The sequence below is a fragment of the Hirsutella rhossiliensis genome (genome assembly GCF_020360975.1).
Source record: "Hirsutella rhossiliensis strain HR02 chromosome Unknown scaffold00008, whole genome shotgun sequence".
NCBI classification, from domain to species: domain Eukaryota; kingdom Fungi; phylum Ascomycota; class Sordariomycetes; order Hypocreales; family Ophiocordycipitaceae; genus Hirsutella; species Hirsutella rhossiliensis.
In genome coordinates, this window is record NW_025408674.1 from 3,038,887 (window position 1) to 3,110,765 (window position 71,879).

General features: G+C 43.3%; 7 protein-coding genes across 7 annotated transcripts; 2 read left to right on the forward strand and 5 right to left on the reverse strand.

Annotated features, from left to right (window-relative positions):
* Positions 1–24,856: 24,856 nt before the first annotated feature.
* On the reverse strand, positions 24,857–28,089 carry HRG_07758 (alpha galactosidase A domain-containing protein; the record flags this gene model as incomplete). The annotated part of the gene is made up of 3 exons (XM_044866229.1): positions 24,857–24,859; positions 27,234–27,470; positions 27,805–28,089. 3 exons carry the CDS (start codon positions 28,087–28,089, stop codon positions 24,857–24,859), a joined length of 525 nt encoding a protein of 174 aa, XP_044719193.1.
* Positions 28,090–29,317: 1,228 nt separating this feature from the next.
* On the reverse strand, positions 29,318–30,791 carry HRG_07759 (l-lysine 6-monooxygenase (NADPH-requiring) domain-containing protein; the record flags this gene model as incomplete). Its single annotated transcript, XM_044866230.1, has 2 exons — positions 29,318–30,473; positions 30,541–30,791. The coding sequence occupies 2 exons, from the start codon at positions 30,789–30,791 to the stop codon at positions 29,318–29,320; spliced, it is 1,407 nt and encodes a 468-aa protein (XP_044719194.1).
* A 1,246-nt stretch (positions 30,792–32,037) lies between these two features.
* HRG_07760 (pyridine nucleotide-disulfide oxidoreductase domain-containing protein) lies at positions 32,038–33,564 on the reverse strand (the record flags this gene model as incomplete). The annotated part of the gene is made up of 3 exons (XM_044866231.1): positions 32,038–32,100; positions 32,187–33,412; positions 33,492–33,564. The coding sequence occupies 3 exons, from the start codon at positions 33,562–33,564 to the stop codon at positions 32,038–32,040; spliced, it is 1,362 nt and encodes a 453-aa protein (XP_044719195.1).
* Positions 33,565–38,672: 5,108 nt separating this feature from the next.
* HRG_07761 (PIF1-like helicase domain-containing protein) lies at positions 38,673–40,835 on the forward strand (the record flags this gene model as incomplete). Its single annotated transcript, XM_044866232.1, has 6 exons — positions 38,673–38,909; positions 38,966–39,309; positions 39,561–39,633; positions 39,718–39,768; positions 39,841–40,134; positions 40,188–40,835. The coding sequence occupies 6 exons, from the start codon at positions 38,673–38,675 to the stop codon at positions 40,833–40,835; spliced, it is 1,647 nt and encodes a 548-aa protein (XP_044719196.1).
* A 4,416-nt stretch (positions 40,836–45,251) lies between these two features.
* On the reverse strand, positions 45,252–47,267 carry HRG_07762 (flavin-binding monooxygenase-like domain-containing protein; the record flags this gene model as incomplete). Its single annotated transcript, XM_044866233.1, has 5 exons — positions 45,252–45,893; positions 45,957–46,342; positions 46,407–46,481; positions 46,537–47,145; positions 47,234–47,267. 5 exons carry the CDS (start codon positions 47,265–47,267, stop codon positions 45,252–45,254), a joined length of 1,746 nt encoding a protein of 581 aa, XP_044719197.1.
* A 2,353-nt stretch (positions 47,268–49,620) lies between these two features.
* Positions 49,621–50,576, forward strand: HRG_07763 (uncharacterized protein; the record flags this gene model as incomplete). Its single annotated transcript, XM_044866234.1, has 2 exons — positions 49,621–50,170; positions 50,239–50,576. 2 exons carry the CDS (start codon positions 49,621–49,623, stop codon positions 50,574–50,576), a joined length of 888 nt encoding a protein of 295 aa, XP_044719198.1.
* Positions 50,577–55,853: 5,277 nt separating this feature from the next.
* HRG_07764 (uncharacterized protein) lies at positions 55,854–56,669 on the reverse strand (the record flags this gene model as incomplete). Its single annotated transcript, XM_044866235.1, has 1 exon — positions 55,854–56,669. The coding sequence occupies one exon, from the start codon at positions 56,667–56,669 to the stop codon at positions 55,854–55,856; it is 816 nt and encodes a 271-aa protein (XP_044719199.1).
* Positions 56,670–71,879: the final 15,210 nt, after the last annotated feature.

Genomic DNA, 71,879 nt, shown 5'->3' on the forward strand with positions numbered 1-71,879 from the left:
TAGGATAATAATAAGGTATACGAATAAAGGGACTAAAGACCGTCGAATACGAATAATATAGCTAAGGAAAGACTAGGAGATAATTTTCTAGACGAACGCTTTTATAGCTAGACTAGCTATATAAGGAAATTTAGGTCGACTAGACCGACGTCTTTAGGGACTAAGAAAGCTTCGTTAGGGTAATGTTTTTTATAGACGCTTTTTTAGGGATAGTTTTCCCCTATTTCTTATAGACCTACCTAAGTAAGTATAACTAGTCTACCCTTTAGGACTTCGTTAACTAGATAAAATCCTACTTTAGCTATAAGGTAAAGAAGATACGGTCTAATAGAGAGCTATTTATAAAGGATATCTTAAATTAGCTTTAAAAAAGGGGCATTTTACCCCTCCCGTTAGCACCGAATACCTAGGCCTAGAACAGAGGGGTAAAAAGATTAAGGGGTACTATAATAGAAAGGGCCTATATAATAAGACTTACTATAAGGCTTCCCTACGACCTTTAGAGGGAAGTCGTTAAGACCGCTTATTACCTATAGAACTAGACCCCTAAGGACCCTAAGGACCCTAGGGAACTAAACTAAGGAATAGACTAAAAATCCCCTTTTAAGCTCTTTATAAAGAAGAGGGCCTTGCTAGCCTACCTTTATGCCTATAGCTATAAGGCATACGTAATAACTACTAATATATAGCTAAAAAGGAAGAAGAAAAGAAAGCTTAATCTTAGAGCCTTTATTAGTTACCTTATTAATTATAATTCTATAAATATCTTCTAGATCTAGATTCCTCTTTTATAGAAGGTTATTTCGACTAGGGATATAATTTTCGATAAATCTAGCTTCTTTAATAGAAAGAGGGATTAATAGCCCCTCTTACTCTTATAACGTTAGCTAATTTAAAAGATTTAAATCCCCCCTTTTTAATAGTCTTAAGAAGAGGTCTTAAACGAGGAAACGGAAGAAGAAACCGACGTTAAAGTAGTCGAGGATAACGCCGAATTTAAAGAAGAAGAAGAAGAGGAAGCTACTAGATTAGATAATCTAGATAAAGAAGGAGACTATAGAAAAGCGGTAGAGCTAAAATACGCCTACCTCCCTACGCCTCCTCTTATAAAATAAGAAGAAGATCTAGAAGTAGCTTTCTCTATTAGTCTTCCTATCTTAACCCTTAAGGGGGTAGGAAAGGCACCTCTCTTAAAGGATTACCTAGCTGCCTTTTTATCCCTACTTCGAGAAGTAAAGGAAGGTATAGGGCCCGATACGGTTATAAAAGAAGACTAACCTCTCCCTTATTTCGATCGTTTTTCTAACTTCTACCTAACGCTAATAGAAGACGGTTCTTATAGAGCGTTTATAGCAGGCCGGCATTTTAAGCTACTATTAGTAAAGAAGGTATATAAAAGAGACCTCTTAGACCTACTAGTAAACTAGAAGTAGCTAGAAAGATATAATTTTAGAGACTAGTTTTTCTAGGCCTAGAAAGATTACCTAGCCTTATATAAAGAGATAGGGTCTTTTAAAGAGGTCCTTAAGGAAAAGATAAGAGGAAAATAAGTCCTTAACTATAAATAGGTCTTTATCTATAAGACTAATAAATATAGCTTCCTTTAAAAATATAAAGCCTAGCTAGTTATTTATAGGAATTAATAGGAAAAAGGGGATTTACCTACTAAGGCAACCACCTTAGTAAGGATATCTTTTTAGACCCTTATAGCTATAGTAGTAGAATTCGACCTCGAGCTTAAATAGATAGATATAGTTAACGCCTTTATTAACTGCTTACTTAAGGAAGAAGAAGTTATTTATATATGCCTTTTACTAAGCTTCTAATAGCTAGGAAAGGTTTTATAGCTTAGGAAAGCTCTATATAGACTACGAAGATTACCCTTTCTTTAGTTATAGTATTTAATAGGTTCCCTTAAAGCCCTAAGCTTTATAAAAGTCCCTTAGGAACCGTATATAATATAGAAGGGTAAAATTATAGTCTTCTTTTATATCGATAATATTATCTAGGCCTACCTAAAAGAGGAAGAAGCTAATACTAGGGAAGCTATATAAGGCCTATAATAAAGGTATAAGATAACTAAGCTAAGGGAGCTAAAGTAGTTCCTAGGGATATAAATCCTTAAGAATAGGTCCTAACGGACTATCTAGCTTACCTAAGACGCCTATATCGATAAGGTCGCTTATAAATTCCTCCTTAATTCCCTTAATAAGAAGCTTCCCTCTATACCTATATTAGATAAAGAGCTTTTGCCTAATCTATACTTTTAAGCTAGGGAGTAAGAGAAATACTAATATTAATAGAAGGTAGGCTCCCTGCTTTTTTTAGCTATTTTTACTAGACCGGATATCTCTTTTACGGTCTTCTAGCTAGCTAAGTATAACTAGAATCCTAGCCCTAGGCATTAAGAAGAAGTAGATAGAGCTATCCTTTATCTCTATTTAACGAGATTATATAGTCTACGCCTAGGAGGGCAGGGAAGGAAATAAGCTACCGAAATCTTCCTCTATTTAAGCGATTTATCCTTTATAGATAATTCCTTAGATAGAAAGAGCTTATAAGGGTATATTATATCCCTTTTAGAGGAACTATTACTTAGAGAGCTTCGAAGTAAGCTACTATTACGACTTCTAGTATAGAGGTAGAGCTACTAGCTCTTTTAAAAGCATTAAAAGAAGCGATTTTCCTTAGCCGGCTACTAATATCGTTATAACTATAAATTCCGACCCTATTAGTTATAGAATACGATAATATATAAACTATACGAATTCTTATAAAGGAAAATAGTAAGCTATCGACCTAGCTATAGTATATCGATATCTACTAGTATTAATTACGCTAAGAGGTCTAAAGAGGACTTATTTCCGTCTATTAGGTTCTAACGGTATTAATAAAAGCCGACGGTCTTACGAAGCCCCTACTAAAGCAGAAACTAGCTATCTTTTTATAGTAAATTAGGCTAGAAGACGTTTAAGAGAAGCTATCCTTAGAGGCCCGCCTTAAGAGTCTACAAGAGGAGCTAATAGTATATATAAGAAGGTAACGTCTATAGCTAAAGAAAAGGAAGAGGTTTTTCCCTTTAAAGGGCCCCCTATTTTAATTAAGTTTTTCCCTTTAAAGAAGGCCCCCTTTCTTATAGGACTTTCCCCTCTTTAGGCCCCTTTTCCTTAAGTAGGTCTAAAAGAGCCTAGGGACCTAAAAGGGCCCTAACTTTCCTCGAGTAAAGGGAGAAGTATAGAGCTAAGAACCTCCTCTATACGCTTACTAGCCCGAAGCCGTATTAGCTATGCCCTTACTATAAGGGCAGGCTATAGCTAAGGGGGTATATCGCGAAGCGTGGCCTAATTTCGTAGTTCTCGGAGATATCCCTTAGTAAGAGGGACCTAGGAAGCTAAAAAATAGGTTTTAAGGAAGGAACTAAAAAGAGGTATAGAGAGTAGGGTAAGGGCAAAAGGGGAAGTAAAAGTAGCGATAGCTTCTTATAGAGGTAGCGAGAGATAAGACGGATATGCTAGTAACGGCTAGAAAGGAGGGGAAAAACCGGTAAAAAGCTCGGTAGTTAAAAGGATATTAGTAGCTTCTTTAAGTAGGATCTTCTTTATTAATTAAGATACTAAACGGGTATAAAGAGGGGCGTTAGATATAGGAAAGAAGGATAATTAAGGCAATATAATAATTACTCCCTTACCTTTATTACTGCCCCCGTAAGAATTAAATCTCTCTACCCTACCTATCCGACCCCTTACTTTTAATTTTACCTTTATATATTTTTATATACTTCTTATATCTCTCTTTATAAGAAATACTAGAGACTAAGATATAGTATATTAGGCCCGACCTAGACCTTACTAAGTTAGACTATATCCCTTAGACTATTATAATATAAATCGATACCTAGGCCTAAGCGCTTAAACTAGCTTTAAGGTAGAAGGAGGTAAAAGCTAAGCTAGTTAAATCTAAGACTATATCCTAGCTAGGACTATATTAGCTAATACTTTAAACGTTAAAGGATATTAACTAAGACTTAGACTATATCTTCGCTACCTTAATATAAATCGTAATAACTATAGTTCCGCGCTAAAGGGTAAGTATTACCTAAGGGTAATATATAGTTTACCTTAAAAGTAAGAAAGGTAATAAGGGAGGCTAAGAAGGTAGGTATTATAACTATAGTTAGTAGGCTATAAAAGAGCTAGCTACGTTTATATAATAAGGCGGCTTAAAATAATAGTTAGGATAAGAAGTTACTTAAGCTTAGCTTACCTAAAGTATATATAAGCTAAGTAAGCCTTATATAAATAGATTACTACTTAAGAGTATAGCTTATAAGTAAGCTATAGTAAGCTATAAAAGGGATTATAGCTAGAGCTATAATCTAAGGATAATCTCTATAAGTATATATAGTTACTTACTTTTACTCCTTTAAATAGATAGCTCTCTAGCTTTTAATATAGATCTTTATTACGATTCTATCTTTAATTCTAATTACTTAGTTATAGTCTATAGTCTATAACCTTTAACTTATTACTAATATAATATATTTATTATTACTTAGACTATGCCCTAGTATATCTATTAATATAAACCCCTTAATAGGTTTATCCCTTAAGAATAATACTAGTTATTATATATTAAAAGCTCTTATTTAGTATAATACTATATTACTTTAAGTAATATTATAACTATTTATATACCTATATAGTAAGCTAGATTAACTAACTTTAGAGCTACTATATCGCCTTAGGATATAATACGCGAAATTATTACCTTTTATAAGGTATAGTTACTTAAGAATAAATTAAGTAATAAATAAGTTAAGGACCTTAAAGAAGTAGTTAAACTAAAATAGCTAGGACTATTTAACGGTACTTATAGTATACTTCGAGACTTTCTTACTTAACTTAAGGCCTACTATTAGTTTTACCTTACTAAACTCTTAGACCTAGTTAAAAAGGTACTTTATATAGGAAATTATTTATCTAAAATAGTACTTACTTAGTTTAGACCTATTATAAAGGATTTTCTTAATAATTAACTAGCGCGATAAGATAACGAGATAGATAAAGTCTTTACTAGTTTCTAAGGATTTAAAGAAGCTATTATAAAGGTATTTAGAATAACTAATAAGGAATAAGAAGCTAAATAAAAACTTTAAGAACTATAATAAAGGATCTTAATATTAAATTATACTATAAAGTTCTATTAAGTTACCTTAAAACTTAATTAAGACAACGAACCTTTTATATTACGATTCTATAATAAGCTTAAAGAAGAAGTTAAGGACGAGCTTTATAAGGAAAATCGACCTAATAACCTCTTAGACTATATTACTATAGTAGTATAAATTAATAATAGATAGTATATATAATACTAAGAAAAGAAATAAGGAAGAGGAAACTAAAACCCTTCTTATAAGAATAACTTTAACTAATATACTAACTATAAAAAGAAGCGCGAAACTCTTATTACCTATACCTATATAAGTAACCTAGGTAGGATAAACCTAAACGTAATATAAAAAAGTAAAGGAAAGTATTTTAATTATAGGAAACTTAGATATTACTTTAAAGAATATAAATAACCTTATAAGGGGAAGAAAACATACTAAGTACTAGCCTTAAAATATAAGAAATACTTAAACGCTACTAATAAATAGGAACTAAAGTATAAGCCCCTTAGTTAGACTATATATTATAACGATAAATATATAGTATACCTAAGCAATAAAAACGGTACTAAATAGTTCTTAAAGCTATTAAAAAAAACCTTATAATAATATAATAAAGGGACCTTAAAATCTAGAAATAAGTTAAATTTATAGAACTAAAACACCCTTATCTTAAAGGAGTCTCTTAAAACTAGATTAAGAAGAATAGTAAATAATTCTAGGAAGATATATAAAATAAAAATCGATAGTAATAATAGGTAGTCTATAAATAATAAAATAAAGAAGATATAGATATAGCCCTTATACTTATAAAACTTAGATAATAACTTAAAGAGGAATAATAAAGTATTAACGATATAAGCTTTAAAGAATAAGAAATACTTTAAGAAATAAAAGATAAAAACGAACTTATACTATTGCTCTTGCTACTAAGGGAAAATACTAAAATTAGAGAATACGCTTTATACTTTAAAGAATTTAAAGAAATATTTAAAATTAAAACCTAATAAATACCTTAATAAGGACTAAGTAAAAAACGAGGTACGCTATCTATAAAAAGGCTATAAACTAGTATAATATAATAAGACCTAAGGACCCTATATATAGTAATAGTAAGCTATAGTAACTAAATAATATTAGATATCTAAATCGTAGGATATTATATATATATACTTTTAGACTATAGCGCGATAAGTAATTATATTTTACCTAGAGTTATTAATCGTTACTAACTTATATAGAGATATAAGAAAGATCTATATAAACTTATAAATATTAAAGGAGAGGCCTTTAACTATAATAATAGAATTATTAATATAGAGATTAATTACCTTAATATTAATATCTAGGGCTACGATAAATAGGTTAACTTTAATATTATAGATATTAAAGAATATAACCTTATATTAAGGCTTTTATAGCTATAAGAGAGTAACCTATTAATTAACTAAAAAACTAGCTAGCTATATTAAAATAAAGATATAAGTTTCTAGGACTAGTAGATTTAGAAGAAAGTAAAATTTTATAATAATTTAGCTACTAAATAGGATAAAAGGGATAACCGTTTAAGTAAATTATTATAAGCTTTAGCGATATAAACGAAAATAGTAACTAAACCAGCGGATATAATAAAATCGACTAATAAGACCTATATACTAACTAATATAGCTATATAACCTAGTATTCGATATAAATAGGATAAAGGATATAATACGAAGATCTAAAGAGTTATTGCTACTCTAAGGAAAGACCTTAAATAAATTAATAAAGAGCTTAAGTTAAAAGAAACTAGCTCTTAAAAGAAAGAATAAAGCTTATAAGATAGAATAAAGAATATCCCCTAAGAATACTAGAAATATAATAAACTCTTTAAGGAAGAACTTAAGATAGGGTTACTTAAATATAGCTAATAAAACTACGAAATTTATCTTAAGGATAGAATAACGCTAACATTCTATAAAATCTATAACCTAAATAAAAAGTAACTATAAACGCTACGCGACTACCTTAACGAGAATCTATAAAAGGGATATATATAAACGTTAATATCTAAAGTAAGCTACCTAGTTATATTTATTCTAAAGAAAAATAGTAAGCTATAACTAGTTATTAACTATAAACGCTTAAACGATATTATAATAAAGGACTAAATACTATTACTATCGCGAAGACTATTGCGCTATATAGGCAAAAGTAAAACGCGCGCTCTAATAGGTGCGCTGCAATTAATATATATAACTAATAACCGCGTTTTCCGACACACCCCCTTAAGGATCGCGGCTCCGCCGGGATTCCTAGACCTAAGCCTACGACGCGGGAGTTAAATACTAAGCACCGCGCCTATTACCTAGGGAAATCTAAGAGAGAGAAGGGTACACGGCTATCTATAGGTATTACCCCGCAACGCGTAGTTACCGGAAGTTATAGGGGGTAGTTTGCCACCCCCTCCCGGGCTTATAACTCTAGGGAAGAGAGATATAAGAAGTGCATAAAAATATATAAAGGTAAAATTAAAAGTAAGGGGTCGGATAGGTAGGGTAGAAAGATTTTATTCTTTCTAGGGCAGCAATAAAGGTAGGGGAGTAATTGTTTTATTGCCTTAATTATCCTTCTTTCCTCTATCTAACGCCCCTCTTTATACCCGTCTAGTATCTTAATTAATAAAGAAGATCTTACTTAAAGAAGCTACTAATATCCTTTTAACTACCGAGCTTTTTGCCGGTTTTTCCCCTCCTTTTTAGCCGTTGCCGGCATATCCGTCTTATCTCTCGCTACCTCTATAGGAAGCTATCGCTACTTCTGCTTCCCCTTATACCCCTACCCTCCTTTTTATACCTCTTTTTAGCTCCTTCTTCCTTCTTCTATACTAGGTATTTTTAGCTTCCTTAGTCCCTTATACTAAGGGATATCTCCGAGAACTACGAAATTAGGCTACGCTTCGCGATATACCCCCTTAGCTATAGCCTGCCCCTTAAGGGCATAGCTAATACGGCTTTAGGCCGGTAAGCGTATAGAGGAGGTTCTTAGCTCTATACTTCTCCCTTTACTCGAGGAAAGTAAGGGCCCTTTTAGGTCCCTAGGCTCTTTTAGACCTACTTAAGGAAAAGGGGCCTAAAGAAGGGAAAGTCCTATAAAAAAGGGGGCCTTCTTAGAAGGGAAAAACCTAATTAAATAGGGGGCCCTTTAAAGGGAAAAACCTCTTCCTTTTCTTTAGCTATAGACGTTACCTTCTTATACGTACTATTAGCTCCTCTCGTAGACTCTTAAGGCGGGCCTCTAAGGATAGCTTCTCTCGAACGTCTTCTAGCCCTATTTACTATAAAAAGATAGCTAGCTTCTACTTCGGTAGGGGCTTCGTAAGACCGTCGGCTTTTATTAATACCGTTAGAACCTAACGGACGGAAATAAGTCCCCTTTAGACCTCTTAGCGTAACTAATACTAGTATATATCAATATACTATAGCTAGGTCGATAGCTTACTATTTTCCTCCGTAAGAATTTATATAGTCTACGTATTATCGCATTCTATAGCTAACGGGGATAGAATTTATAGTCGTAATAATATTAGTAGCCGGCTAAGGAAAATCGCTTCTTTTAACGCTTTTAAAAGAGCTAGTAGCTCTACCTCCGTACTTAAAGTTATAACGGTAGCTTATTTCGAAGCTCTCTAAGTAATAGTTCCTCTAAAAAGGGATATAATATACCCCTATAAGCTCTTTCTATCTAATAAATTGTCCGTAAAGGACGAATCGCTTAAATAGAGGAAGATTTCAGTAGCTAATTTCTTCCTTTCCTGCCCTCCTAGGCGTAGACTATATAATCTCGTTAAATAGAGATAAAGGATAGCTCTATCTACTACTTCTTAATGCCTAGGGCTAGGATTCTAGTTATACTTAGCTAGCTAGGAGACCGTAAAAGAGATATCCGGTCTAGTAGAAATAGCTAAAAAAAGCAAGGAGCCTACCTTCTATTAATATTAGTATTTCTCTTACTCCCTAGCTTAAAAGGACGGATTAGGTAAAAGCTCTTCGTCTAATATCGGCGTAGAGGGAAGCTTCTTATCGAGGGAATTAGGGAGGAATTTATAAGCGACCTTATTGATATAGGCGTCCTAGGTAAGCTAGATAGTCCGTTAGGACCTATTCCAAAGGATTCGTATCCCTAGGAACCACTTTAGCTCCCCTAGCCTAGTTACCTTATACCTTTATTATAGGCCTTATATAGCCTCCCTAGTAGCAACTTCTTCCTCTTTTAGGTACGCCTAGATAATATCGTCGACGTAGAAGAAGACCGTGATTTTACCCTTCTATATTATACACGGTTCCTAAGGGACTTTCTTAAAGCCTAGGGCTTCGAGGGAACCTATTAAATGCTATTACTAAAGAAGGGGTGATCTTCGTAATCTATATAAAGCTTTCCTAAGCCGTAGAACCTTTCCTAGCTATTAGAAGCTTAGTAGAAAGCGTATATAGATAACTTCTTCTTCCTTAAGTAGGCAGTTAATAAAGGCGTTAACTATATCTATTTAATTAAGTTCGAGGTCGAATTCTGCTACTATAGCTATAAGGGTCCGAAAAGACATCCCTGCTAGGGTAGTTGCCCTAGTAGGTAGATCCCCTTTTTCCTATTAATTCCTATAGATAACTAGCCGGGCTTTGCACTTTTAAAGGAAGCCGTGTTTATTAGTTTTATAGATAAAGACCTACTTATAGCTAAGGACCTATTTTCCTCTTACCTTTTCCTTAAGGACCTCTTTAAAAGACCCTATCTCCTCGTATAAGGCTAGGTGGTCTTTCTAGGCCTAGAAAAACTAGTCTCTAAAGGGGTGTTTTTCTAGCTACTTCTAGTTTGCTAGTAGGTCCGGGAGGTCTCTTTTATATACCTTCCTTGCTAATAGAGGCTTGAAAAGCCGGCCTGCTATAAATGCTCCGTAGGAACCGTCTTCTATAGGCGTTAGATAGAAGTCGGAAAAACGATCGAAATAGGGGAGTGGTTAGTCTTCTTTAGTATCTATATCGGGCCCTATACCTTCCTTTGCTTCTCGAAGCAGGGATAAAAAGGCAGCTAGGTAATCCTTCGAGAGAGGTGCCTTTCCTACCCCCTTAAGGGTCGAGATAGGAAGACTAACTAAAAAAGCTGCTTCTAGATCTTCTTCTTATTCTATAAGAGGAGGCGTAGGGAGGTAGGCGTATTCTAGCTCTACTGCTTTCCTATAGTCTCCTTCTTCGTCTAGATGATCTAATCTAGCAGCTTCCTCTTTTTTTTCGAAGTCGGCGTTATCCTCGACTACTTCGACGTCGGTGTCTTCTTCCGTTTCTTTATCTAGGACCTCTTCTTAAGACTATTAGGAAGGGGGGATTTAAATCTTCTAAATTAGCTAACGTTAAGAGAGTAAGAGGGGCTATTAATCCCTCTTTCCGTCGAAGAAGCTAGATTCGTCGAAAATTATATCCCTAGTCGAAATAACCTTCCGTAAAAGAGGAATCTAGATCTAGAAGATATTCGTAGAATTATAACTAACTAGGTAACTAATAAAGGCTCTCGGATTAAGCTTTCTTTTCTTCTTCCTTTTTAGCTATATATCGGTAGTTATTGCGTATGCCTTATAGCCGTAGGCACGAAGGTAGGCTAGCGAGGCCCTCTTCTTTATAAAGAGCTCGAGGGGGGATTTCTAGTCTATTCCTTAGGTCTTAAAAAGGGTCTTTAGGTCCCTATAGTCCCTTAGTCCCCTAGGGTCCCTTAGGGTCCGGTTCTAAAGGTAATAGGCGGTCTTAACGACTTCCCTCTAAAGGTCGTATAGAAGCTTTATAGTAAGTCTTATCGTATAGGCCCTTTCTATTATAGCACCCCTTAATCTTTTTGCCCCTCCGTTTTAGGCCTAGGTATTCGGTGCTAACGGGAGGGGTAAAATGCCCCTTTTTCGAAGCTAATTTAAGATATCCTTCGTAAATAGCTCTCCGTTAGACCGTATCTTCTTTACCTCGAAGCTAAAGTAGGATTTTATCTAGTTAATAAAGTCCTAGAGGGCAGACTAGTTATACTTACTTAAGTAGGTCCGTAAGAAATAAGGGAAAACCATCCCTAAAAAAGCGTCTATAAAAAACATTACCCTAACGAAGCTTTCCTAATCCCTAGAGACGTTAGTCTAGTCGACCTAAATTTCCTTATATAGCTAGTCCGGCCGTAAAGGCGTTTATTTAGAAATTCGTCTCCTAGTCTTTCCTTAGCCGTAGTATTCGCATTCGACGGTCTTTAGGCCCCTTATTTATACGCCCTGTTATTGGCCTAGCTTATATAAAGCTAGGGGGGCCGGGTAACTAAGTCGTGCGTGCTAAAGAATGCTGTCTCCTTAGGCTGCCGGAAGAGGGTCCTTTATAGTAGACCTATTCCTCCTAGTAGGGAAAGCTAACTTCTTAAGAGATTCCTTCCTAAGGATAGGTCGGAATTCGAGAATAAATTAACCGAATTTCTCCTCGATAAGCTTAATAGTCTAATTCTTCTAGACTAGCCTTATAGGCTTAGACGTCGTATCCTAGAAGATTCCTTCCTTTTAAAGAAGGCGGAAGGAAATTAAGCTCGTTAAAAATCGAGAGTAAAAAGCTACCTTTTTCTTCGAAGAATTCGTATAGATCTATTAGGTAATTTCATCGTAAAACTCACCCTTCTATATCCCTCTATCCGTACGGTTAATTCCCCGGCAATAAGATATTCCTTTCGTGCCTTCTTAAAGGACTAGAATCGTAAGAGTATATTATAAATATCGAGGGAAGCACTAAAGTTAAGGATAGCTGATTTTCGTAGGGGATAATTAAAGGGTTCTAACGGTTGGTTTTAGCCTTATTAATCTATAGGGAAGACGAAGGCTGGATTTACTATACTAACGATTTTTCCTCGAATTTACGGCTCGAATAAAGGCAGCGGCGTTAGTTACTATTTCTTAGTAACCCGAATCTCGTCTATCTTCTTCTATAACGAGGGGTCCTCCTTAAGAGACTATTATACTATTTCTCGTAGCCTCTTTAAAGGGTTAATTCCTTTAGGTCGGTTTTCCTCGAAGACCTACTAGCAGTCTTCTAGCCGATAGGGCTTTTTGCATGCTTAGTAGGTAGGTCGATTCCTCCTCGTACGTTGTCTTTTCGAGGAATCCTTATCCCTTTCCGGAAGGTCTGCTTAAAAACCCCCCCTTTTTACCCCTTATTGCTAATTTTAACGAAGAGGTTCGATTTCGACTAGTTCCCTGATTTTTCGACTAACGGACTAAAAGGTCTATTAGGGGACTAGTCGGGCCTATCTAACTAACGGGACCGGAGCCGGGCCCGGAGCAAGAGGCGGAGCCGGGGCCGGGACCGGGGCAGCCGTTGATAACGGTGTTAAGGCTCTCGAGGGAGGAGGAGCCGAAGGAGCAACAGCCGTAGCAGCAGCAGCGGGAGCCGCAGCAACGGGGGCTACAGCAGCTATAGGTCGAGCCGTCTAGGTCGAGTGCTAGCCACGAAGGAATAAGACTGCTTACTATTATACTCTAGCAGCCTCTTCGTCTAGTTCCCGGCTAGCCTCTCGAAAGATAGTCGAGTAACCGTTACTAATAGGCTTTATTAGCAGAGATATATCCCGTAGCTACTAGCCGGAAAGAGCTTCTATAAGGAAGTATTAGTTAGCTTCCTCGAGGATTTCTTCCTACTTAGCTAGCTACGAAGAAGCTAGTATATTCCTAGCAGAAAAAGCTCCTAGGTAGGCTGTATAGGTCTTCCTAATACGGTTAGTTATATAACCTCTCGAGGGCGCTATTAAGGTCTCGAGCTTTAAAAGCTACTGCCTAGGAGTCTCTTCCTCTTAAAGAGTAATTAGCTTTACGGCACTAACGGATTCCGTTATCGCCGTACGAGCAGTAGTTAGTAGCTTCGTTTCGTAAAGGTATTCCTTACGGTAACTCTCGTAGTTACCTAAGGCAGCAGAAAAAGCTCTCTATTATATAGAGGTTAGCTCGGAGAAGAGGGTAGCTCCCTCTATAAAGTCCGTTGCCCTAGGACGAAGAGGGGGCTCGAGAGGGTCCTACTTATCAGAGAAGACTAAATTATAGATAGTTCTATCTATACGAGCCCGTAGCTCCTTTACCTACTTATCCTAATCTTAGGGCTCTATAAGAATCGTCCTATAGACCGTAGGGATAGTAGAGGAGTTGTTTTTCGATATTATTATAGGGAAGGGTAGAAAAGTCGGTTAAAAATCGGCTTTTCTAGTAAGAGGGGTAAAAGGAAGCTACGAGGGATATAAGAAAGGTGCCTTTTATAGCAGCCGGAAGGTATAGGAATTCTATTCCTCCCGGGCTTATAACTCTCGCGAAGACTATTGCGCTACGTAGGCAAAAGTAGAACGCGCGCTCCGATAAGTGCGCTGCAATTAATATATATAACTAATAACCGCGTTTTCTAATAATTACCGCTTATATTAGAACTATAAGATTAACTATATAGTAAAAAATAGTTTATAGCCCTTAACCTTAAAGGCGCCTATAACTTAATATATATAAAAAAGGGATACGAATAAATAATAGCCTTTAAAACGAAATTCGGACTATTTAAATATTTAGTAATAATATTTAGACTTATAAATATACTAGCTACCTTCTAATAGATAATTAATAATATCCTACGCGAATACTTAGATATCTTTATAGTAGTATACCTAGATAATATCCTAATCTTCTTAGATACCCTAGAAGAATATAAAGAATATATTTATAAGGTACTCTATATACTTTAGAATATAAAGTTACTAGTTAAACTAGAAAAAAGTAAGTTCTATATATAAGAAGTAGACTTCTTTAAATATATAATCTTACTAAGAGAGATATAAATATAATAAGATAAGATTAACTTAGTTAAAGAATAGCTAATATTAAAGAACGTTAAGGATATATAAAGTTTCCTAGGATTTATAAATTACTACTAACGATTTATTAAAGATTTTAGAAAGATTATAGTATTACTATATAACTTAACGAAAAAGAAAAAAGGATTTATATAAGATAATATAGCTAACGAAGCTTTTAAATATATTAAAACTACGATTATATAAGAACTAGTCTTAACTACCTTTAATCTAAAATAATAAATCGAACTTAAAACTAATATATTAAACTTTACTCTAAGAGTATAAATCGGATAAAAAGATAAGGAAAGAAGACTATAACTAATTATATTTTACTCGAAAAAGCTATATAGCGTAGAACTTAATTACCCTATCTATAATAAAGAATTCCTTATAATTATTTAAGCTTTTAAGGAATTTTAATACTACCTTCTTAAAAGTAAGTATAAAGTTAAGGTTTATATAGATTATAAAAATATCTTATACTTTATAAAAATATAATAGTTAAGCGGATAATAGATTTAATAAGCCGAATACTTATTAAAATTTAACTATAAAATAATTTATAGAAAAGGAATAGAAAACGGTCGAGCTAATACCTTTAGTCGACGAAGTAACTATAATATAAAAGCACCTATAGTAAAAGGATAGCTCCTAGAAATTAACGAAAACGGGAACTACTAGCAACGATAGCTAAATATAATATTAAAAGGATAACCTAATAACTTAATATACTAAAAGATCCTAAAATAAATAAAAGAATATAAAGCACTAAATAGATATAATATAGAATATTTAGAAGTTCTAATATATAAAAATAAAATCTAGATACTATTAAAATTATAAGATAAAGTTATATAAGATATATATAAATATCTAATATATAGATACTAAGGAATCTAAAGAATAATAAAACGGATTAAACGATAATATAACTTTTTATAGCTTAAAGAAGTAGTATAATAAGTTACTAAAGAATATAAACTTTATATATAAAGTAAAGCTAAATAATATAAACTATATAGAGAATTATAACCGCTATTAATACTAAAGAAACTATAGGATTTAATAGCTTTTAACTATATTATAAAGCTATTACTATTAAAAGAACCTATAATTAATATTAAGTATAATAGTATATTTATTATTACCGATAGACTAATAAAGTATAGGTACTTCTTACTATATAAAGAAGTAAGTAATATAAAAGAGCTAGTATATATATTCTTATAAACTATTATTAGTAATTATAGACTACTAAACGAGATTATCTTTAATAAAGTAAGTATATTTATAGCTAAGTTTTAGTAAGCTCTTATAGTATAATTAAGGACGAAATATAAGCTTAGTATAGCTTATTACCTATAAATAAATAGATAAATAGAACGACTTAACTAAACGCTTAAATAATATTTATAATATTATATTAGCTATAAATAAAACGATTAAGTTAAATAGCTACTAATAGTATAACTAGCTTATAATAGCTTAGTTATAGAGATAACTAAACCCTTACTAATATACGCTAACTATAGATATAACCTAGAAGTATTTAAGGTTACTTAATAAGGACTATAAGTAGAACGAGCGATACTATAAGTAGATTAGCTACGAAAATTATATAAAGAAATATAATAAGAACTTTAATTTATTAAAGAACGAATATCTACTTATTATAATCGGAAAAGATTATAGGGACTAATCTTTTAAGAGGGAGATATAGTCTACCTTATATAACGAAATATTAAAATAAAATAACTAAGTAATAAATTAGATTTTAAGAAACTTAGACTATTTAAGGTTAAGAAAGCTATTTTAAAAGTTAACTACGAACTTTCGCTACTAATAATAATATAGATATACCCGATATTTTATATCTTATTATTAAAACTAGTACTATAAAACGCTAAACTATAAAATAAAATCGAAGTTAGCGATAATTAAGAATATAAAGCTAAATAAATACTAAATATAAGAAAATAAGGTTAGTAATAGAAATACCTTATTAAGTAAAAGGGATATAGACTAAAAGAAAATACCTAGGAACTACTTAAGCACTTAACTTATTATAGTTCTTTACTTCGATAGTTCTACTAGTAAAATCTATCTTAGGTATTATAAACTCGCTTAATAAACTAATAGTATTTTAATTAATTATATTAAATCTACCTATAGACTAAATATCGACTACCGCTTTAGATTCTTAGCGCTTAGCCTTATTAAGGTTATTTAAGGAATAAAGGCCTTAATAGACTATCTTAGTACCCTTTATCTTTAGCTAGCGCTTTTAACGGCGAAGCCGCGCTAAACGAGCTAAGGCTTTATTTAGGTCGGCTTAAGCTTTTAATATTCGCTCCTTAATAATTTCTTCTTTTTTATTTAATTAATCGGACTTTAGATTTATTTAGGATACTAAGAAATATATTAGCTATAAAATAATAAGTAAGATAATAAAGTTACTTATAAGAGCTAATTACTATGCTTAACGTATTATAGGAATAACTCCGCTATATATATTTAGTATACTTAGAAGATTTCTCTAGTATTTTATAGCAGAAGCCGCGCGACGAATAAAAAGAATATAGTATAATATTAAAACTAAGATAATTAATAGACTTAGCTAAATAAATACGCTTAAGGGTCTTATAAGAACAATCCTTTAATATATAACTAAATATACTTTTAGTAGTATATCCTAAAGGATAAAAAGGACGAACGGGGAATATATATACGCGCAATAAGGGTATATTTATATATAGCGGTTAAGGTAGTAGTAGGTCTTATAGATAAGACTAAAAGGAGGGGAGATATTATATTACGACTATAGTTAGTAGGCTATAAGAGAGCCGGCTAAGTTTATATAATAAGGTAGCTTAAAATAATAGTTAGGATAAGAAGTTACTTAGGCTTAGCTTACCTAAAGTATATATAAGCTAAGTAAGCCTTATATAAATAGATTACTACTTAAGAGTATAGCTTATAAGTAAGCTATAGTAAGCTATAAAGGGGATTATAGCTAGGACCGTAATTTAAGGATAGTCTCTATAGGTATATATAGCTACCTACTTTTACTCCTTTAAATAGATAGCTCTCTAGCTTTTAATATAAATCTTTATTATAATTCTATCTTTAGTTTTAATTACCTAGTTATAGTCTATAGTCTATAACCTCTAACTTATTACTAACGTAATATACTTATTATTACTTAGACTACGCCCTATTATATCTACTAATATAAACCCCTCGATAGGTTTATCCCTTAAGAATAATACTAGTCGTTATATCCGCCCTTATACTAGGTCGCGGTTATAATATATAGGAATCTTACGCTAGCTATCTTAGGTATCGTTATAGTTAGTTAGAATCGTATTAGCCTTATTATAAAGTAACCTTAGAAAGTAACTCTTTTATATACGTAGGGTATATAGCGTTAATCGGTAGTACGAGCGTTTTTAGTTAATAGTTAATAGTTAATTTTATAATTATCTTTAACCTTATCCTATAATAATATCTTTCTAGGCTCTACTTTATTTTTCTACTATAAAGCTTAGCGGGCTATTTTTTATTAATACCGGCCTTTAGCTAGGCCGGTAGTTAGGTTATTATACTAGCTTTATACTATACTTATTAAGTTACTAGTATCGGCCCTAGGTTTTTATTTTCCTAGTTAGGGGGCCCGGACTAAGGTTAAGGGGAGGTCCTAATATATATATTACTAGGTCTAAGTAAGCGAGGTCTAGGCCGGCCTACTTATAGCTAGGCTAGACTACTAGTATATTTATAAGCGCTTTTAAAAGCGCTAATTAGCTAATTAATAAGTAGGTTAGTATAGTTTACTAGTCCGACTAAAAATTAATCGTGCCCTTAGCCGGACTTAAACTAACTCTAGTATTATAGCTAGTAGGCTTCCTAGGTATATAACTACTATACTACGAAGGTTATAAATAGGTATTAAATAAAGGTTAATTTAGTTTTAAAGTTATAGCTCTAACTTAGCAAAAAATATAAGAGTATATACCTTTTTTAATAAGCGTTCGAAATACCTCTTTAAGGAGTTAAGGTATAAGCTAAACTCTAAGAGGGACTAGCCTTTTCGTTAGCGAGCCTCCTTTAATTATATTACTAAAAATATCTCCTTATTTATAGTATCCTTAATTAAGATAAGTATTTACTCTTTAAAGTATACTTAATCTATACTATATTTAGTTTAGTTAATCAGCGTTTATTCTTTAAAGTATCGGCGCTATCTTACTTTATAGTTACTATATATATAATCTATTATATAGAAGATCTTTATTTCGTTATAATAAAAACGTTTAAGCGCTACTATAAAGGCGTCCTTTAGATTATAAGTCTAGTCTAAACGTTTCTATATATTAGTAGGTTAAGATAATTAAGCGATGTTTTTAATCTTAACCTCCCTATTATAACTACTATTTAATTTAAGGGAGTAGGACTATCGACGCTTCCTTAAATAAATAGTAATAGTACTAGCGCGTTTAGTAATTTCCTCTTTTAATTATATAACGCGATCTTATAAGCGTTTTATTTCCTCTAGCTCCTTAATATATACTTATAAAGCTATAAGCTTTTCCTTATAAGATAGTTATCTTATACTTATAAGTAGCGATATCTTTAATATAGTTATAACGCTATTTATAATAAGGGTCTATTTTAAGGATATATCTTCTTATTCTTTATCTCTTAAGTAGATACTTAATATACGTAATAAAGAGGCCTTAACTAGTTAACTACTATATCGCGCTATAAGAGCGTTATATAGTTTTCTTTAAGTAGCTATCTTTACTAAGTAACTAAAAAAGAAAGCTTTAGAAATTATAAGGGAATATATATTATAGTACGATTAGTTAGGTAGTAGAGATAGCTAGAGGTACTATACTATATATATTATATTCTCCTTATAGTAAGACTAAAGCTTATAAAAAGAGGGATTTTTCTTCTTTTATTAAAGTAGTAAGTAGTCTATAACTTATAAGCGGGGTAGGTATAATTCCTTATTAATACCCTACTAATATATTAGTACTATATACCCGAGTGCTTTATTGGGTTATACCTCTTAGTAGCGCTCTTATAACGGTAGTGCTAGTAGTAGTAGAGGCGGCGGTAGTAGAGGTAGCGGGGGCAGCTAAGGCGGCGGCGACGGTGCCCTTAAGAGAGAGAGAGAGTTAGCGCTATAGAAAGTATAGGAAAGGGAGCTTATATACTTAGGTATAAGGGCGGCGCGCTTAAGGAACTATAAGTTATAGTAAGCGGCGGCGGTAGTAGTTAAAGCGCGCTTAGCTTTCTTTTAGTCCTTACCTAGCTCCGTAGTACTCTAAGCTATAGTAGTATAGGTAAGAATAAGCGGTATAACCTTATAGGCGCGGCTAGCCTAAGTATATAAGAAGTAGCTGCCCTAAGGGCGGCCGGCTTAGTTAGCTTAGGAGAGGGACTATAAGGTATATTATATATAAAGAGGAATTATAGGTAGCGCCCTAGGCTATAGCACGCTTATACTAGTATAAGGAGTTAGTAATACTTATAAGAATAGGGGTAGAGGGGCTTATAAAGGAGGGCAGCGAGGACCTATACTTATTATTATTATCGTTATTATTATTATTATTATTATCGCGGCGGCCGGTAGCGGAGAGCATAGTAAGGGCGGCGGCGGCGCGGGTATTAAAATTAATAGCTAAGAAGCTAAGTAGCGGGTAGCGCGGAGCGGTAGTAGGCGCGACTAAGGCGGCGGGGGTAGTAGGTAAGGTAGCTAGCGAGGTAAGGGCGTAATCGATAAAGTTATTAATCTTAGTAAAAAAGTAAGATAAGGTAAGGGAGGATATATTAAATTATTTAAATAACTAATAAGGGTATAGGTTAGCTTATATATAGGCGGTAGCGTATAGCTAAGCGCTAGGAGACTTATAGTTATAGTTATAGCTACTACTACTAATACTAATAATAATAGTATAGTTAAGAGGAAAGAGTAATAAGGGCTTATTAGTAGGTTATTTACCTCTTAGCTACGCGCTAAGGTATAAGATTAACGTTATAAGGGACCGCTTATAAAGAGAGGGGTAAGGACCTTATATAAGGGTATTTACCTTTAGTATAGGTCTAAGTATTAGCTTAGACCTTAGCTAATAATATTATAAGGTAGGGTAAGCTATATATATAAACGTATATTTAATAGTAGTAAGCGCAGTATATAGTTAGATCTTATATAGCTTATTATTATAATATAATAATAATTACTTATATTATAACCCTTTACTTACCTTATAATATAGCTTATTAAGTAATAATATAATCTATAAAAACTCTTTAATAAAAACTTAGTAATAGTTAATAAAGCTAAAGAAGCTTTAAATACCTTATTATAATATTAAGGTCGCTTATTTATAATAGCTTAAATCTTAGCTAGGTTTACTTATATACTTATACCTATAATAATAATAATGCTAAGGTATTTAATACGCTTAACGCTAAATTTATACTTATTTAAGTCTAAGTATAAACTATATTCCGCTAAGTAGTTTAATACCTTTTATACTTTTTATATATAGTCCTTATAGCTCTTACTTAAATTAATAAGAATATTATTTATATATATAAATATAAGCTTACTAAGGAAACCCTAAAGTACTTAGTTAATATAGTATTAAAATATAATTAAAGTACCTACTAGGTTAAAAGAGGTAACTATCTACTTAAATAAGCTATATATTATATAAAATACTATCTTTTACTTTTCTTTATATATTATTTATACCTTATAAAACGCTTAAATAATATTAAGCTTTATAAACTATTTTACCTTTACTAAGTTATAAAAGGTCTCTCTTATAAGTAAGAGGGGGTACTAGTTTAAGTATATAATTACGTTTAATACTTAGTAGTTTATATAAAAATAAAGTCCTCCCTTTAGCTTTTATATAAATAAGACTAAAGCTACTACCTTAAAGGAGCTAGCCTTAATAAATCCCTTATTAAAAAGGTCTATAAAGGTCTTTATTAATATTAATAGTTCCTCTTATATTATATAATATAGCGGCCTAAATAGTAAGGGAAGCTCCTTACTATTATCCTTTATATAAAGTAGTATTAAGTAGTTTATACTTAGCTTATAAGGGTTTAACGTATTAGTTTTACTCTTTTAAAAAAGTAGTAGTAAGTTATAAAACTATAGTAGGATAGCTTACTATAGCTCCTCTTTTAATATAGGGCGCTTTATTTATAGTACTTTCTTAATATCTACTAAGCTAACTATATAGATTAACGCTATAGCTATAGCTAGCCCTTTTTACTTCTAGATTTACTATAATATACCTATAAATACTAAGGCTAAGACTTTTTAAGCGACTTATAAGTTAGGTAAGGCGTTTAGCGCTCCTTTCCCTTTACTATTATACTAAACTTAAGACTATATAAGGCTAAATAATAGCCTCCCTTTATATAGTTTAACGGGGGCATCTATACCCTAAGGAATATATAGCCCGCGTAGTAGAGTCTTTAGTAGGGTCCTTAGTAGGGTCCTTAATAAGATCCTTAGTAAAGTCTTTAGCTAGCCCTCTTCTTAATTAGATAATCCCTTAGCCCCTATTTATCTAAGGAAGAAGGAAGGAAAATTCGGTCTATAAAAGAGGTCTCTTTTCCTCCTTAGCTAGTAAATAGCATTAGTATTAATATCTTCTTTTATATCCTCTTTTACTAATATACCTTTTTTTTAGCCCTCTTTACCTTTACCTTACCTTACTTAGTACTTTCTCTTTTTCTTTATTCCCCTTAGATCCCCTTATCCTTTAGTATCTAGCTACTACTATTACTATTAGCGTAGGTATATCTTTAGGTATATACTATAGTTACTATTAAAATAGTACTAAATATAACTTTATATATATTAACTAAAGCTTTTTAAGAATTAAAGGAAACTTAAGCTAAGGGACTATATATACTATTAGTAGCTATAAGAGGCTATTAACCTTTATAGCTACCTAAGTAATACTTTTAATAACCGCGCTTTTTATTATAGTTAAAGCGCTCTTTATATACTTAAGGTAAATCTTCTTTATTAATAAGTATAGCTTAAGGGCTTTACTTTATTAATTATAGTATAATATTAATAGCTTTTATTTATAAGGGTAAAAAGAAGGTAAGTTTAGTTAATAATAACTAATATTAAAGTAGGTTCTTTTTTAATATACCTTACTAGGTCCTTCTTAGTTAATATTAGCTTACTAAGCTCTAAGGCCTATCTTTATACTAAAGCTAAGCTTTTCCCTCCGCTTTATATATAGTAAAGGTTCTTTTATCTCCTTTATTATTATATTTTAATAAGGTATAGGTAACTTATATCTTTATTAGCCTCCTTACTAAGAGGTAAAGGTATAACCTAACGATATATATACTTATACTATAAAGTATATAGTAGCCCTTTTTATATTATTTACTAATTTCCTTATAAGGCACCTACTTATCTATCTTACTAAGCTATACTATTAGCGGAGTAGCTAGGGCCTTACTATTACTACGCCCCTTAAAGTATATAGCTGCTATCTAAATATCGCTATCTATATTAACCGCTAACTTAAGAGCGGGCCTAAGTATAGATAAGCTAAGTAAGGAGGAACTATTTAGCTTATTAGTCCTACTTAAAGCTAAGCGCTTATATAGCTTTTAAAAGCGCGGCGTTTACTTATATCCTTAAACTACCTTTATAAGGTAAGCTATATAGCCCTTATAGGTAGAGGGTATTATAATAAGGATAAGTAGCTCTTAAAGCGCTAAGAAGATTAAGTTTTATAGCTAGGTAAGCTTAACGCTATCCTTTTAAGCGGTATTACCGCCGCCTAGGTTAATATCTCTTTAAATTCTAGTAAGAACTCCTTAAAGGACTACCCCTCTTACTAAGTAAGGGTCTATAGCCTATCCTATAGCTTCTTCTACTCCTATACGTTTCTAAAGGTATAAACTAAGTAGTTAAAGAATACTTAAGGGTCTTTTATCCTCTTAGGCTTACCTTACTCTTAAAAGCCCGCTACCTACTATATTTAGGGCTTTAGTAGCGTATAAAGGAGTAAGAACTAAGCTATCCCCTTATAGCTATTAAGGCCTTATTTCTTATTAATATAGTATTTTACTATTAAGTAGTTAATAAAAAAGTAAAAGGTCTTTAGCTTACTATTATAAGTAGGCTATAATAGCGGCTTCCGTTTATTAAGGGCTACTTTATACTTTAACTTCTTTATAGTAGAGGGCGTATTTATTAAGGCTAGCGTTAAGAGGGTATTAAGGATTTAATATAAGGTCGCTTATTAGTTTAAGTCTTATAATATTTAGTAAAATAGCTTTATAAGTCGCCCTTATTTATCTTATTACTACTAAGCTTCTTTTTATAAGTATTACTAGTATAGCTCTTTTACTTATTACTATAGCTATTAATACTAAGCTTCTTTTTATAGTAGCTACTATTACTACTACTACCTTAGCTAGTACTACTAAGATTTTAATATTAAGTCTAATATATTAATAGCTTATATTATTATAAGGTAGGTAGAAGGATATACTATAAGTGCCTTTTATTATATTATAATAATAAGCTATATAGCATTTAACTATATACTATACCTATTAATACTAAATACGTATTTATATATATAGCCCGCCTTACCCTTTAACGCTATTAGCTAAGGTTTAGGCTAATACCTAGACCTATACTAAGGGTAAATACTCTTATAATAAGGTAATATATACTATTATTATTTAATAAAGTAGTAGGATCTATAATTATAGTAATAGTAATAGTTAAAATAAAAGTAATATTTATTAATAGTACCGGTTTATTAGCTAGCTTAAGCTTAATCCTTAATTTTATAAAGATTACTTTATTATTATTTAAATAGTTTATATCTTAAGGAGAATAAAAAGGTTATATATAATATAAATAAAGTATTTAGTTAAGATACTAAATTTAAATAGCTTTATACTTAAACCCTTTTATAATATAAATATTAAATGCTATAATATAGTAAAGGAGCGTTATAGTTATATAATTATAAAAAGTTATATATATTAGCTTATATAAGAGAAAATCTTTTTATATACTTAATATTATATTATATAAAAAATAAAATCTTCCTTTATATAGTTTATATATTAGTTTTAAAAATAGTAAAATACGTTTTAACTTTAACTTACTTATAGGCTACTATACTAAGTTAAGTAGCGTTTTAAGCTATTATTAATTAGGTTCCTAGAAAGTTTATAAGTCTAAGTATTAATCTTATACTTTATTATTATAGACTTAATTAAGCTTTAAGAGTTAATAATATAATTTTTAAGATAAATAAGTATAAGAGTCTTTAACTATTATAAGTTATAAGCTTAGGCTATAGCCTAAGCTATATAGTTATATATAAAAGGCCGGATCTTATATATATATATATAGGCTAGCTATATATAAAAGAGCTCTATATAGCTTATTAATATTATCCTATAGATAGCACCTATATATATACTTCTACCTACTCTATAATAATAAGACCGTTAATATAGCTATCTTATTTAATTACCTAAACCTAACTATTATAATAACTATATATAATCTAGCTTAACTACTAAAAAGAACTAATATTAGTAAGATATAAGAGGCTTATAGTATTAAATATTATACTAGTAGGTATAATAGGGCTAGATATCTTAGAGATATAAAAGACTATAGTATTATAAGAAAGGATAGATAAGGTAGTAATACTAGTAGCGCTAAGAGGGACGCTAAACCGCTAACTATTTTATAGGTTCTTAATATAGATATTTTTATAAGATTTACTAAGAGTATTAGTATTATAACTAATATAAGCCTAAGGTATAGTTAGCTAGCTAGTTAAAGTACCTTTATTTAAGATAGTAAGGAGTCGGTCGCTATTAACTAGGAGCTTAGTTAAAACGTTTTAATCTAAGGTTTAGCTAATAATAGTCGCTTACTATATAAGCTTATCTTAATTAATAGAGAGAAGATACTTCTTAGCTAGATACTAAAGCTCCTAGGCCTTTAAGCAGGTTTTTTTTTTAATATTATTACTTATATATAGCCTCTAGGGCTATAGCGAGGCTAATAGGGGCCTAGGCCCTTATTAGTAGTCCTAGCTAGCTATAGAGCTTAGGGGCTTATAACTAATTAGGGAAAGGGTAGCTATAAAGGTAAAGATAAAGAAAAGGTTAGTTTAGTTCCTCTTATATAGTGATTTTCCCCCTTAAGGGCCCTAGGGCCCCTAGGTTACTCTTTTTTAAGCTACTTAGCTATCCCTATCTCTATTTTAGCTAAGAAGGTTAAAAGGGCTTCCCTTCCTTCCTTAGAGCTATAGAGAATAGGTAGGCTAAGGGCCCCCTCCTATCTCTTAGAGGTCCGGTAAAGGATATCTCTTTCCCTCCTATAGTTTAGGCACCTTAAGATAAGGTGCTTAACTATATACCTTCCTTAGCTATAGCAGTAGTCGTTTCGGTCTACCTTATTAGTTTTTTTTAAGAAGGAAAATAAAAAGCCGGCCCTAAAAAGAAGCTAGTAAAAAGCTAAGAGGGTCGGCCTAGGCCTCCTTATAAGGTCCTTTTCTAGGCTAAGGGCTAGGTAAGGGGTCTTTCGAATAAACGTATAGTATTTACCTAGGCCCTTAGCCTTAGGGCCTTTAGCCTCCTTAGTAGCCTAGAGTCCCTTTTAATAGTCCTTAGTAGCTTACTAGACCTTTCTTTATAAGTAGCTAATAAAGACTAAGGGGGTCCCTTAGGTAGGGGCCCCTAAGCCTCTTTTAGCTAGCTAGTCGGTAAGCTTATTACTAAAGATCCTTAGGTAGCTAGGGTATTAGTATAGCTATATATTATAGAAGGCTTCTAAGCTAAATAAGATCTTTTTAATATATATAGCTAGGTCTAAGAAACTTATAACCTTCCTTATAGCGGCTTAGCTATCTATAAAGATATAGGTATCTATAAGGGGGTTAAGGGGGCTAAGCCTTAAGGGCTAAGGCCTCCTAGCTAGGTCTTCTAGGACCCTTAGTATCGTAAATAGCTCTATATTAGCTACTTTAATCGAGGGCCCTAGGTTCTTATAGTACGCTTTAATAGGCCTATTTTCTAGGCCTATTTTATAAAAGGAGTAAGCGTTAGTCTCTATAAAAGATCCCTTAGGGCACCCCTTAGAGCCGTTAGTATAAAAAGTTAGGGGCTATAACCTAAAGTCTTCTAGGCTAGCTAGGCTAGCTATAAGGCGTTAGTACTACTTCTTAGCTAAGGGCTTAGGGGCCTTTATTATTATAATAAAGGCCTTAGGCTCTAAGGCCTATAAGGGCTCCTAGCTAGCTTTCCTTCTTTCTAAGTTATAATTAAGTCTTATAAGAGCTACTAAGCCTTTAAGGAGGCGGAAGAGCTATATATATAGCTTAATATAGCTTAAGGCCCCTAGGTTAGAGCCTAAGTTAGCGAGGTCGTCCTATATAGCTAGGTTATAAGCCTGCTTTATAGGGTAACTAGGTAAGAAGTATAGGGTCTAAAGGGCGTAGGAGAGGCATACCCTTTTAAATCGTACCTCTAGTAGCGGTAGGGCTGCTTCGGCTTTTAAAGCCCTAATAGGGGATCCTTTAAAGGCCCCTAAGACCTTTAAAAAAGCTTAGTTTTAAAGCCTTTAAAAAGGCTTTATTAGGCTCTTAGGGGTCTTAGGCCCCTTATACTAAAGCTAGGCCCTATAGTCTACTATAGAGGTTACGTAGGCCTAGTAGAGCTGTCTAGAGGCTCTAAATAATAGGCCTTTTTACGTAGAGGTTAGGCGGGATAGTCCTTCGAAGGCAGCTTATACGGAGGCTACCTTCTTCTCGATATATTATTTTAATAGGAGCCTAGAATTAAAGAAGACCCCTAGCCACCGTACTAAGGGCTTTGCCTCGAAAAATAAGCCTCCTACTATTATACCCTCTAAAATAGGCTGCCGTTGCCTACTAAAGTAGATAAGTTCTATCTTTAAGGGGTCGAAGCAGACCCCTTAGTCTTTAGCTTGTTCGAATAGGTTAGCAGCTATTGCTTCTAGCTGCCGAACGTTCTTCTTAGCCGAGGTCGACGTTATAGAGACACTAAAGTCATCTATATAAGACAGCTGGTATCCCTTAGCCGCTAGTATCCCCCTTACGTATAAGAGGAATACCTTTAGGCTGGTTACATCGGCGCTAATAATCAGCGGCGCGGAGAAGGAGCACCACAGGGTGAAGTGGCTCATCTTTTCATCCAGGGTGTAGGTTGTATTGTCCACGTTAAGGAAGTCGGGGTCGTTGAAGTAGCCAGGCCGCTTGTGCCGAGCTAGGCGACGGTTCATCCTATCGTTATTCATCATGCTACCCCAGGCATTGCGCCCTGTATAGAAGACGATATCCGCAGAGTCCCGCCCCATCTGTCCGTACTGTGAGGCCCAGCCATTAACGGTTTATCAGTCGGTTAAATTCCGAGATGGTTGATTGGGCGAGAAGTAGCATGGGGCAGAGTTAGAAAGATCATAGATCTACCAGTCTGAGTAAGGATATAATGCCATGTAGTATAGACTTGATGGTAAGCTGCCTCGGTATTGGTCATATAGCATCCATCCATCTTAAGAAACTCAAAGCCCCAGTTGGTAAAGTCTTGAATATCGACTCGTTCGTGATTTAGAGAGCCAGGGAAACCGCGGCATGTACTGGTACCGGCGTCAGAATAAATACCCGGGATGAACCCCTTGGACTTGAGGTAGGACGTGAGACCTGGGAGCCCACTAGGGACCTGGTTTGGCCCCAGACCATAGATCCGTTTGCAACCAGTTGAATCGAAGCCCAAGCGTCGTCGATATTGATCCGATTATAGCCGACTTGGAGCAGACCATTTTCAGACATAGCCACAGCGACCTTTTTAAAGAGTTGCTCGCTGATATCGTTCTGGTAGCGCGCCCAGTCGTTGAAGCCCATACGAGGCGTCGGTGAGAGGACAGAACTGGCCAAAAAGGTGGTAACCAGCACCGTGGCGGCGGCTAGAGCCAGCTTGGACAACATGATGCTCCCGTTCGTTGTAGGATATAGTAAGAAGGGAAGTCAGAAAGAAAGAAAGAAATAACACCAAAATTTACTGATATTAACTCTTATTAAATAAGTATTAACTCTATCGAAGAGGTGAGAGTCACAAATTCGGACGACAAGATGTAAATTGGAACTCGGGAGGAATTATGAATTATGTTCCCAAATGACAGGTCAGGCTGAGTGCTGCGACTTTGGCCTTAAATAGCAGACTGGGCTCAGCCCTCAATGACCACGGGCTATCCCGATCGAAGCCGCAGTATCGATAGAGGGAGTCGACGCTTCAAATATCCGGCGAATGAAGCATAGCTATTCTTAAGTACACATAATGGTGGCTAGTCGCAGGAAACCGGATTTGATGGACAACTGAGACCGATTCCAGTGGCTGTATGACTATGTCTACAGCTATACCAGTCCCTCCAGTCTTAGTTCGCCACAGAAATAGATAATCTTCTGTCGACGAGCCCGCAATTAACTACGAGACAAAAAGTCTAGTGCAGGCTGAGACACTTAGCATAGGTAGCTGCGAACATCTCAGACGCTGCACGCAAAGACAGTGGGGGGGTTATGCCAAACGCAGGCTGTAACGTGTCACTCGCAGCGTTGATTTTTATCGTGCAATCCACTTTTGCCCGCGTGGTTCCGAAGTCAATATGATAGATGTGGATGACGGTATTCTCTGTATATGCTGAGCCGGTAGTGCTAAGAAGGAATTCAAGATTACTTAGGGAGGCGACGATGGAGATGTCCATAAGACATGAAGCTTGCTCTTCTCGCTTGGCTGCCATATGACTGGCTATAACAGGTCAAATTCAGGGCTCTATTAGGAAGAGCCACTGGAAGCAATATGAGAACGCTGCTCCTAAGGGAATCAACCACTGGGACCGGTCTGGTGATCAGTAATCGTTGGGAGTATAAAACTGTCTAATAACCCCCACGGCTTACCCTTGCTTGCTATAAGGGGTAGCACTAACCGCTAAGTTCCAAGCAGCTGATCGTGCTCTAGTTAATATAGATTCATCCAAAAGAAATAAAGGAAGACGTAGGCCTCTGTAGCCATTCAACAGAATCTAAAGACTCGAGTGTTTAATATGGTGCCGTGGGGAATAGTTGCTGGCAGCGGTGTTAAAAGCATAAAAAAAGCCCTTGTCTCCAATGTATTCCCATGAGCTAACTCCTTAGCTGCTAATTAGTCGATAAATTCGCATCATTCACAAGCCGCAAGGGCGCTAAACATGTTTCCATGACCAGATAGGTAAGTTGTGATGCCCTCGCCCTCCCCTTCGGGATCGCAAGCCTGCTTGGACTGGGAAACAAGTTCCTCAACAGCCCACGCGACTCTCTCGGCTCCAAGCTTGGCACCGCCAATGTTTGGCGCGGCTGGTCCCAGCCTAAGCGATGCCAATCGCCCAACTAGGAACAAAGGCACACCGTCTGCCCACATCAGATCTTCGTTGAGGCACGGTAACCCCCCGTGTCCCTGAATAGGGTACTTATCCATCATCTTGCGCAGGTATGGAAGGGACGAAAAATCTGTCTGAATGCCGGTTGCAAAGTAGATAAAGTCAAATAGTGGGAGGCCCTCGACTGGAGGATCTGTTGTTACGGCCCAGGCGCCTATCCCCTCTTCTTCCATAAATTTTGCGTCTGCAAGACGTGTCTGCTCGCGCAACTCAAGCCTCCCCGACGCCACGTGTTTCTTCAGTCGCTTCTGGAAAAGCGGCGTGATGCTGCCTCCCCCACGAGCCTTCTTGATGATCTCGAGACGCTCATCGTCCGAGTCGGCGCTCCAGAAGCGGGCTTGCTCGGCGTTCTTGTATTTGCCCATCCACTGCAAATCTACATCAAAGTGCTTCACGCGACATCTGCTTCTCATGAGATGCCACACCTTTGTGACGCCTCGACGAATAGCGAGATCTGACAGCTGTGCAGATGTGAGGCCGCCTCCGACAACGAGAATGTTGCTCGTCCGACCCGCGTCCATTCTTGCCTGGACCACGGGATCTGGGAAAGATTGGATGTGCATGCTGTGGCATACTTGGCGTGTCGAGGCCAAGTCTCCCTTTTCCGTCATAGAGGGCAGACGAGGAATCTCTGCCACGTTGGCCGGGCCGACCGCAAGCACGACGGCCTTGGCATATCGGCGTGTGGAGTTTGTCGTGACAGTAAAAAGCTTCTCGTCGTCAACGGAGATTTCCCTGACAACACCATACTCAATGTCTCCCAGAGTCTCCTGTCGCAATATCGTCGACTCGAGCTCGTATCGCTTGGCCACCAACTGGCAGTGGTCGCAGAACAACGACTTGGACGGGGTAAAGTAGTCGTTTCGCTCTCTCAGGTTGATGGCCACCCTCGCTTCTTGCCTGCGTTCCTCCCCTTGTCAGCCCTTGTCGATGGTATCAAATTGGGTCCATTGCTCTTTGTACTCGCCTTTTCCCACAGACTCGGCTCCCTGCCTTTTTCTTCTGAGCGTGCTTGCTTATTTCTTTGCCCACGCAGTTCCGGATCTCGACGAGCTCGCGCTCGCGCTCCTCCGCGTACGTGTAACCCAATAGCGAATCTCGGTCGAGCGGGTCGACATGCCACAGCATGGGGCTGCGTAGGTGAGAGATGTCATAGGCGTTGAAGAGTCTATTCCACCGGCCGAGCCACCGGTCGTCCGTTGCGTCTAGAACAAGCATGTTGTATCTCGCCTGTGCAGAGCAATTTGCAGCCCTTGTCTTGCCACTGCGTACTTGCTTTAGGGCCACTTTGCCTCCGTGCTTGCCGATCCAGTGGTATCGTCGATGCTCCTCGTCGGTAAACAGAGCAGCTGGGGTGTGCTCGCAGAGACGAGCTGCCGTGGCAAGGCCGCAGGGACCTGCCCCCACGATAATCACATCGTAAACCTCCTCGTTTGTCTCCATTGTGTCTCGGCCGATGTTCATTTGGGTAAATGTGGAGCCTCTGGCCGCCGCTTGATCTTTCAGACGAGCAACAGGGCTCGAGGATGCAGAGGGGAGGCTGCCGTCGACTGTGGCCAAGCGACCCGCGGCTTTGAGGCGGCAGTAATCTATATAGGCGGTCCTCGTCATGGACTAAGAGGAAAAAGCTGGTCGGCAAAACTACAAGCACAAAGGACGGATGGTCGACTTCTCACCTCGACCGCGCAAGACGCCTGCCCCGTTGACTCGTGCGCCGCGATCGGCAGCACCTTGATGGTCTCCCCTTGACCTCAGTGGGACATCAAGGTCTAAGCAGATAAAGACAGCGAGAACGGGACGTTGATAGGCAGGACAGGAACCTGTTTCCAGCGGCGGCGGCGATGTTCAAAAGCAACAAGCTCCAGAGCCGCGCGTTCCTTGTCCGCCACATGCATAACACTTGGACGAAAAGAGACCCGGAGGACCCTGGGATCAAACCAACCTTCTCTTTCATTGGCATACGATGGGACTTGGCCATCCAGGTGCGCAGGTGGCTTCGCATCGAGAGCTCAAACCGCAATCCGGGATGCTGACGCTAGTGCCTTCCTGTTCAATGCGTTGGGAGTTGCCAACGACGACTCCCATCGCGAGCCATTAGCATGCGTCTCCCACTAAGACGACAAGCGGGGAGTAGTGGTCCTAAAGATGACTGTGCATTAATCTTGTTTCCCTCGTGAAATCTGCTAAGTTGCAATTACCCATATATCTAGGTGATAGGCACATGCAGTAGGTGGAGGCCAATTGCTCGAGTATGTCTGCCCCGATAGTTGTCGGCTGCGGCTCGCGGCGTCTTCGATGGCTTTCTATTCAATGCATGCCGTCGAGTATTTATGCAAGCGTACTCAACAAACTCGACGCAAGCCGGATGCTAGGCGGTCGAGCAGAGTAATCCTAGAGGCACTGCGTTTCGGTATTCAAAGCACGGTTGTTGACCTGAGTCCCTCATTGGTGTTGCCAGCACCAATCAGGGGTTATCCACTGACGAAGACAGGTCTTCTTGATCGCCATTCCAGACAAATTGTTGCTTCTTAAGTAGTAAGAAACTTTCGTAGATAAACAGTGAAATTGGTTGACCTTGAACCCCTACTTCTGTCCGTGGCGGTACAAGCCCACTTCGAGGCCCTTGATCTGCAGAGCCAGGAGCTTGGAATAGTACCTGCAGAGCGCAAGGTTTCCCGCGTGAAACCAGAACCCCGGGTGTCCGCTTTGCTGCCAGATGGTTCGCATTTCGCCCTCCTTGTTAAAACCCCAGACATCACATACGCGGTCTGCCACCTCATCGCCAAATATCACTCTCGTCTGTGATTCCATGGTGTCGTATCCGGTGGCAAGAACAACCTCGTCAGCCTGAAGTTCCGACCCATCGGCGAGTCGGATGCCATCTGGTAGAATCTCGGAAACTTCCAGGCCCTGCCTGACCTTGATGCTTCCATCAGCAATGAGTTTAGACGTGCCGACGTCGATGTAGTAGCCTCCGCCACGCTGTAAATAATTGAAGAACAGTCCTGCCTCATCCGGGCCGTAGTTCACTTTGAAGCCAGCTCTCTTCAGCCCGTCTGTGGTATCTCTGTCGAGCGCTTTCTGGTGATTAACAACTTGACAATGCAAAGCTTTGAGAATGGTGTTCGGAAGGCTTTGCGTGAGCATGTCGGCGTCATCGACGGGTGGTCCGCCCTCTACGTAGAGCCCTTTGAGTAGAATGTCCGTTATCCCGCGACTAGACACGACACAAGTACTCGACCGCTGCACAATGGTGACATCGTATCCCTTGTCGAAGAAGTCCTGGGCAATGTCGTGGCCCGAGTTACAGCTGCCGACAATCACGGCCCTCTTCTCACCATTACTTGGCTGAGCGCCGGGGAACTCGGAGGAGTGGCAGATCCGGTCCCCTTTGAATGTCCCCGCGCCCTTTATCTGTGGCTCATTTTTCTGGCCGGAATGCCCTGTTGCCTGGATTATATGGCGCACGCGCAACGTTCGGGTCTGAGTAGAGCCGTCGTCCATTCGGCGTTCAACGGTGACGGTCCACATGCCTTTTGCTTTGTCCCACTTGCTGCTTGTAGCCGTCGATTTCAACCAGACATTAAGCTCGAGAATATCCACATAAGCCTCGAAGAACTGCGCGAGCTTGTCCTTGGGTGTAAAGATCGGCCATTGGGGAGGAAAAGCAACGTAGGGCATGTGGTCGTACCATACAGGGTCGTGGAGGACGAGATGGTGGTATCGCTTTCGCCAGTTGTCCCCCACACGGTCGTTCTGGTCAATGATGAGGGAATTGACACCCAGCATCTTTAACCTCGCGGCCGCGGTCAGGCCGGCCTGGCCGGAGCCTGATTCGCCTGGAGTCAGCATGGCCACCCCGTGCACTGCAACTCACGTAATAATGAAGGCTGGATATCAAAAGGTTTGACTTCTCACCGAGAATGAGAACAGCGAGCTCGCAGTCGTCTTCCAGTTCCGTCTCAACACGTCTCTTTTCCATCCAGTTCATCCCTCCAAGACTCTCGCCATGCTCCACTCCCCGGGGGCGGCGATGAAAAACATGTTCTTCGTGTCCCTGAACAGCCTGGAGGGCGGTATAGAACGTGAAAATCGTCCATTTTCCTTGCTGAAAGATTAGTCGCATGAGGCCTTTGCCCGATCCGATGACGGTCTTGAATTGGAAAAAGGCCTGAACTCCCTTAACGTTTTCATCGCCATCAATCGGGGCTATTTTGGGCTCCCGCCACGGGGAACTAAGGTCAAGAGTGAATTCCTTGAGTCGAAACCCGTCCCTGGACGTGGCGCAGTCGCTTAGGAAATGCAGAATACTATCTCGTCCTTGGACTGTTCGAAACTCCCACGAAAGAGCAAGGTGATCACGCCAAAAGCCTTCTTCTGCGAAGCAGGCCGAAACAGCCCTATAGTCGGCACCCAACACTCCTTGGTTCAGCGCTTCTAGTACTGCTCCAGCTTCTATGGCTGGCTGAACCGAAGCGGGCAGGGATACAGAAGGAAGCCGTGCGACAGGAAGATTGACCGACCCCGGCAAGGTATTTGCCCCCAGGGATTGAACTTCACCTTCAGTTGCCGCCATTTGCAGAGCAGGCTGAAGAGTCTGAGTGGAAGCAAGTCCCGTAAAGAGAAACGCGTCAATTCGGGTATGGAGGAGGCCGGAGTTCAGGAGTGTGAGAATCGTGTCGTCGTGTATGCTAGGGAGAGATGTCGCAATGATGTTCTCGCAAACATTTGAGCGCTCGCCGGATCATGGGAGTAGTGCGGGGGGTCGGGACTTGACCCATGTCACACCAGTCTCCGGATATCGGCCTTGATTTATCCAGTATCATGGTTAGTGCGGGCATCATCCGGTTGGATTGAAAGATGGTCGCATGATCCTCTGGGCAAATTCGTTGAGTGTAACCCAGCCCCCATCCAAATCAAGAAGCCTTGTCTGGCAGGCATAGAGGCAGTAGTCGTCCTCCATTCGTCTGCCAGTCGTCGTCCCAATATCTTTCGCTCACGGGTCTAGGAAGTTTGAAAGGCCATCTTCCGTGTAGACAGGATAAGGAGATGGAATGAACTTTGAAGGATATCAACAAAATGCATGTCACTACTTTTCCGGCGGCTCACTTCTCTTCGTTGAGCTAAAATTGAAAATCAAGAATAATTCTCGGTCCGTCATGCTGTACGTAATTATATATAGTGCAGGCTCGACCATATCGGCAAAACACCCTGGCATATCACTCAATCAATGCCGGTTCCGGAACGGGCATTTCACAAACACACGTACCGTCAAGCAGATATATGTACCATGGCCGAGTGGAACTCGTACAGCAGATGGGACATTCTGACACTGCTTGTGACAACCTGGCTAAACTTGACCAGCACGTGCCAAAGCAGGTTCAGCTCCTCTCGTAAGTTCCTGTGTCTCTCCATGCATCGTCATTTCCCCAGTTCCTGGGCGTGAACCTGATTGCCCAAGCATCCAAGTACTGGTGACCACTGGCCACCCCAGCAGCAAGTGATAGCATACGGGGACCCCCGAAAGTCACAAGACACAGTAGTAACTTGTACTCGAAGTCCACCGGGGAATTGAAGTGGAATCTCGTACTTATTGCGTATTGCCCCCGAATGTCTATCCCACCTCTCGCCCATCGAGGCTTCCAAGTCACGACCCAAGCAAATCTCCCCGTGAACCTGTGTCTCAACAACATGGTCTAGGTTGTGACTCGCATCACGCGTGCGGCGTCGGCGAGGCGATTCAGGGAGATAACATGTTACATGGCCTGGGCTGGCCGGGTGTGGGGAGGATCAGACTGGGATCCGTCGAAGGTCAATGTGGGGCTTCAGCATGGAGTAACAGGACCCAAACCTCGGCGCGGACCATCGGGCCTTCACGTAAGGTCGAAAGCATCGTACTTAGGTATGTCGTGATAAGAGTAGCCAAAGAGACTCCGTTCCGAGTCGTCGCGAGGCCCGTCTGGACTGAATGATAGCAGCCCTCTTGATATCCTGGTCTCAAACTGGTTTCTGTAGACTCCATTTCGCAGCAGCGCAGAAGCCACAAGCCGATCACCTACAGGCCAGTGCGGGTGAAAATGCAGCGCTATATGAGCGTGCTCGCAATTAGTGCGTCTAACGTCATCGAGGGCAGAGCGGTGTTGGACCTGAAGAGTATGTGCTCCAACAGTTGAAGAGACTCGAGGCGGCGTGTCGCGGCCTGGGCTCGTATGCCTGCAATAGCATCCCCCAGTGATGAACTACAGATTGATTAACCATTAAGATTAAACTACAGTAGAGTATCGATGTGGAATAGGCGCAATACAGTCTTGGACAAGAAAGAGAGAGGGAATGTCGGCCTCGCTTTCAAGTATAGGGTTATGCCAAACAGCGCGCAGGTCGCGTGTGAACGAGAGAACAAAGTAACGAAGCAAGAGGAGGCGCGAGCTAAAGCACTCGCGCCATTTCGCTGAGTATCGATGAGTCTGTCAATGCTTGAAATCTCAAACACCAGCCCATGCATCCACCAGCGACTTCGAGTTTGACGCTTCTACACTCGCCCAGGCCCCCCAAGAAGCTTAGTCGCCAGCTGGCTTAGGATGTCAAGGTGCTCAAGTTCTTCTGAACCCTTGCCTACCCCTATATAAACGTCCTGGCAAACAAGGTCAGTGTCAGGACAAGAAAGGGCCTATAATACGCGTTAGTAACACCTCTATTGGGGGTGCCCTCATTTTGCATGGTGTAGCGGTATTTTACCAGCTTGACAGTCAGTTATCATGGTATCCAGAAGGAACGGGCGCAGCTCGACATTTCCCCAACCGTCGAGACACCAGCAATGGCAACCTCCCAGCGCCGACACTAGCCAAGCAAGGGGAAGTTTTGTCCCCCAAACAACCCAGGTCGCCGCAAGCCAGGGAAGTAGCATACGAGAAAGGCTTCTACGGCGGCAGAATGAGTTACAGGGACTTCCAGAACGTGCCAGTCGAGGTGCGCAAAAGCTGGTCGACTCAGGCCTCGCCTTCAATTAAGCAGAGCTGGACGGCGTCTGGGCTCCTCGACCAGCAATACCTCAACTACGAATCGTTCGGGAACAGCGACGACGGGGGGTGATGCGTGAGGGTGTTAGGGCACCCTAACAAGAGTTAGTTTAAAGCTCTTTCATCGTGCGGCCTAGGCTCTAAACTCCCATGGGACCATTCGTTCCTGGTCGAGTCGCTTAGCGACATCGCCATATATCCCCCGTACGACACGGGCGCCCACTATCTCATAAAGATGCTTATGGAAAGGAGCGAGGAGCCAGCGACGTGTCGGCCAAGTAATAAAGGATGGTGTTTGGGAATACATCGTTGCGCGTGCCAGCAATGTCAAGAGCAACGTCCCTCGATTACGGCTCCAGTAGATCGATGCGCAGAGAGTTCGGGTACTATACCCGCTTGACCTATGTGTGGCGGGAAAGGATGTCACCCAGAAGCATCTCACCTTCATTCAGCCGTAGGCTGACTTTACATTAATCGAATAAGTTTTCCCAAATATGAGGGTTTGGTGCAGCAGGGATCAGTTAAGTTTTCTGACATCTGATTGGTTGTATGGTTTCTAAAACGTAACTCAACTGGATGATGGCCTTCTAAAAGTGGGTCCAATTTTGCACTTGCCCTGAATGTCACAGAGCTACTCTGAGCATCGCGGGTCGCCAACAAACCCATCGTACGCAGCTGCTTTCAACCGCAGTGAACCCTATGCCTCATCGAGGGTCTCAAGGTGGCGTGGTTTCCATCGTATGCATTCGCTGTGGCGAGGAGACCAAACTTGACAATGATTAGATGGAATACTGCAGCCGATGTCGCGAGTGTTGGTTTCAGATGGGAATTGATTATGACGGCATTTGCTCGCGTTGCTATCGAAAGGATGAGAAGCGCGGCTCTGACGAGCCTTATTTCTTCTCTGCCGAAAATCAACTTGACTTTGGTCCCGTACCGACACGATTGCCTGAGCTCACGCCTACAGAAGAGTCATTGATCGCTCGCGTCCACGTCCATGTGAACATCATGCTGGTGCGAGGGCAGCAGTACAAGTATCGGGGGCATGTCGTTCACTTTCTTCGTGAGGTTGGCTTGGTGTACAACCAGCTCCCACTTCTGCCACGGGAGTTAAACACGGTGTTGCTGCGTCCTGCCAACACGTCATCACACGCCAATCTAAGCCGGCAATTTACCCGTCAGTTCCGTGTGCGCCGCCAGGCGGTTATGATATGGCTTGACTACCTCCGCCATCACCATCCTGGATACCGATGCATCGTCATCGACAACGAGCGACTGAGCCAACTGCCCGAGGACGGCAATGTGGTGGACGCCATTCCCAAAGCCAGGTGGAGGCTGCCGATGTAAGACCGGAGGAGGAAGATCAGGAGGCGGAGCCTGACCTAGAGGACGCGGCTGCGGTACCGGACCTGTTGACCAAGGACACGGAGCTCGATGCTCTGCGGTCTATTCTCGTGGGCGAGCCAGAACCGGAGGCAAGTCTTCCTCTTGCCACAGGCTCCCAAGAGCGGGCGCGGCACCAGCAGCTGCGGCTCCCGAATATACGGCATACGCCGATCAATGAGTTCAATCGCTCTCATGCCCTGCTCTCATTGGCATTCCCATGCCTCTTCCCAGACGGGAGAGCCGACTTTGTCGAGCCTCGCTTGCGGTCGATAGATTACAAGGATTACATCGAGCACGCGATGCGGTGGCACGACGGGCGTTTTGCGCGGCACCCAACCTTCCGTTTTGTCGCATTCAATACCCTGATGCGGTCCCAAGCACGTGCGCGGTCGAAGTTCTTCGTGAAGCAACATGATGGCACCGTGAAGCGCTCACGCGAGAGCAGCTTATTCAGGCGCTCGAACACAGCGAGGATCCTGAGGCGCAGGCGCTGATAAACTCAATCACAAGGCATGCGGTGTCGATTCGCGGTACGCGCCCTTTGGAACAGAAAGAGGCAGGACTCGAGGCGTATGCGTACAGCCTGGGCTGTCCTGGCGCATTTATCACATTTAGCCCAGCCGATTTGCACTGGCGGAGCCTCTACCAACACATGCCCCGATATGGAGAATGGCTGCGCGCGTCCGAGCCGGAAAGGATGGCATTGTCGCGGTACTTATTGCGTCAGAACCCTCACATTGCTGCTTTCCACTTCTACCGCCGATACTGCTTCTTTCGAGATATCGTGTTGCGGAAAAAGTTCAACGTCACGGATTACTGGGATCGATATGAATGGCAAGGCCGTGGCAGTCCGCACAACCACGGTCTGTACTGGATGCAGGAGGGCCCAGCCGCCGACATGGAGGACGAAGCTGCTCGTGACATGTTTGCACGCGTATGGGGCTTCCACGTCACGGCCGTGAACCCGGAGCCCGTAGGACTGTGCCTCAGGGGGAGGGCAATCCGCTGAGCGTGGATCCGCTGGGCGTGGAGATGACATTCCTGCGGCTCTCGCAAATCGTCAACCGCTGCCAGCGCCACAGATGCAATACCACGTACTGCTTGCGAGTCAGAAAGGGAAGCGGTGACCTCGCGAGGGACATGGAAGGAGCTGCTGGCGACATTGAGGCGGCCAACGTGGCGAATCCGGAAAGGGAGTGTCGTTTCGACTTCCCCCGTGCCTTGAGAGAGCTGGCCGCGGTCATCAGGAAGGAAGGCAGGTCGTACTACATCTTCGAGGCGGCCCGCAACGACAGCCTCATGAACCATTTCAATCCTGCCATCATTCTGGGATGGTTGGCCAACATTGACATATCTCCATGCACCAGCTTGCAAGCAGTCATTACATACGCTGCCAAGTATTGCAGCAAATCGGAGAAGAAGACAGAGCCTTACTGCAGGCTTGCGGATCAGATTTTGCCGCATACAGCACACCACCAACCTCTGTTGTCCTTCTCCTCTCGCCTCATGAACAAGCTGATTGCGGAGAGAGATTATTCAGCGCAGGAAATCTCCCACTTGCTACTCAATATCCCTCTGCAGGAAGGGACTCGGGTGGTTGTGTACGTCGACTGCCGCCCGTTGAGCAGCATGCGCGGTCGTACCGCGTCGATGATGATGTCAGTGAGGCTGTCGGCAGCTACCGGAAATATCTGCAGAGAAATGACCAGCATGAGAGTATTACTTATCTCGAGTACCTGCAGTCGTACAATCTCAAGACATGGAGGAGACTCGGTGCGAACGCGAAGAAGAGGGTTCTGTCCTACTGTCCTCGGTATAGGCCAGTGGAAACCTCAACCCAGTTTCATGACTTCTGCCGCGTCAAGTTGATGATGGCCCATCCGCATCGCGCTCCGGAGGAGTTGCTTGCTGTGGACGGGCAGCGGTTTGAGTCCTTTGTTGCGGCGTACCGGTGTTGTCGGCAGCGACACCATTTCCATGAGGACGACCATTACGGGGAGGTGGGAACAAACGAGCTCCAGGCGGAGGACGATGAGTTTGAGCAGGAGGTCCATGACGAGCCCATCGCAGAGGAGGACTGGCATGAGCTCGCCCGCATGCTGCCAGACCGGCCGCTGGAGGAAGAGGACATCGACGTACTTGGCCGGCGAAATATCGACGTGAATTATGACTGGGCTCACGTGGGACGATATACCAACGAGGATATTCTCAGCGGCAACTACTGGGAGCAACGCAAGGCGGAAAGCTCCTTTCCCTTGATGTGGAGCACCAGCCTCTGGAAGCACGCGATGCCCTGAATCCGGAGCAGCGCATCGTGTATGACACGGTGATGGGCCACTTTCTCGCCCAAGACCGTTCCCAGTTGTTACTCCATGTCGATGGTGGCGGTGGCACAGGCAAGTCATATCTCATCAACCTGCTCTCGGCGCACCTCCAGGCCGCTACACGCGGGAGAGTGACACCTGTCTGGCGTGCCGCACCGACGGGTGTCGCAGGGAACCAGATATCAGGCACTACTTTGCACTCGCTGCTTCACCTCCCGATCAACAAGGACTTCAGGCCGCTCTCCGCCATCGACAAGGCCCAGCTCCAGAAGAAGCTGAAGGATATTCAGTACCTAATCATTGACGAGAAGAGTATGCTGGGACTGCGTATGCTATCCTGGATCGACGACCGTCTCCGTGAGGCATTTCCGCATCGGAACGAGGAGTTCTTTGGCGGACTCAATATCCTTTTGGTCGGCGACTTCTTCCAGCTTCCCCCTGTTCTACAGAAACCGCTGTACTACGACAAAGAGGTGCAGGGAGTGGAGATCAAGGAAGGAACGCTTATATGCGCTTCGATAAGACCGTCTTCCTGAGCGTTGTTCAGCGGCAGTGCGGCGATGATCAGGCGTCCTTTCGCAAGGCTCTCGGAGAACTGCGGCCGCTCCTACTATCCCACGAGTCCTGGAAACTTCTCCGGCCGCGTGCAGGCAAAGCCAGACGATCAGGAGGTCGCCAGGTTCGCCAACGCCTTACGGGTATATGCCACGAAAGACCGGGTGAACGAATATAACCATTACCACCTTGACCGCCTCAACCGACCAGTCATTCAGGTCATCGCTACAAATGTTGGCCCCGGCGCGGCTGCTGCTCCGGACGACAAGGCGGGCAACCTTGCGAAACAGGTCCCTGTATGCATTGGTGCCCGCTTAATGCTGACGTGCAACCTCTGGCAACAAGTTGGCCTCTGCAACGGCGCTCGCGGCACAGTGCACAACATTGGCTGGGCACCTGGCGCTGATCCCATCCGAGACCAACCGTGTGTAATCATGATGGAGTTTGACAAATATACCGGACCGGCATTCCTGACCACCGCGGATGGTAGGAAGATTGTCCCGATTGTGGCAGTAAAAAGGGATTTCCTCGTTGGAGCAACACTCTGCACTCGCACTCAGTTTCCCCTGGTCGTATGCTACGCCATTACGGTTCATAAGTCGCAGAGCATCACCGAAGACAGGATCGTGACAGATCTGTCCTGCCGTGACTTTCAGACAGGTTTGAGTTATGTGGCCGTCTCGCGTGTAAAAACGCTACAGGGGTTGATGCTCGATGCCCCGTTCGACCGCAATCATCTGACATACACATCCCCCCCGGAGGGTATCAAGATGAAGATGAGGGACCAAAGATTTAGGAGTTGGCAGGTTCTCACTCAGAATCCGTATAAGAACGGCTAGGGCTACGTAACTCCACTTGATGCTACCAAGACGTAGATGACGCAATGAATGCATGACTGTAGATTCTTGAATTTTCAGGCCTGCCTTACCGTTGACAGCAGACTTGCAGCCTTCGGCTGATTGTATGCCTTGCACCACTGGTCTAAAGTGCAAGGCGTGACGAAGTATTTTATCTGTGTATTCACGTCGCTCTATGGCCTAAGGAGCACTTACCTAGGCGTGCACACTCTGATATCAACCTTCTCCTCGACGGGATCAAATGACCAAGAGCACCGGCAGCTTCCTTGCGCTGCGTGAGACAGTCGACAAGTTCGGGCTGATGCGGCGAGAATCACAACCGCGGATGCGGGGTGACGGCGTTGACGACGCCAACTTTAAGAAGAGCGTGGCCAACAAGGCCACTCTGAAACTGTACGAGCTGAAGAAGGGGCTCGGAGGGATGATTAAAGGTGCCGTCGTGGTCGACGCGGCTGACGAGAATGCAAGGAAGCGTGGCGGCAATAAGGTGAAGAACACCCGCACGGGGTCCTCCAACCTTGGTAACAGGCTGTTCGAGAATGGACTTAATTAACACCCTGGCGCGCAAGGTGGACATACAATACGGCAGGCGACTCTCCCTTGTAAACCCTGACAAGCCCAACGCCGCGACTAACTAACTGTGGCGCACAACTACCTCTACAAAGAAGCTCCCCTGTCAAGGTTTTACGGCATGGCTGCCGCACTCGTCCCACAGAGTTCCCGAGAAAACACTCACTGGTGCCGCATCGAAGGCGATTGGCTCTGAGAATTGATAATTTAGCCTTTAGAATCGATGAGACAGTTTATAAATTATATTACTCGAATGCCATATATACCCAGCTGAATCATGAGCTGGGCCCCTAATGGCCAGATTTAGGGCCCAATTATCTATACACCTCCTTTTATTAACTGTACACCAAAAAGTGGATCAACTGTGGCTGGGTCAGGCGCAGTGCCGATGCCGCTAATTTTGGTGCGCCCATTCCCGGCCGGCCAGCTGGCCAGTTCGTGATGCTTGCGTAACAACATCCTGTAACCGTAACTATCAGCAATACCATCAAAACTGAAGCTATTCGCACCGCGTTTTCTGCCCTTACGAGCCCGAATCATGGAGTCGCTTACGAAGACACTATTCCCGACCTTCCAGGCCGCGATGGAAGCCGCCGATACCGTTGTTGAGGCTGAGGGCTACGCCCTACACATTCGAACATCGAAGCGGGATAACGCTGGCCAACGCAAGTCTGCACTTGTTCGTTGTATCAAGGCCGGCCCCTACGAAAATCGGAAGGATAAAGCTGCTCATATCTCTCGTCGTCGCCTCAATACAGCAACCCAGAAAACAGACTGTGAATTTCGCCTCTCGTTGAAGGAAAAACGCGGTTACTGGACTATCTCTTATCTTCACGATGTTCACAATCATCGCCTTGTTGATGACCCGATGGTCTTTCCGAAGTACCGGGCGCTTGTTATCCAGAAGTATCGCGACGACATTATCCGGAAGTTTAATAACAATACCCGGCCGACCGATATTGCTGGCGAGCTTCGTGACCTGGTTCACGACGATCCTCGTTTAGCCGGTATCACGGCTCAAGACGTGAGTAACGCCTTGGCTAGGCACCGTCAGGAAGAACTAGCTGGCCGTACGCCTCTTCAGTTTCTCTACGGCCGGCTAGATAAGTCCGACTTCTTTCATCGAGATAGTCGTGATCCCCAGGGCCGGCTAACTGGGCTATTTCTCGCGCCTCGTGCTACCTTCCATCGATGGCGTCAGCATCACGATGTCCTCGTCCTCGACTGTACCTACAAGACGAACCGATTCAATATGCCGTTATTGAATATCTGCGCGGCCACTCGAGATAACAAAACGTTCTCTATTGCCTCTATCTTCTTGAACGGCGAGACCGAGTCCCATTACTATTGGGCTATCTCGTTGCTGCTAGTCCTTTGCGAGAAGGAGTCGATCCCATTTCCAAGGGTCACTGTCACGGACCGAGATACTGCGTTGCTTAAGGCGTTAGATAGCTTTCGCGAGCTTCAAAACAGTACTAACCTTCTCTGCACGTGGCATATTAACCAGAATGTCGTTGCGAAATGCAAGCAATTTTTCCTAAGGCATCAAAAATCGGCAATCGAGTCGTACGGGCCCCGGCATTCCAAGCGTTTCTACAAGAGTGGAACGAGATCGTCAAGTCACAAGATGTGAATAGCTTCAACGAACGTTTACGCCAATTTGAGACACCAGGCCGCCACCCGCTTGCAGCTATACAATACTGTTGCAATACGTGGCTAACGCCTTGGAAGGAGAAGTTTGTATCTTGTTTCGTTAATCAATATCGCCACTTCGGGCGTACAACGACCTCGATCGTCGAGGACTTCACTCTCATATGAAGAAGTTCCTTTGGTCCTGTACGGGCGATTTGACGACCGTTTTCCAACGATTCGAACGCTTCTGGGGCCATCAGGCTGCTCAGATCACAGCGATAGAGAATCGAAACCTCCACAAGATATCAACGTTCTCCTACAGGCGCCGTATATGCCGATCCGCGAGCGAGTATCGTCATATGCGTTAAAGCTACTAATAGATGAGCATCGCAAGATCCTCTAGACCCCGAAGTCAACGGGCCAAACCGCCGCCAGGTCAATGTCCTTGTAATTGGGCTACTAGTCGAGGGCTACCGTGCTGCCATCGAATCTTCGAGTCTATCAACACCAATACCTCCCTTACACTCGACGACTTCGACCCATTTTGGTATATTCCGATCGATACAAGCGCTCAGGGCACAAGCCCTACTCGGGCACCATACGAGCCACAAGTTATCAGGGCTAAGGGCCGCCCCAAGGCTCACTCAACCTCGAAGAGTCACGGCGGTCAAGATCAACGCGGCGGGATCCGTCACATCACGAGATCGCTGAACGGCATGAGCGGGCTGAGGCTATACGACTGCCTCCTCCTCAACGGCACCAGCGGCGATGACGGGTACGGTAACGGCCGCGATGACTTCAACGGAACGAGGGCTGCGGCACATCGAGGAAAACGGCGATACGTACGAGGCAGGCACACGGATGCAACGGGCGTATCAACAAGCCGGGCGTCAAACGCCAGTCTCTGATGATGACGATCAGCCGGTACGGCGGGAGACCCAAGACTGCATCTTCGTCGCTGGCCTCACGGACGATGCCGCCCTTGAGGATGTATGGGATCAATTGGAATCACAGTTAGATGAAGCGGATCAGGCACGTAGTGCACTCGAAGAAGGAGGCCTGTTGTAAACACCAAAGAATAGTCTCATCAGCATAGAAAGCGCAGTACGAATAGCTTCAATTTTGGGTGCCTTATCGTTGAAGGAGAACTGTTACTACCTGGCTCTACTTATCGTAGAGAATGTGTGCATACAAATTGGCGGTATCGGCCCTCTTCGGCCGTCAGCCACAGTTAATCCACTTTTTGGGTGTACAGTTAATGAAAGTGGGTGGATAGATAACTTGGGCCCAGATTTATATGAGTCTCTCATTGGATCCAGACGAAACTCTCTCCTCTTGTCAAGGATTATGCATTTTCGCCCAGTACTTCTTTTCCCAGTCGCTGTTGATGTGTCGATAGTCTTCGGGGCCATAAGGCTCCCAAATCTCAGAGAGGAAGCCCTGCTTGCGGTGAGGATCCAGGCCGAGGTCACGTTGCAGCAAATCCAGGTACGGGACGGCATCAAAGATAAAAGACGGGGCCTTGTTCCCCCAGTCAGCCGGATAGCGCCACTTTCCAAATCGATTGTGCAGTACTGTCTCGTACTGCAACTTTTCCATGGATGCTTCGTCGCCCAAAGCGGATGCAGGGTCGTTCTCGAGAACCCCGGAGAAATAAGCAACGATCCAAAGGCCCTGCAGATGCGCTGTGAGAGTGTTGCTAAAGTTTCCCACCATCCCGGCGAAAACTATGTCGCGGGCACGTAAGAAACGCTCTGATGGCGGCACGATGAAGTGATGTAGCATGTAGGATGTCAGGGCATTGCAAGGTGCGGCTGCCTTCTCGACACTTGCACTCTTCTCGTCAGAGACAAGTGGTGTGTAGTTCTTGGTCCACTCAGGTTGGTTTTGTAGTCGGGGAAACAGCATCATAATCTCCTCGTCTGCTCGCTGGAGGAGGGCCGTCTGGTTTCCAAGGTCCTTGCTCGGAGCATTTTCCTCCTGGAGATGGGGGATCCCGAGTTCCTTCTCAACCCCCGCTGGAAGAAATTTCAAGGGCGGAACTTGCTTCCAGCCCGTGTGGGCAAGAACTGCATCCGATTCAAGCGCGGCGCCGTCAGCGAGATGCACTTTGCCTGGGCTAAGACGATCGACTTCACCGATATGGACGTTGACCTGATCGGATTTCACGAAGTCGAAGAAGTCCTCATCGTAATTGAGAATACTAAAGCTGGTTCCAGTGAACATAGCTTCAATCCAGGGCTTCAGCTTGGCCGTCTCCGGATGCGAGTCGTAGGCGTTGAGACTCAACACATCGTTTCCCAACACCTTCCAGAATGAGTCGACGATGAATCTCCCGATGGCAGTGCGGTGAAGAAGGCGGCGAGCACCAGCGTAGCCGTCCAAGTCACCCCAGATGCATGGGCTGAACCACGTCAGAAAGCGTATGTCTATATAGCGCCATAGTGTCAGAACAAGTATTGAATCGAGGCATGTTCCAAGATTTCAACATACTTGCAAGTTTCTCAATCCATTTCTTAAAGGGCGTGACGTATGGAGGTGACATCCAACACGGGCCATGTCCAGACGCTATTCAATGTTAGCAGCTGGCGTTGCAACGCGCACATCGCCGAGGCCTCCGTACAGCGAATAACCCAGTTCACCTGGACCCCAGCCTTGGCGTATGAATAGACGGCATCCCAAGAGAATTTGGACGCGCCCACAATCGTGATGGCCTTTGCCGTCTCCAGTGTATCTCTGTTCTGGAGAAAATCCTTGCCATGAAAGATTCTGCCACCAAACGTTTCTTGCCCGTTCATGTGTGGTATAAATGGCTCCGAAGTCAAACCGGTCGCAATGATGAGTCGACGAGCGAACACCTTGCGCTCCTCTCCCCTGATATCGACGGTGGTCAGAATCCACCCCCCTCCAGCGGTAAGCTGGTGCTCGGCGACTGTGACTCGTGTGCGGAGGCGTATGCACTCATGGATTCCAAACTTGACTGCGTACGCTTTCAGATAAGCATTAACGACCTCTCCGGGAATATGCTCTCCATTCTTGATCTGAAAACGGTCACAGTCCATGGGAAAGTCCGGATACTCGTAGGTTCCCAGAAGGTTGTTGCTCTTCAAGCCAGGATACAAGCGCTCATCTGCCCAAGTCCCGCCCAGGGAAGACTGCGAGTCGAGAACAACCATGCTGTCATCTGGCCGAACGCAGCGGTACTGCTTTGCAGCCGCCAGTCCGTACCAGCCTGCCGAGCTCCGACTCGTCAGTGTACCCGAGGCATTTTTTGGCTCCCGTCCTCGATGCTCGACTTGGTGGGGAAAGCACAAACTCACCAGCGCCGACAACTACACAGTCCAGCGACTCCATTGTGTCAGCTGGCAGAGGCCGAGTTGGCATCAATGCTGCAGTAAAGATGTTCAGAGGGCAGGCTTTGTTCGCTATACGGCCGTGGCTGAGCCGTGGCTCAGGTTTAATAGCGCAGACAGGGGTTAGGCGCCCAGCTTGTTCCGACCTGGTTCACTTTTAACCCAAGGCATGGGCTCCCGATAGGGCTGATATTTGAAGATTTTGAAGTCGAATCGGCCTCGGGACCCTTGAATTGAATGAAGCCGAATCGGGTAAGGTCTTCAAATTCGATGAATCAAAAATCAGGAGTCTTTATTCAATTCATTCATCAAAATCTTGAATGAATGGCGATATGGTCGAAATATACGGTGAAAAAAAGGATCACCCCGCTTCGCAGCTGCCAGCCAAGGGGGCATACAGGGGAGGAATGGGCTAATGCCCAAAGCCACCCACCAAGGGCCTCCCTTTTCTTTCTGAGCAGTGTCAGAAACAGCGGTTCTGCGGCTCGTCCGAATGAGGAAGGTGGCAACGATAGTGGGCACACAGAAGAGGTCAATTGGAGCTATATGCACGGCTGTGTGTGTGTAAAGGCGATGTGTGTGTTGCCCCTTCCGGCTAGGAATGTGCCCTTTGGGCCCGCAGAAATCTCGGCTGAATGCCCCACGTGACCTGGCAGGTGACCCATGCCGCCCTTCCTGCTGCGCCGTTCCAACAAGCAGACACACACGTACACATCAAGAAACAAGCTGCTTTGACCCTATCATACCTGTTGGCAGGGCTCGAGCATGAGACAAACTGGGAACGTCGTTCAACCGGTGTGTCGTATTATGCTATGAGGATTGTCTTCTATCTAGGAGGAGAGGCCAGCGTGGAAGATATAGCCACGCAAGCCTCAGCCGCACACGTGACCCTAAGGCCACATGCTGACCGTGTGATCTAGATACAATTGACGAGCATGATTCCCACAATACCAATAGATTCCACAATGCACTTTCCCCATTAGGCACGCCACAGAACCACCGTTCTGACAGGAGCAAGGGGTTCGCCCCGCGCGGACATGGTAACTTCGAAATCGGCCGCCCATGCGATGACGCACTGCGTATTTAAAAGTCTGTTGTGCGTGTTTCAGTTGGATTCCGCCGTTCACACTCCACTGGGAAAATCCCAGTGGGTTGGAAGTGGGGTAGTTAGGGCGTCCATATATGTTGGTATAACGACCTAACAGTGCCTGATACGCCCACCGTTTCAGCAGTCTTGCCACCCTATACGGAGTATCAAAAACCATGAAGCTTATGAACAGTGCCATTTTATAATGCACACCATTTAAATGTAGTATCACTCGAATGTTCTGGATTTTCTGGTTCGGGTGATATAACTCTCGATATCTGTGCTTAACATTTGCTCAAGAAATGCCACATCATCCTGAAGGCAATAAATAGATCGGTCATTTGCTACTTGCAAAACTACATCTCAAGCACAGATTAAGCTCGGCAGCCCAAATTTTTGAAATATAATACAAGACTTATACCGTTAAACAGCCTCCGGCAAACTGATTAGAAAAACGCGTTCAGATCCTCAACGTCTCAATACTGCGCGAACAATTGACGTGACACGAATTGCGTCATCTCGCGATTTGGAGACTGTTAGGGACTTATCTACTCATCGAGCCCAATATGACTGCTACTTGCTTGTCCACACAAACTAGCCCGATCAGAAAGTACCGAAACATCTGCATGATAAGGATATGTTGTGCCAACTAGCCGCGTTTAGACGCGTTATTCGCGCTCAATTGACCACCTGTTAATTCTACTGTCGGAAAGACACGGTCGTCAGCCCATCCCACATTTTTGCCTGCATTGGGCAACGGTCTTCGCGACAACTGCCACGACATTATTTTACGACGATCTCGCCTAATTCCTGCTTCGATGTTTCCGACAGCGGCTTCGGGTCGGCCCCCGAATCAACGTCCTGCCCGACGACCTATCCCACCCGTTCAACCTCGACTCCGTTATACTTTATTGTGGGTTATTTGGTGTCGTCCCGACTACCTGTCTCACGTCCATTCTCGAGCCTTTTAGCCTAGACCAGGTAAAACTTCATTACTGTCCAACCGATAGCTAATTATAACATGATACATAGTATGGCCCCTGCTGAATCGAAAACAGCTGCCGCAGCGAATTTCTTTGCTCCTAGGACCCGGCGTAAATTGCCAACGCAGAGTTATGCCCGCATTGAACGCCCTCAATTCAACCTCAGAATCCGCGCGCGCGCCCTGATCCTAGCACAACTCCGGCTCCTTCGTCCTCCTCCGACTGGCAAAGATACGATTGTCTGCGCGCCCCCGGGCCATCCTGACTGTGAGTCAGATGATGACATGCCTGACGCGGATACATCAGAGCCGCCATTGAACAGTACCGGTAGTCACATGACGCTCGCAGAGAAAGCCAGACTTATCAAGAAGTGGGCCGACAACAAACAGAAGCATGTTCGCAAGAAGAGAGACAAGAATAGCCACGTTTATTGGTACATGCAGAGGGAAGCCATAGACAGAAGCTTTTACTCGGAGTACAAGGATGGACCGAAAATATTCCAAGAGTTCCGGTGGACTTGTATAGAGTGCCTTCAAAATCCTTCTACTCTTCGGAAGATATTCCAGGTCCTTGAATCGAACCGCCGAGGGGTTACCTCTGGCATGGGAGACCATTTAAAATCCCACAGTATTACGAAGGAGTCTCACCACGGTCGAATCAATGGATACGGCCGCGCCATTGGTGGAGGAGATTATACAGAGGTAGATGCATGGAGCGGTCGACCCAGGCAAAGAGCAAGGCTCACGGCAAAGGAGTCTATCCGCCAGTGGTTTGTAAAACACCGACAACCCTTCTCTGTTGTTGAGAACTTGAGACTCCTGCTTTCCAAGAGATGTTCTTGGCTCACAATACAACCTGTGTGTACAGGAGCCGTATAACCTTACGCAATCACATCTACACAGACTTTGTGGAACGCAGAGAGAAGCTGAAGATCGAGCTTCAGTACAATTGTGCTACCATCTCGCTCACCCTTGATATCTGGACAGCACCGAATCGGGTGCCTATTTTCGCCATTATTACGCACTGGATTACGCCGGAGTTTGAGGAGAGAGAGGAGGTTATTGAGTTTATCGAGCTCAAAAAATCTCACACTGGCAAACACGAGATAGTTGAGAAGACACTTGAGGAGCTCAGGCTCAAGCCAAAGCTTCTCGCCATTACGGGAGACAACGCCGCCAACAACGGCACGCTCTATTATTTGAAGACCAGACCACATTCCAATTTCCGGGCAAGCTGGTAGATGGTGTGAATATACCCTCATTGTTTGTGTATATGCTAATCTGCGTTCAGGCGAGAATCCTCCTCCTCAACCCCCTGCTCCGGCGGAAGTTCCCACCGAGGCTACTACCGAGGCTCCCGCCGAACCTCCTACCCCCCAAACCTCCTGCCTCCCAAGCCGATAAGTCTGCGATATCAACCCCCTGTCCAGATACAATGGAGGCTTCGGAGGATTGAGGCTCTACAAGTGTGTAACTGTGTACAATCGCGGATTCGAACGCGTTGGACCGATATATTTTGAGGATTCGGCAGAGCTTTTGAAAGTGCTTATTTTCGGTCCATTTGCCTAGGACGGGCGGATCAGTATTTATGTAAGTTAATTTTTGTAATATTCGAGATTATCGAGAGACTTCCCAGAAGGCTATAAAACCATATACTACTTATTGGCGTTTTCGAGGTATCTTTGCAATCGCTTAGGTACACACCAAATTCACTTCGTTTAGGGGATTCCTTCAAACTATTCATGAATGGCCTGAATTGGCCCAAACCCAACTTGAATCGCGAAAATTGGAGCTTGAAGATTTTGAATCAAGATCCAAAAAATTCAATTCATTTGATTCATCCTTCATTCAAAATCTTCAAAAAATTCACCTTCGTCTATCACCCCTAGCTCCCGACGTTAAGCACCACGGTGAAGTGTGGAACCGCAGTATCTAGTGTCCGTATATTTTGCTTGGACTTTACTCACTTGAAGCAACACCAGCCTAGCTTGTCGCGCGGCGAGAATTACCCATCTGCTCCACCGATCAGGCCATTTCGTCCCAAGGCATAAATAACTAAAATGAGCACTGTGATGGCAGACGCGCGACTCATGTATGGTAATGACAGCCGAGTCTCATCCACACCTGTCAACAACTCTCTGTTAGTCACTGGATTGCCGGGGACTCCCTACGATCGAGTACTTGGAGGCAGGAACTCCAAGAGTGCGAAAGGTAGTCGTCAGCGAGTACCGTAGAAACTTGAAAATTTCGGTTGAGGCCTAATAAGAGAAGACGTAGAAATCGTGCTAAAGCCCACATATACTACCTGGGGCTCCCCACTGCCAAGACTGTGTGGATTTTACTCCGTAGTGAGTTCCTTATGTAGTAGCACATGATTCTAAACCAGAGCTTTCCGAGTTGAATTATAGGCAGGGTATGAACTAATACGTTTCGGTCCGGGTGTTCGTAGCCACGTTATTCATCTTTCGAAGTATTTTACCTCACGCCGACACCGCGGCCCTTGAATGTTTCTATGATACTTACGTAACCAGCTATTATTAGGACCAGCTCCCGAGAAGAAGACTGTTGGTACACCTATATAGAGTAGGCCGTCTATTAATTAAGAGGATCTCAGGGAACATGGCGCGCGGGCAGGCGCAATCGCCCCGCCCAACATGGCATAAAAATCCTACACAGGTAGATACTCAAAGTCATGCAGATGAGTATTGGTGAGGTTGTGAAATTTTACCATCCCATCAGGGCCATTACACGCTACCTACCATAGGTCCTCGGTTGTTAGATTTGGCGAGTAGCCGAGGCCGATGCTAGCACCGGTAGAAACAGTAAATGGAGATTTGTGGACCGGCCAAATATCTACAAGCTCAATACTCTTTACCCGAGGCTAAATGAAAAGAGGGGGCATGATATTAAGAGGAGGGCTGGTGCGAAAGTGTTCCTCCCATGACGTCTTGGAAATATCTTAATAATATACGGATAAAAGCCTGCGCATTATTCCGCGTAAATTAGATCGATAAATATCGAATGTTAATAGCCATAGTGCGTATAAACGAATGCAACATGGGTTGCCCTGCTCCTACGTGCAATTGCTCCGGTGATCAGTTTGGGTTATAGCAGGCCGTGTCATTTTCATCACACGCTCAACAAACGGAAGCACTCTCTAGCTGGTATCCACCTTTCATACGTGGGCATTGGAGGCGATAGCACACATAAGCGGACACTGTGACGTTAATAAAGTCCCGAAGCCAAGTAACGAGTCCTGCAAGAGCAAAGCATCCGTTCTGTCGGGCTCACATGGCCGCTGTCGATCGTCTCTGCAACTAACGACGGAATGGCCGACGCCCCAGATGCAGAGGCCGCCGCCGCCGCCGCTGCCGCCTTCACAAAGTTTACAACGGAGGCATGGACGCTTCTTGCAATTGGTGTGCTCGTCACATTGCTCAGAACATACGCTCGGACGAGGGCTGTGGGGTGTCAAGGCCTTCAGGCAGATGATTATCTAGTTTGGGTTGCTGCGGTTCGTTTCCCTTATATTGCTCTTCCAAGTGCGTCAGCTCGCTCAATATTGCACAGACTCTCTACGTCGCGGAGACGATACTTGCCTTCTGCGTTGGCCATGTAGCCCACGGGCTTGCCAATAATGGCATGACGGATGAGCAGCGAGTGGCGCTCTCGCCGGACGATCCTGAATACCAACTTAGGTTCGTCCACGCATGTGTCACCTCGGAACACTTAGATCTTGCTTAGACATACTTACCTTTGTTGTCGTTGCTTGCGCTCAGGGTCATCGGCTCAAAGATTCAACTTGCCGGATGGTCGACTTACTCCACGCTGCTTTGGGCGCTTAAAGCGTCACTTTTAATATTTTACACCCGATTGACAGTACGAGAAGACGTTGCAGTATTCCTTGGCTATAGAAGATCGACTTCTAACGTTCTAGACAGGCCGGCCTGCATAAACATTACCTGATCCGTATTTACATCGGCCTTTTTCTGCTTGTTGTAAGCTGGATCATAGTAGTAGCAAATCTGTTCCTCGCGTGTCGCCCGTTTCGCAACTACTGGCAAATCAACCCGGACCCTGGCAGTGAGTGGCCATGGCTATTGTTTAGAACCACAATGTCGTACTAATGGCTATAGATGTTTGCCAACCTGCGATATCTAATCAGCTCATTTGGGTTTATCTTTCGTTCAATGTCTTCACCGACCTATATCTCATTTCTATCCCTTTGCCAATGCTCTGGAAATCCACGCTTAGACCTCTCAGGAAGCTGGGCCTCATGGTCTTATTCAGCGGGGGTTTATTTGTGGTCGTATGTGCCACACTACGGTGCATTCTGATTGTCACTGTGAGTTGGATCTCCGTTACTAGCTGAAGTATCATAGAGCACTCCTGAAGTCCCTAACTTGGTACACTAAGGATGCCACGAATGGTGCACAACTCGCTGGCTCGTGGGCTGTTCGAGAAACTTTCCTCGCCGTGGTTACTACCAACCTTCCCATGATATTTCCGCTTTTGAAAACCTGGTTCAGTTCGGTGCTTGGCTCGCTCCCTTCACGACGCTCTGCTCAGAAGGCGGAAAGAACGCCGAGCGATTTCCGAACGTTTGGCGGCGGCGGCGGAAACGGGCGCAGTTGGCGAGGTCGCGGTCCCCCTACCGCGAACCCTATCACCGAATTTACCTTCAACGAGAGTGAGGAACGAATCATAGAGGATGTACGGATGAAAGATATCGAAGTCTGGGGTGAACCGCTGAACAACACAACTGAGCCAAACCATAAGAACATCTGCAAGCGGGTCGATGTGAGCATCACTCACAATGGTCAAGTCTGAGACATATTTCAAGATCAATCAAGTCTATTATGAGTCGCTATGAATTAGATTTGCTCAATCTGTACACTCAAAGTTTCTAAGTATAAGTATAATTTTGTCACTATCCCTCGCGACCCCCGTGAATGATATCATCCGCCATCTTCTCCACGAGAGCATAAATGGTGCTCTGTGGACGGACCGGAGGGAGAAGGGGCGTAGCACTTGCATCAACGACCCTAAAACCTTTGACCCCAAACACTCGAGCCTGATGGTCTACCACCGCCATTTTACCATATTTCTTCCCCATCTTACAAGTACGGGCAGGGTACCATACCGTCATAAGCAAGTCCTGTATATTTTCGAGGATATCTTTATCCCACTTAGCTCCCTTACCCGGCCACTTCTCCTCATCGACTACAATCGACTGAAGCTCCTGGGTCCTCCACACTCCTCGCATTCGCCGGAATCATGCTACCGCCACTTCCTGATCACCCCTAGCGCTCATCCAATTCGGATTAATGAGTGGTTTATCGAGTGACGAGGCCGAGCGTATGGCTACATTGCCGCGTGGCGGCGTGACAATGGGGCTACCATAACGCGAAGGATAGTTGCGTGATTCCTGTCGTTATTAGGCCGTTGCGCGCTGGGCCAGTTGAAGTTGCCGAGGCAGCCATTCGCTCCGAGATATTCGACCTCCAGCAAGTCGTCTGGGTATTTGCTAGCTGCTCGTAGGTCTCGGGGGAGAACTTTCGGCGATACTTCTGGGGTAGCTTCTCCCAGCCAAGAAACTCGATGTCGTTGGATGTTGGAAGTCTACTTTTTTGAAAGCATAATTGGCCATAGAAGGTGGTTGAGGATATCTTTCAGCGTAGGAAACGTAACAGCATATGAAGGTCCGAAAAAGACATGATCCCACATGTTCTGCCCAACACCGACCAAGGCAGATATAGCGCGAATGTCAAACTGACCCAGGGTGTCCGCAGACCCCATCCCAGATACCATTAGCAGCTAAGGAGATTGAAATGCACGTGTACTGATAATAACCTCTCTCGTCGCTCTGATGGTAAAGGTAGTGCCCGCCCTCTTAACGGATTATTTTTTTTGTCTGCCTGTTAAGTAGCATCTTCAACGCATGTAACATCGGCATTCAAGTCCTAAGATAACGAAGGACAGAGAGGACAGAGAGAGTTAGTGTAATTCCTGCCCACTCCTGTGGTTTGCTTCCATACTCTGTAGTGTAAAGCCATTGCAGTCAGAAAACCGCTCTTCTTAGAAACAGCTGCAAAAGTTGCTCTCATTATGCTGTAGGCAGTCAGCGACAAAAAGCCCTGGTGTCATACTTAACCCTTTGCCTTCTACGAATATTCCTCGCATGCTAAGCTCCTATGTGGCAGTCCTGTCATCGCCACCCGTTACACTCCTCAGAGACGTATGATTGTGTACTTGTGCAGAGCGAATTAGAAGGAATCATTGGTTGGCCGGTTCGTGTAAGCATTTGCCAAGTACTGCAGCTGCCAACTAGATTTTCCTCGAGGACAATGGCACATATTAGTTAGGCACTTATTAAGGGAACAAAGGGCGGAACAACCAGTCATTAGATGAGAGATATGAGACATGATATCCAAATTTGCTAGTGAGAGATACATGGTCTTCGCGTAACGTGGCTATAGCAGTTTTTTCCTGTGCGTTCCATCTTCCATCTGCCAATATCAATCATCCTTCTTGGGAGGCTGGGGATATTCATTCTTGGGAGGCTGGGGGTACTCCTTCTTGGGCGGCTGGGGCTTGGGGTACTCCTTCTTGGGCGGCTGAGGCTGGGGGTACTCCTTCTTAGGCGGCTGGGGCTTGGGGTACTCCTTCTTGGGCGGCTGAGGCTTGGGGTACTCCTTCTTGGGCGGCTGGGGCTTGGGGTACTCCTTCTTTGGCGGCTGGGGCTTGGGGTACTCCTTCTTAGGCGGCTGGGGCTTGGGGTACTCCTTCTTGGGCGGCTGAGGCTTGGGGTACTCCTTCTTGGGCGGCTGGGGCTTGGGGTACTCCTTCTTTGGCGGCTGGGGCTTGGGGTACTCCTTCTTGGGCGGCTGAGGCTTGGGGTACTCCTTCTTTGGCGGCTGGGGCTTGGGGTACTCCTTCTTGGGCGGCTGAGGCTTGGGGTACTCCTTCTTGGGCGGCTGAGGCTTGGGGTACTCCTTCTTGGGCGGCTGGGGCTTGGGGTACTCCTTCTTTGGCGGCTGGGGCTTGGGGTACTCCTTCTTGGGCGGCTGAGGCTTGGGGTACTCCTTCTTGGGCGGCTGGGGCTTGGGGTACTCCTTCTTGGGCGGCTGAGGCTTGGGATACTCCTTCTTGGGCGGCTGAGGCTTGGGGTACTCCTTCTTGGGCGGCTGAGGATATTCGTGCCTCGGAGGCTGGGGATATTCGTTTCTCGGCGGTGGGCGGTACACGCTCTTGTCCTTGTCCTTGTCGTTTTCGCCGGTAGGCGCAGCCAGGCCTGTCGCCAAGAAGATGGTGGCGATGGTGACGAACTTCATGATGGAGTACGAAAGACCGAGATGGGTTTGTAAGGGCCGGGATGTCAGGTCTGACTTGTCTAGAAATATGGTCGAAAGAAGAGTCGTTTATGGGTGAAGGGCCAGACATTTATACCCAAACTCTGAGACCCGTGTAAATGGCTTATGCTAGCCCCTACTCTCTTCCCCATAAACCGAACTTGCGTGTAATGGGCAGGATCTGACTGCATCTGGTCGATCAACCGACTTGGCTACCAAAGAGCTGGCCGATCCGGTTCAAGGATTCTGTGGGTCGGCTGCTGGAGTGTCCAAGAAAAGCATCAGCACAGGGCATCAAGGTTATCACTGAGACACTAAGACTGGTCCGTAAGGGCCGAAGAACAGTTGCTTGTTCAACGTAAAGTACTAGCGCTCAGGAGCAACGCCGGGAACCAAGGGGGACTGAAGTCATATGCTATTAATGTGCCATTGTGCAAGCACGCGAATGCGAAACGTACATATACGAGCAGCGCCCGGGCGAAACAAAAGCAAAGTAGCCATTCTCATCTGTGCTGCCACCCCAAGCAGTCCAGGGATTAGACGGGTTGGGGCCCGCTCGCGTAGCCGGATGCTCCCATTGGCTTGCGCGTGTAGATCTCGACGAGGATCCTTGGTTGCGGCTGGGAAGGGAGCCCGTCCTGAGTCTAAGCATGCAGGGGCATGAGGAGAAGTTCCTCCTTTCAAGACCCAGTCCTGGGACAGAGAACAGCTAAGTCAGTACAGTCATGGATACCGAAAGAGCGTAACTGCGGTGTCCACGGAGAGCACACAACATTTCTCTTAGGCTAGAGCGCCATATAGTGAAATAGTCAATTAGCAACATTTTCCAAAACTTGCACTCAATTTTGTTTGGTTTTTCCCCAGTTTCAGGATTTAGATGCTGGCCGGGCGATGGTCTTGGCGTGAACCAGGAGCATGCGAGTTGTAGTCGGCAGGAACAGGTTGCAGCAGCTGAACGAACAAAAGAAACGGGGCAGTGCACCGACCCAAACAAAGACCAGTCGATGAGCCAGTTCGAACCTGCTGGGTCCCCTGGCGCCCAGGTACAGTACAGTACATATCAAGTAATGGGTCTAATCGCCACGTCTCGCTAGCTGGCTTGTAGGAGCTATCCGAAGGACTTTGCCGCGGAAAATGGCGCAAACCATCGCAACTAATATGTATGATATTATCGTCAGGTAGCACTGGGCGCACGGCACGGCTCAGGCGGCTGGTGCGATGGACGCTGGAGCTGCGATTGATGTTGCGTGCAGAAGCGGCTGAAAGAAGGATGCCAATATATGTGGCCTCATGTCCAATGGCAACAACCAAGTTGGTTGCACTGCTTGCCAGCCATCCAGCTCAAGTCACTTTCTGCGGCAAACATAAGTCCATCCGATCCGTCCAAGTAGGTGACTTGCATACGCATATGTACATACTTCCTTTGGAACCCTGGAAACAGATGCTGGGACATGCTGGCTAGCGCCGAGCGGCTGGTGCCGCACCTTGTCGAACCCTTCTTGAGACTACAATAGCGCCCTCGGGACATTCTATGAGCTGCTTCCGAGCTCGTATTGATGAATCCAGCCCCTAGTCATACATCATAGACTCTCCCCACTAACACGGGGTAGACGACATGATTAGTAGACAATGAATGATTGTTGTTTTTAGACGGTTGAGACGAGGAAGGCGCCGTGCCTGTGGGGGCTAGAGTTGGAGGTGCGTCGGTCGATGTAAACGGCGACAGGGACTCAGTCGAAGGAGCTGGCGACGAAGGTAATCCAGTTGAAGTCGCTGTCAATGGCGCGTCAGTTGATGGAGCCCGCCGCTGACGGCGACTCAGTTACAGGCGCTGGTGGTGAGGGTGCCCCAATAAGTCGACGTCGATGGCGCTTCAGGCGACGGGGCTTTTCCCACGGTTTAGGGCTTCGAACGAATTCACAGGGCTGCGCCGTCTCTGTCACTGGGCTGCAATCTTTATACAGGTTTGCCAGTAGTTGCTGTCGCAACCCTCTTCGCGCCCGTATTTGCTGGCGTGACCTGATTAAGAGTCATGAGTAAATGATGCGAAGGTGACTTGTGTTGCTGCAGAAGATTCATGGGTCGGGTTTGATATCTGTCTGCACATTCGCCGGAGGTTTTTCTCGGAAAGCATGCCAGTGTCCATAACAGATCAATCTTCATGCTTTCCCAGCGACCCAGCATTATGGACATTATGTTCTGACGCTTATCATAGTGAACTTTTCAAGTGCACCTATTTATCTCTTTCTCAACGGCGCAGGAGCATTGGATGGGCTGCAAGCGTCCGCTGCTAAACCTAGACGGTTCTTGCAGGTCTGCCACGCACTTGACAAGTTGCACAAATGTGGTGTTTGCACAGCGATTGTGGTCTTCTCGCCCCAGATTCGAGATGGAACCTGCTTAAGGATCAGCATTGGCAAGCGAAACTACATCTCTTCCAACCAATCCCCTGTTTCTTGGGGCGCCCACCGCAGGCTTGATGGCATCTGGCCTCTCCAGGTGAAAGTCCGTCGAACGCCTTGTTCCGAGGGGTGCTGCCCGTGTCTCTTTTCGATGCCTCAGTGGCGGAGAGTCCGCATCGAGTGGCAGCTTTTCTGGAGCGCCTTCACATCTGTTGCAGGAGCTCGTAGCTGTTGCGACTATCTCCCTCTAGGCTTGCACAAGGTTGGCGCTTCACTGCTTCATAAAAGAACTTCCCTCCAAGTTTACTTTGTAGCACCAACGGTTCCTGTTGAGGAGAGGGGGCATAAGAGGCCACAATCATGCCCAGTAGACCCAATAATCATGCACAAGGAAGCCTGCCTGACCAACATGACTCCCCTAGCCCAAGGACATCATGCAGGCCTGACTCAGGTATAGGAACATCTCAATGCCCTCTTTTGGCTAGCTATGTGTGGTCACTGTACCTATATAAGCCCCTCTCTTGTTCCAATAGATAGACCAAGACATGCATGACTAAATTCACCTTTCTCTGCCCCTATTTCTTCCACTGTGCTCTCAAGCCCCTGCTTGAGAGTTCCCTATAAATATCTGCTTGATCATATATGATTGCGTTTACTTGCCGCCGATATATAGCTACCGTAAGGCCGACTGCTGCTTTTTACAGCACACCTGCTGCAACATTCAAGTAGCCCCTATTAATATTTGTCTTGACCGCACGGGTAGGGGCTATAGAGCATTCAGTCATGACGTCATGTCTGCTTGCTGACTTTCGTACCGTAATAGCTTCTTAAATCAAGGCGAGCCAAGCGGTCTAGGGTAGTAAGAGCCCTATAGGGCTGCCACTAAATTTCATAGAGCAGCTTCGTCTACGGAGTAGCCCTAGTTATTATGTAGAGCTAAGCCTTAGCATGTATAATAAGGAGGAGGGCGTTCATATATTTGGGCTCAACGTGTCAAGCGAGGACCGTCGGGGCAAGACTATTGTCCTGTAGGCGGACTAGCTCCTAGTTATCCATAGTACCTATGCATTTAGTGGCAGCCCCCTGTACGCCAACCCCCTGTGCGCCGGCCCCACTGCCTCAGACCGCCAAGCAAGCCTCACAGTAGCCAGTTGCTACGGTTCAAGTGACTTGCAATATATGTGCACACTTCGTACATTTATTTTTGATATATACGGAGTTTGCATGGTTAAGTCAAGTCAAGGAGCAGCCATAGAACACCATTTCCAATTCAAAGCGACAAAGTGGAAATAGAGGCATAAGCAATGACTCTGATTATCAAGAGACAAAGTGCCGGTCGCCGTTTTACCTATTGGAGTCGCTCTATTCCTTGGCTTGTAAATTCCCCGCCGTCCATCGCGACTTTAATCCCGTCTGAAGGTTTTGTTGGGTGGCCGGCGGCGATAGCCTTGAATTCCTCTCGCTTTTGCTAGAGTGTCGACCTTGGCAAACAGTCCCCCTTGCCGTCCCAGAAGTCTATTAAATGCTCCTCCACCGTGATCTTCCTACCTCTTAGCTTTCATTCCTAGGCAGAGATGGTAACGGAATGTAGCAATGTCTCTGACATGGACAAGCGGAGAAGTCAGGAATGCGCAGCCATCGCCTTGATCGCTTCGGCCATTTTCTCGAGCTGCCTGACCAAGCACTCCTTCAATTGAAACCATGGTGTCACACAAGCATGAAGTTTACCGCTTTATTTAGGATGCTCGCCATGCCGCTGGCAACATCTACCAGAGTATACCTTGGGCCCTTCCAAGCTCAGCAGACTTCCTATCGGTGGCTCCCTTACCGGGCCCCCTGCGCGATCTCGAAGCGATGCATTCTCCCAGCTTTACGCTTCTCGGCTTGCTTTTAGTACTGTTGCAATGCTCATCGACCAGCGCGTAAGTCAACGTCTTTGTTCCCCGCACGTTAATTTTGGCCATCCGCTAAGCCATCCGGCCACGAGCAGGAAATTCATCAAATCACTCGATCCATCAAAAGAATATGATTATGTTATAGTTGGCTCTGGCGCTGGAGGCGGGCCCCTGGCAGCCCGCTTAGCAACATACGGTCATCGAGTATTGCTTGTCGATGCCGGAGACGACCAAACTGACACTTACCAGTATCGCGTGCCCGCCTTAAATCTCCAAGCTTCCGAGTATGTGCCTATGACATGGTCATTCTTTGTGACCCACTACAATGACCCAAAGAGGCAGAGAGAGGACTCGAAGATGACCTGGATGACACCTTCCGGAAAGTATTACGTTGGAAGTAACCCTCCTCGTGGCTCTACTCCCTATGGGATTCTCTATCCTCGTGCTGGGACTTTTGGCGGCTGTACGTCTCACAACGCCATGATCACGGTTCTGCCAGATCGGTCTGACTGGCAGACAATTGTCGACATAACAGGAGACCATAGCTGGGAACCGGATAAGATGAAGAAATATTTTACGCGTCTTGAGCGCAACCGATATCTACCAGCCTCACACAAGGGACACGGCTATGACGGCTGGTTGACGACAAGTGTCACCAGCCTAATATTCGTCATACAGGACCTTAAATTTACCAACATGGTTCTCGGGGCGGCAGCTTCCGTGGGCCAAGGAATCGGAAAGGTCATCACGACCGCGCGGGGTCTTGCTCAGGTTTTTCTTCGAGACTTGAATTCGGGCGTCTCCGATAGGGATCGACGTGAGGGTTTGTTCCAGATGCCTCTTGCGATCCGCGACGGGGAGCGATCGGGACCCCGAGAATTTCTTATGAAGGTCATGGGGGCAAAAGCAGCCAACGGGGAGCCAAAGCACCATCTCGACATCCTTCTCAACACTTTCGTCACTCGTATTCTATTTGAGAACTGGAACCATGGACGGGAGAAGCCCAGAGCTACAGGCCTTGAGTACGCTCGAGGTCAAAGCATATATCGGGCCGACCCACGCGCATCCCACGATCGCAATACACCGCTGAAGCTTACGGGAAACATCACTGCACAGCGAGAAGTCATCATATCGGCTGGAACTTTCAACACTCCCCAGCTGCTGAAGTTGAGTGGCATTGGTCCAAAAGCTGAACTTGAGAGATTCGACATCCCGGTCGTTGTTGATTTGCCAGGAGTTGGAACGAACATGCAAGACCGATATGAAACGACATTAATTTCCAAGAGTCCCGATGACTTCAAGTTGACCTCTGAGTGTACTTGGATGAGTAGCTATCCGGACCCCTGCATAGAGGACTGGAAGAAGTCGGCACCTATATCTTCACGAGGGGGCTATACAAGCTCTGGATTGGCCCTGGCCATGCTCAAGCGTTCATCGGTATCCGCGGACGAAACACCGGACCTCTTCATTGCGGGAGCACCTGCAGCCTTTACTGGCTATTACCCCGGCTACTCCAATGACGTATTTAAAGATTCAAAGCACTGGAGTTGGGTTGTATTGAAGGCTCACACGAGGAACCAGGCCGGCACGGTCTTGTTGCGCACTAAAGATCCCCGAGAGACCCCAATCATCTCGTTCAACTCGTTCGATACCGGTACCAACAACGAACATGAAGCCGAGTTGGATGCTCAAGCACTCGTTGAGGGTATGATGTGGGCGCGTTCAGCTATTAGGCGCGTCCCGAAAATTCCCAGTGCTTTTGAAGAGGTCTGGCCTGCGTTACGAGCGAACACGACTAAGCAAATGAGGGATTGGGTGAAAAAGGAAGCCTGGGGGCATCACGCGTCTTGCACCTGCTCCATAGGTGCCGATGACGATCCTATGGCGGTATTAGATTCTAAATTCCGTGTGAGAGGAGTTGATAACCTGCGCGTGGTGGATGCAAGCATCTTCCCCAAAATTCCCGGATACTTCATCGTTCTGCCCATATACATGATCAGTGAGAAGGCAGCCGACGCCATTAACCAGAGCACACAGTAGGGAGTAATGCATCATTACTAATTCCGGCAAAAGTATAGGTTCACCGCAAATATACTTCTATTTTTAGAGGAAGTGTAGGTTTGTCTTTGGGTGTGTGCCATAGCTATCGTTAAAAATAGTCCCTGGGGCATGTAGTTTTGATCCCCCTCTCTCTCTTAGGGAGAGAAGATGCAAAAAGGGCAGAGCTAAACGAACTGCGCCGATATTACCCGTTGGCTTGGCCCTGCGGGGGCCAACAGTCAGCCCACCTAAAGTCCGGCACACCCTAATACCGACACTCTCTATAACTATTACTAGTTATTAGGTCTTTGCATTAAAGAAAGAGGGTGTGTATTGCTCTGTCCTGCCTAAAAGAGGGAGTCCGTAGGTGTGACTATATATATATATACGAAGTACGGGGGGGAATAGGTTTCCCTACTAATCCGGTAGCTTACGGTTATCCGGATCTATTAAGTAGCTTCCTTAGCATCTCTAAGGTTAACTACCGTATTCGGTGCCTCCGGATACGGCGATAGCATCGTCTCTACTTATAGGGATAAGGGGCGCGCTTATTAGTGCGTATAGGCGTAAGCCTAACTATTAATAGCTATATATTAGTATATAGCTTACTAAGGCCCTTATTAGATCTTTAAGACCCTTATTAGGCTATAATATACCTTTCTAGGCGTTATAGACTACTATAAAGACTATAATACTTAATTATTATATTATTAATATACTATAAGCACCGCTAATATAAGTAAGGCTAAGAATAAGGTTATTTATAGTTATTAAAACTATACGCTGCTCTAGCTACGTTTAAAGCTTATAATAGTATTATAATAAGTAATTATAATAGCCTTTTTAACGTAATCTCTAACACGCTGCTTCCGCCTCCGGAAATAGCCCCTCCTTAATCGGGTATCGCGCCCCCGCCGCCCTAACCCCGCCCCTGCCCCGTGATCCTAGTTATAACGCTCGATATAGTAGGAATATAAATATCTTAACACCTGCCCTCGCTCGTCGATATATACTCTTAACTTCTCTCTCCTTCTATAACACGCTCGGCCCTTACTTGCTGCCGCACCCTGCCCTCCGCCTTCGCCCGCCTTCCTTATACACGCCGTCTTTATCTCGCCTACACCGCTAGTCTACCGCCGACCTCTATATAGACCTCTTCGCTTCGCCCTCTACCGCTAGACGCGTCTGCGCCCCTTTCTTCTAGAAATGCCGCCGCTGCTACTGCTACTACTAAGCATACGTATCTTTATCGTTACGTAGTGCGCCTTCTTTAACTTAAATAAAGCTATTATATCTAGGTATTATTATCTATCTAGCTATAAGTTCTATCCCTAACCTAACCTCGGACTATCTTATCTCTTTGCCGTTACGGCTGCCCCTCTAGACGCTAGCCCTTATTTAGTAGGTAAAGGAAGCCTATATACCCCTTAGTCGGTCACGAAAATACGCGGTTACTAATAGCGCTAACGCGTGATATAAGGGGTAGGTCTATTAACTAACACGGCTAGACCGGCGCGATCCCTAACGAGCTAAATCACCCTTTCGCGCTACGGACTAGTATAATACGAGGAGGAAAGGCTAGCGCATAGTCTATTAATACGAGGGACACGGCCCGGGGTTCCCTCGGCCGGACTCTTTCCGATATACTATATAAGGCATAACTAAGCCCCCTTTTATTAATTTTAGCCGTTAATAGAGGGTCGCGTAGAAGCGACGCGGTATATATTACTACGCTAAACGCACGCTAAGAAAAGGCGCTCTAAGGACGCTTATAACTAGGTGCTAAGCCTTATACTTTAATCTAGGCCGTAGAATATAAAAACGGGGCGGGAGCACTATTACTAACTAAGGACTAACGTGCGGAGACTAAGGCTAACTCGGAGCTGCCGAGTGCAGCGTTCCGCTAATAGCGTAAGCCGGTCTACGGTAGGGTTACGAGGAGGATTCTACTATATCCTTCTAGCCGCGTCCGGTGTGGTCCGATAGCTATATAGTTAGTAGAGAGTAACGGGAGAAATAAGAGGCTAGCTTACGCGGCTCTAGCCCTATATATTGTTTCGGACGGACGGCCGGGCGTAATAATACGAAGAGTATTACTATTTATATAGATAAAAGTCTCTATTTATATAGACGATCTACTTTTTCTACGCGTACCCCGCCCGCCTAGGCCCCGCTACCTAATTTAGCTATACTAACGTAGTAAAGGAGGGAGCCGCGCTAGCGTAAAGATTATATATACCTATAAGCCTAGGGCAGCTTAATTTATTTAAATAACGTATCTTCGCGATTATCGCGAGATATACGTATATTACGTCGTATATTGCGGCCCGGCTAATAGTCCGGCCTAGGCTACGTAGGCGTAGGCTACGTAGCTTGGATAACCTCCTCTACCGACGAGGCCGGCGTAGCCCTTACACCTCTGCCCCGTCTCCCTTAAGATCCCCTTCCCTATAAGTCAGCCCACCTAAAGTCCGGCACACCCTAACACCGGCACTCTCTATAATACTATCGCGTCGTTAAATATATTATATTATAACCGCGTTTTCTCGTGCATCTCTTGCCCTATAATTATAAAATAAATACTATTTATATTAGCGATGCCTCGGCTTTCTAAGTATACCGAAAACCAGCTCTAAGAAGCACTTAAAGCTATTAAAAACGGGATACCTTAGCTTTATACTAGTCGAAAGTAGGGTATTCTAAGAGGGACCCTCTATATACGTCTTAAAGGGGCTCTGCCTATTAAGGAGGTAAAAGAGGCATATTAGAGGCTTAGCTAAGAGTAGGAAAAACACCTTGCCGACTAGGTTCTTGCCTAGGCCGCCCTTAGGCTACCTCTAACGCATTATTAGGTTAAGGAATTTACCGGCCGTATCGTTAAGGCTAGCGGCGATACCCGTCCGCTTAGGAAGTAGTAGATTTCGGGCTTTTTAGCCCGGAACCTAGAGATTAGTACTATTAAAGGTAGATCTCTCGATTCTGCTCGCGTTAACGGCGCCTTTATAGCCCGTATCGAGGAATAGTTCTAATTGCTTAAGCTGCCGGCTATATAGGCAATCCTACCGGAGTCCCGCTTTAATATAGACGAAACGGGCATCCTTAAGGGCCTTAGCTCTAATAGTCTAGTACTAGGGAGCTTAGAGAAGCGAGAAACTCTTAAAAAGCGGCTAGGATCGCGTTATTAGACTATAATAGTCGAATACGTCTCTACTATAGGCTAGGCCTTAACTCCCCTTATAATTTTTAAGGGTTAAGACCTTTAATACTAATAGTTCCTTAATAAACTTAATTTTCTATAAGATTAGGACTTTATTGCCTCCCTAAAGGGCTAGATAAGTAATGCTATCGCTATTTAGTAGCTAAAGTAGGTTTTTATCCCTTAAATAAGGCACTATAAGTAGGGCAATACTCTTATTATTATTAACGGCTACGGGAGTTATTAGACTAATAATTTTATATATAAATACTTCTAGAATAGTATATATCTCCTTTTCCTATTATTATACTCCTTATATATCCTCTAACTACTCGATATCTTAGTTTTCTCGCCTATTAAGGCCGTATACCGACGTTAACTTAAGAAAATTATATCTTTCGACGATATAGCGCTAATTAGTAAGGCTACCTTCCTTTATATCTACTACGAAGCCCGGTAGGCTAGCTTAACCGAAAAGAATATTAAGGGAGGTTAGCGCGGGTCTAGTTTATAGCTAATTAATATAGTAAAGCCCTTATTAAGCCGCTTCGTCTTACTATAGCCGTTAACGCCGTTAATGCTATTAAAAAGGAAGAATATTAGCTCCTTAGCTAATAACAATGCCCTTAAAACGCTTAAACGATTATAAGAAGTTCGCCGCCTTATTATAGGGCTAGAAAATCGCGGTTAAGTTAACCGTATAATCCGACTACTCTTTAGTAAAGTTAGCCGCGCCCTTAACAATTAAAATTAGTAGCTTATAGCTGCCTAGCTTCGAATATAATAGCTTAAGCATTAATTATATTATATACGGCCTTAAAAATAGAAAAAGGTTTTATAGGATCTTAATAGCCGGTTCGTATAGATTAATTAAGTTATTAAGACGAGGCAGCGGCTTAAGCGTATCCTTAAGCCGGCTGCTATTACCGCAGCTAATTAAGACGTAGATTTTAAAGCTCTATATAGTAGCTAGCAGCTTAAATAGCTAGAAAACACTATAATTAACTATCGTAACGTTAAAATACGGCTTTAATTACTATTAGAATGTGCCTGCCTTAGTATTATAGAGAGTGCCGGTATTAGGGTATGCCGGACTTTAGGTGGGCTAACTTATATTTACGCGCGCTCGCGATCTTCCTAATAACGGCCGGGTAGAGCCTTAACTGCCTCCTTTATCGATCTCGGCTTATATACGGGTAGAGCCCTAACTGCCTCCTTTATTAATCTCGGCTTATATACGCGTGCGGCGTACGCTAGCGTTAAGGCGGCGGGTGCTTGCCTAACTAGACCGCGGCAGCCGTCTCTACGTGCCTCTAACTAACTATAAGGCCGGCTACGAAGCTAGCTACGCGGCATCGTCGTCTTTATCTCGATATAGCCTTAGGTCTTAAGGCATAGGTAGGCTAGTATTCTTAGCAACGCGAGGTTAGCTATAGAGGCTTTAAACGATATTAGGGTCTTAGATTTAAAGAAGTAGCTCGTTAAGATCCTAACGGTAAGGATTAGCGTAATTCGTATATAAAAGGGGGGGCTTCTTTACTAAAGGCTTCTTAAGCTACTACCGAGGGTAAATATTATACTTTATAAGCGGAACGTTAGCTTAAAGGCGTTAGAAGATCGTATATATATAAGGAAGCCCTTACTACTATATAAATCGACTTATATAATACGGTAGCGGCTATAACTCCCGCTCTTACCTAGGCTCTAAGGGTATCGCGGCTAAGGTAAGCCGGTATTACTTAGTAAGGAGGTTAACCGCTTAGTAAGTAAGTTTAACGTTTAGCTTACCTAGCTATTTTTAGCTAAGATAAAGAAGCCGCTACCTTAACTTTTAGCGGGCCGCCTCTTAGATATAGGAGCGTTCTTTATTCGCGATTATTTACTCTAACGTAGTATATAGGTAGAAGAGATCGCCGGTACTTATAAGTAAATACGACTTTATATCTTTATATATAGTCTCGACTAAGCTATTAACCCTCTAGCCGAAGTTACGATAGCGGCTAATATAATAATAAGCTTACTATTCTTACTATAGTATATATTCCTTAGAAATATATCTTACGATATAGCCTTAGTATTATCGATACTTATAATTAAGCGCTTACTAAGCTAACTAAAAGCCTACCTTAGTTAGGGCGTAGATAACGGCCTTTTAAGTAGTAAATATCCCCTCGCGGCTATAGTCTTTAGGCTATATAGGTTATACGCTTAAGATCTTATCTTTAGCTTCTTCTTATATAGTAACTTTGCTAAGGAAGATATTAGTAGGATCGTTAGTGCCGTTAATACCGTTAACTTTATTATTATTATTATTATTATTATCGTTAACGCTACTAAGCTCCTTTTAACGTAACTTAATTTTTACGTTAATATTAGCGTTAATATTAGCGTTAATATAGTAAACGTAAAGTTATTACTATAACGAAGGGAAAACGTATAAGAGTGCGTTTTTAAGGGCTTTTTCCTTATCTATAATAACTATAAAAGGTGCCGGGACCCTAACTTTAAAGTAAAGCTCGTTAAGGCGTTTATAAAGCTACTAGAACCCTTCCTCCTTCTTTATATTAATAAGGCTAAAAGCAAAGTTAGCTATAGACCGTTAATTAGTAACTCTAGTAGCCTAGAAGAGATATATCTTAAACCGGTTCGTTTTATATATATTATTAAGTCCTAAGACTTCCGGAAAGCGCTTCTATATCTACTCGCACTAAGGGTATATCTAGAAGATAGCCTCGACCTTCTACTTATTATTATTATCGCTAAATTTAACTATATACTTAAGGCCGCCGCGTTAAAGGTAATCGATAAAGGCCTAGGTTATAGTCTTACTACTAAGGGCCGTAGCATAGATCTTTTAGCGGTCGTTATATATATCTTACTAGCGGAAGAAGCTCTCTTTAGTAGAGTCCCTAATAATCGAGGCTATCCCGCGAGCTAGGAGGGCACGATACTTAGAAAGGCTTCTCTTAAGCTCTTACTATACTTAGGTTTAGCGGCGATAGACGTTATAAACTAAAGGGTCGATTAATTGCCTATAGTTATATTAACTATTATTAATATAAAAAGTCTACTTTTAGTAGGATCTCTTTATTATAGATACGATAATCTTAATAGGGTAGTTAAGGTTCTATAAGGAAGCTTTATAAAGGCTACTACTTAACGAAGCTTATTAGAGGCTACGATTATAAATAAATATAATATATATAGGTAAGACCTACCTATTAATCTTACGCTTACGTAAGCTAGAGCTCTTAACGATAGCGGCGCTATAACTATAATAAAAGCTCTAGAGGAAGTTATAGAGCTCGTAAAAAGAGTTAAAGGTTAGCGAGGGCGGTAGAGGTAGAATTAGTAGCCCGACGAGCTCTTTAGTAGGCTCTTTAGTAGGCTATTTAGCAGGCTGTTCGGCAGGCTATTTAGTAGGCTGTTCGGCAGGCTCTTCGGTAGGCTCTTCGGTAGGATCGTTAAGGATAAATCGTAGGTCTATCGCGAACAGCTTTACTTTACGATATAGGTAGGAAGGGCAGATTTCTCCCTTAGCGGGGCTTTACGCTACGCTTAGCGCGGCTCCCTCTTTTACTATATTAGTATAGCTAAATTAGGTAGCGGGGCCTAAGTAAGCGGGGTATATATAAAAAAAGTAGATCGTCTATATAAATAAAGACTTTTATCTATATAAATAGTAATACTTAATATAAAAGCCTAAGAGCACCTAAAGCCTAGGGAGTATATTTAAGCTAAGGTAAGGGGAGCGTTAGCTAGAGTAGTAAGTATAACTCGCTTATATATTTAAGGCCTTTAGTACTTATACTCTTAATAATACTTCTTAATAAGGTTCTTTAACTATTTATAAGCGAATAGCGTTACTTACTCTTATAAAAGATTCGCTAACCTTAATAATAACTTTTACTATTACTCTTAATAGCTAAGCCTTTTAAGTTCCTCTCTTAAGGGACGGTAGGTAGATAAAGTAGCTATAGCTAAAGCTACCGCGGCTATTAACGTAGTAGTAGTATCTATTTACTTTTATAACCTCGCGATAAGCTTTATTTCCTAAGGTAGAGGTAGGCTTAAACTATATACCTACCGTTTATAAGTAACCCTTAGATAGGCTAATAACGATTATATCTAATATAGAATCTAAGGCTAATTATAAGAGTCTTTAACTATTATAGGTTATAGGCTTAGGCTATAGCCTAAGCCGTATAGTTATATATAGAGGGCCGGATCCTATATATATATATATAGGCTAGCCGCGTATAGGAGAGCTCTATATAGCTTATTAATATTATCCTATAGACGGCACCTACGCTTATACTTCTAGCTACTCCGTAATAGTATAAGCTATTAACTAATAGATCTAATAGATATCTCTCTAGAGAGGGCGCCTCCCCCTTAAGGAAGCACTCCGCCCCTCCCTAAACGGATAGGAAGTATCGTAGCTATCCTAGAAGCGATTAAAAGCGCGACGGCTAGTAAGAAGGACGAGGTTCTTACTATACTAAGGGAGCCGTCTACGAGACTAGCTTTAACCCCTACGGCCTCTATAACGCCGGTTACGGCGGCGATACTACCGACGCGGAAGCCGCTCCCTTAGCTAACTTAAGATAGTAAGCCGGAGTCCTTTTACTTCTTCCTTAGCCGGCTATAGACGAAGTTTATAACTAACGAGAAATAGGGCCTAAATAGCTATCGCGATATAGCGTAGTATTCGCTCCTCTATATACTACCGGAGCCCTAGATACGGCGGATCTCCGGATTCTAGGATAAGGGCGGCCCTAGGGGCAAACGCGACCTATAAGACTTCTTCTAATACCTTATATATACGTTCGGCAACGTATTAGAGCGGGAGAAGGCATAAGATAGGCTACGGACCCTTAAGTAAAGAGACGGATAAACCTTTAGCGAATTCCTTCCTATTACGGGCTACGCCTATAGAAGGCTAAGGTTACGCTATAGTAACCGTACTAAAGTTAGGCCGGAGTAGACCTATGTACGGGCAGAGCTCGACCCGAACTTAGGCTAAATAGCACCTAAATATAGGTCGAGCTAGGGACTAGGGAAGATAAATAACCGTCGCGACTAAGATAGAGTTTTCCTCCTTTCTCCTTAGCTTTAGATAAATAATTATTTAGCCCCGTACTACTATACTAAGTATACGCTAGCCCTTAATATATCTAAAGCTCCTTTTAAATAAGGCTATAAAGCCCGGAGAGAGATCGGACTAAAAGGATATAATATAGATATCCTAACGACTTAGAGGAGGGAGAATAGGCCTAAGGACGGCAGGGAGCAGCGATAGGAGGGCTAGACGCCTAGCTAACAATAGAGTAAGCGATACTCTTACTATAGGTAGGAGAGGTAGAGATAAGGCATTAGGTAATATAGAGCTAACTATAGATATAGGAACTAATTAGCTAGATTAAGATGATATACTAAAGGATAGATAAACCGATATAGATAAGTATATAGGAGGGGGCTAAGGGCGGGGCAGGTAATATAATGCCGCCCTTAAGGGCAATAAGGGAGGCAGCGACGCCTATAACTAAGGGGGAGGTAGTAAGGAAGAATAGCTATAGGAAGCCTCTCCTAAGCCTAGGAAAATTTAATAGATAACGACGGCACTATACCCTATAGGCATAATATATATAGGAGAAGT